Source organism: Dreissena polymorpha, chromosome 4 (assembly GCF_020536995.1).
Source record: "Dreissena polymorpha isolate Duluth1 chromosome 4, UMN_Dpol_1.0, whole genome shotgun sequence".
NCBI lineage: Eukaryota > Metazoa > Mollusca > Bivalvia > Myida > Dreissenidae > Dreissena > Dreissena polymorpha.
Genome location: NC_068358.1, coordinates 11,976,696 through 12,039,787, shown reverse-complemented (window position 1 = coordinate 12,039,787; position 63,092 = coordinate 11,976,696). Strand labels below are relative to the sequence as shown.

The 63,092-nt window shown below is 36.7% G+C and overlaps 3 protein-coding genes and 1 long non-coding RNA gene across 4 annotated transcripts in view; 3 read left to right on the top strand and 1 right to left on the bottom strand.

Moving 5' to 3' along the window:
• Positions 1 to 3,842: 3,842 nt before the first annotated feature.
• On the top strand, positions 3,843 to 6,434 carry LOC127879050 (uncharacterized). The gene is made up of 3 exons (XR_008048896.1): positions 3,843 to 3,950; positions 5,127 to 5,250; positions 6,375 to 6,434. It is a non-coding gene; the product is annotated as an uncharacterized LOC127879050 (long non-coding RNA).
• An 851-nt stretch (positions 6,435 to 7,285) lies between these two features.
• On the top strand, positions 7,286 to 19,732 carry LOC127877217 (myb-like protein A). The gene is made up of 7 exons (XM_052422894.1): positions 7,286 to 7,301; positions 7,738 to 7,792; positions 10,251 to 10,432; positions 11,859 to 11,957; positions 13,422 to 13,484; positions 14,703 to 15,875; positions 19,404 to 19,732. The coding sequence occupies exons 1-7, from the start codon at positions 7,286 to 7,288 to the stop codon at positions 19,730 to 19,732; spliced, it is 1,917 nt and encodes a 638-aa protein (XP_052278854.1).
• A 1,987-nt stretch (positions 19,733 to 21,719) lies between these two features.
• LOC127879030 (zinc transporter Slc39a7-like) lies at positions 21,720 to 31,171 on the bottom strand. The gene is made up of 3 exons (XM_052425620.1): positions 30,060 to 31,171; positions 26,891 to 27,096; positions 21,720 to 25,364 (listed from the first exon to the last, which is right to left on the bottom strand). Exons 1-3 carry the CDS (start codon positions 31,141 to 31,143, stop codon positions 25,113 to 25,115), a joined length of 1,542 nt encoding a protein of 513 aa, XP_052281580.1. The 5' UTR covers positions 31,144 to 31,171; the 3' UTR covers positions 21,720 to 25,112.
• Positions 31,172 to 33,548: 2,377 nt separating this feature from the next.
• LOC127879029 (pre-mRNA-splicing factor ATP-dependent RNA helicase DHX16-like) overlaps positions 33,549 to 63,092 on the top strand; it is a 33,229-nt gene continuing 3,685 nt past the window's right edge. Inside the window, 14 exon segments of the mRNA XM_052425619.1 lie at positions 33,549 to 33,844; positions 40,906 to 41,064; positions 42,933 to 43,003; positions 43,289 to 43,499; positions 45,617 to 45,792; positions 47,860 to 47,958; positions 49,525 to 49,589; positions 50,887 to 51,071; positions 53,641 to 53,832; positions 54,451 to 54,561; positions 56,966 to 57,081; positions 59,122 to 59,263; positions 60,131 to 60,199; positions 62,259 to 62,390. Of these exon segments, the coding sequence (XP_052281579.1) occupies positions 33,647 to 33,844; positions 40,906 to 41,064; positions 42,933 to 43,003; positions 43,289 to 43,499; positions 45,617 to 45,792; positions 47,860 to 47,958; positions 49,525 to 49,589; positions 50,887 to 51,071; positions 53,641 to 53,832; positions 54,451 to 54,561; positions 56,966 to 57,081; positions 59,122 to 59,263; positions 60,131 to 60,199; positions 62,259 to 62,390 (1,926 nt within the window). The 5' untranslated portion in view covers positions 33,549 to 33,646.

The following is a 63,092-nucleotide window of genomic DNA, read 5'->3' as shown; positions in this document are numbered from 1 at the left end:
TAATGCTGGGGCAGAGTGCATCCGAGGTGAATGAATTCGACTGCTGGTACCAAGACGGCGATAAATACGTGCTTAAGTATGCAGTGCTTTTTTAATATTGCCTTTTTATGCATGGTTACAATTAAGAATCACCATTTTATGTACATTATTTGTGTGTTAATAATATTTTTTTGGATTTTTTACAGGGACAGATTACTAGAAGATCTGTATTCGGTGCTTGTCTAAGTATTTTTTTATATCTCAAAGTATAACATAAACTTAAGAAAATGACATATTTGTACTAAAGTGTGTATATGGTTAAGTTAACAACCTTCAACATCAAATGATTTCTATTAAAAATTCTGCCTAATTAAAAGTAATTATCACTTACTTTGTTTTTTTATCGTTACAATTCCCGGGTACCATTTTCTCCGAGCCAATATGAAACTTTATGCCAAGTAATTTAAAAATAGTGCCCCCAAAACCAATTTATTTATATGTTTATCGAACGATTTATTATTTTAAGGAGTCTATCCAAATAACATGGGTTCTATCGAAATTTACTTTTAGACCGGAGTATTTAGAAAAATGATGAAGGATATTAGGATTGTCATCATTTCCATCTAACAGTAATGTCGTGTCATCTGCAAACTGTGTTATTTAATGATCTATGAAATTTATAAAAACACCTTTGATGTTCTTGTTATTTTGTATCTTAAAAGATCAAATTTCACAACATAAAATAAATTAGCCGTGCTCTGTGTAAAGTGTCGTCCCAGATCACAATCATGGATGACACTTTCCTCCTAAAATGGATTTTTGCTAAGAGTCGTACTTTAAGCGAAAAATAACATACAAGCGGAAAGGTTCGTCCCTGATTAGCCTGTGCGGACTGCGCACATACATTAAACCCCAATTTCACAGAGCGAAGCTCAAATAAATATGGACGAATGGAATCTCCTTGCCTACAGCTACGGCCTATATTTAAGAATTCGGAAAAAAAAACATTCCATTGCACAGCGGTAGAACTATTATGACCAAACAGTGATATCCAGTTGATGAAATTTTGACCAACATTTAAAAATAAAATAAAATCAAAAGATAGAGTATCAAATGCTTTTTCAAAGTTTATCATCATCATTAATCCAGGTGTAGAATGTTTTAAGTGAAGTGCATTATATCATATATGAGACGAATGTTTGCTCCAATGAATCTTCCTTTTTCAAACCATATTTAATCTTTATTTATCAGATAATTTAAAACAGTGTTTAGTATTGCAGCAATAGTTCCAGAGGCTAATTTGTATACAATTTTTCACAAAGTGATGGGTCTCCATTTTTCTTAAACTGCTTCGGTCTATTTTCTTTTGGAGTACATAGGATAATTCCTTGCTTCTGAATTATAGACAGTTCTTCCTTCAAAAACGAAAAGTTCAATGATCTTACTTCAAAATGACCCATTTTGTATCTGGGTCAGTCCTTACTGCTTTGATAGACGCGTATGGATTTGAATTTCTACTTTTGAATTAAATGGTCACTGATAGACAAAAATCATTTATCACTTAACATCGAGCGTGTTCGGAAAACAATTTCTAAAGACACTGTTATAGTATGAAGAACATCGGATATAATCTTTTTTGGAAATATTAATGGTAATTTAAAAAAAGTACTCCCACTTTGACCGTTTCTGCTCAACTCCACAGGTTGAAATACACCAACATTTATCACATGATATCGAGTGTTATTTCGATAATTCGGTTACTAAAATGGGACGAAATGAAATAACGCCTCATGTAAACACTATTGTATAAATGTGTTTACATTTTTGCAGGTCAATAAAAACGGAATATTTAACGAACAATACAGATTCGTATTTTTGGATGTGCCTACAATTCAATAAAGCTAGCGACTACTCGTACTATTTCTACATGTTTTCGGGTAAGTACACTAGCAATTTTTAAATGATACCGGATTAGCATATGTAAGCTATCTTTAAGTGTAATGAGTTACCTTCTGACTTCGCGTCTTGATCGTCAAGCATACCGGTGCTTTGTGTTTGTTTGTAATTTCAATGTCCATCCAATGAAAAACTTGTTGAAACTAAATGTATAATATCAATTAGAATTAGCAGTTATAGTAAACACAAAAATAAAATTAAAGAACGAATAAGATGAGAACAACAAAGGAAAAACATAGCAATTTGTCAAGATCTCAGTTAAAAAATTCTTCATATATGCTCAAACTTGAAAAGGCGTGTATGTAGTTAACCCTTTGAGCGCTGGGACCGGATTTTGAAGGCCTTTGCAAACAGTTTGGATCCAGATGAGACGCCACAGAACGTGGCGTCTCATCAAGATCCAAACTGTTTGCTATTCTGATAGTATTCTTTGAAAAAAATCGAAGAAAATGCTAATTTTAGAAATTCAGCAGACGACATTATAGCAGAAGACAAATTTCCCAGCATGCAAAGGGTTAAAAGAAATAAATGATCGTTTATATTCAGATAAGGAGCCATTCCTTGCAAGTCTCAGAATTCTGGGTGGAACGTACAGCTCTATCGTGGGCAAAGTCTGCGCTGCTAGCGTACCAGTGTCCGAATTCCATACTCTGCTGAAAATAGGTGACTCTGCTTTACAGTAAGCTAAGTATTTCAAATTTGGTTCTGCCAGGTATGTGTATTAACACATACATTGTACCTGGTTCTGCGCTGTTTATCGGTTTATCGATCCTGTGCCCGTATCTACCAGATTCCTTGAGAAAACATTTGGAAATGTCTTGAATTAATACAAAAAGACCTTAGAAGTCTCTGGCACGTTATTGTCGAGGTCTTTTTAAAATTTACATGTTTTAATTAAGTAAATATTGCAAAAATGTCTCATTTTTTTTTATTCTTTAAGAAAAACACATTTAACTATTCACTGAAAATTTTCATTAGGACGGCCTCATTTATTAAATGGGACGAGGCCCGGATCGTATCGAAGATTGACTGCAAGGGTTTATGTTCTCTGACAATTGGGTTTACCCTAAGGCATTTGGGATCAACGGAGTTTCTCATATAACACTTTGTGATCGTCCGATTATAATTATTCTACCGGCCTCAACCGATAGCCTAAAATTCAGTTCTTATGCTCTTTACCTAGGCAACGAGAATGCTGCGAAGGTTGACTGCCCTGACCCTCTGCTCGGTTCCTTCAACTACACTTACACGGAAAAGAAAGTAACGTATTGTGCTAACGTCAACACCGCCACCATCAATGCCTGTGACGCGGCAACGTTTCGTACGCACGTCATCGTTGATAATACTGGCTGTACGGCGAAGAAGCCTTTCTATTCAAGTGCGTAACATACACGTCTGGGTCCCAGAAGGCCTATATGCTGTTTCGGGGATGCCTTTTTTTTTTAAACCCAAATAAGACCCATATCGTGCAGTTCATATGAAATGCCAAATACCTGTCCGAAATGGTCGTTGGCTGCGAAAGCCCATCTGGGTGCCTTATCGTTTGCTTGCTTGGTCGTGCCGCTTGAAAATAACGATCTTGCTACCGTTTATTGAACTCTAGGCCATAAGATTTGTTTGTTAGTGATTGCTTTGCGAAAAGTCAACTTTTATGTTACAGAGCATATCGACGGTAGTCTATTTTACCCCAAAATAGAGACATTTATTTCAACAATGTATATTCACTTTTTCAAACAGATATTCATTTAGTAACAAGTTATACTTATCATATCGGTAAGAAAAGTTTCGATATATACATTTATCGATAGCGGCTTTAAGCATATTGGTATTAAAAGAAACACACAGCAATAAGCGATACTATATATACCATATAAACGTTCATTACTTAACCTCTTTCATGTTCTGTCTCAGCATCCGGTCAGCTTTGGTGCATAGTAAGTTTCACCCCGTCTACAGTGTCCTACACCACTCTGTATAACCCGGATTCAACCGTGTCATCTAAGTTTGTTTGTGTGGTACGTATTGTAAGCTTTTATCAACTTACACGTACTAGTTTCCTCGAGTAAAAAATAAATGCACATGTAATTTAAAAAGTGAGTTTTCATCTGTAGGTCGTTGTAGCTTTATTAAACTTGTGTTTAAATTTTCTTCACGCATGTTCAACTCTCAAAATAACTGGCACTGGTAGTCCGATGCTATTGATGTATAAATATTTTGTTTTTTCTTATATTTTCACTTACTGAAAATGAAATGTTTCTTCACTGAAAGCGGATTTCCTTTCACCAATAAAATTATATATGCCACTGACACGCATATAATATACGTTATTCGTTTTGTTTGCGAAGTGGGAAAATGTTGATTTTATGTGTATTCATGTTATTTTGTGCAAACCACTAATAAGGAGATGGCTTCCTGGTAAAACATTTAGGAACGTTAAACGAGATGTCCAGAATAGGGGGTTTAACTTTAAAAAAGCAAATTAATTATAGGGGTTTTATTTTCTCAAGGTAAAAAAAACCACTATGAAATAGCCTCTTTAAATGTAAGCACATAAATACAAAAGGAAACACATGCTGGGAATATTATGTTATCGAAGTAAAATGACTATGAAATAGTATCTTTAAATCGATGCATACAACTGTACACTACAAATAAAATTATATGAGTCGTGTTCAGAGAAAACTGGACAGAATGCATGTGCGTAAAGTGTCGTCCCAGATTAGCCTGTGAAGTCCGCACAGGCTAATCAGGGACGCCACTTTCCGCCTAAATTGGATTTTTGCTAAGAAGAGACTTCATTGAAACGAAAAATGTCATAACAGCGGAGAGTGTCGTCCCTGATTAATCTGTGCGGACTGCACAGGCTTATCTCGGATGACACTTTACGCACATGCATTATGCCCAGTTTTCTCAGAACAAGACTCAAATTATATATGCCACTAAAGGGCTTATAATGAATATTCAGCTTTTTATTTGCAAAGTGTGATACTATTTACTAAGTATATATGAGTCGCATTCTGAGAAAACTGGGCTTATTGCATGTGCGTAAAGTGTCGTCCCTGATTAGCCTGTGCAGTCCGCACAGGCTTATCAGGGACGACACTTTCCGCCTATATGGTTTTTTTTTAAATTTCAATGAAGTCCATCCTTACCGAAAATCAAGTTAAGAACAAGGCTCATATTTATACCAGGCGGCCCAATCGTCCGGAAGCTCAACCCAGCTGAGTATGATCCCCGGGGAGTGTACGGGCACCCAGACACCCAGCGTCTCTCCCTCCGACACCACCGGGGCCACTATGGAACTGAAACCATACTGTACGTATATATAGTGATTCCTTTGTCTAAGATGGCACAAGCTAACAATACAACCTACAGCATATCAGTCATAATCCGGGTCGAGTAATACGGATGTTAGGGTGGACGCAATAAAGCATATGAGCATCGCCATGAGAAAACGGCGCTTAATTGCTGTGCCAGGGTTAGGGTCAGGCTGTGTCGTCCCAGATTAGCATGTGCACATGCCGCCTTAACTCTATTATCGCTAAGAAGAGATTTCCTTTAAACCAAAAGACTGTAAATGAGAAACGGGTCGTCCCTGATTAGCCTGGGTGGACTGCACAGTCTTAATTCAGGACGATACTGTACTGACAATCATTTAACACGGTTTTGCAGATCTATATGGTTTATTGAAAAATCCATCCAGAAGGCCAAAAGCCCAAGTATACACATGGATCCGAATCCTTAAATTGTGAATTTCGAATTGTATGCAGTGTTATATTCGCTTTATAAAACTGTGACAGTTGGGAAAGAAATAATCTGTCGAAGTCATGCAAAGTAATAGGTAAAGTATTACATCTTATATCTTATTTGTAAAATACTAGCAAACATCCAAACGTATGAATAAATAAAAACATACACAAACATGCATTAAAAAAGTGCACTTTGAAATTTGTATTGTATTGACAAGGCACTAGATGGGATGACCAAAAATGTCATTTCATGACGTAAACAAGGCTAAAGCTCAACATATGTATGAACATCTGAGTGTTTGCTTTAGCATTAGTTTGCACGTATCAACATATCAAATACATTAACGCACACGTAGATGGCTTAGCCGCATTTAAGTTTTCAAACCCGTTTATACAAATACAAAAACAAAGTATTTTCTGTGACGCCAGTCGAATTTTGACATCAAGTAGCTTAAACACGACAGGTTATCCATAACAAATAAAGTTACAAGCTGTAACAGACCACATTTGTCCGTTTAAAAAATATATATGTTTTTGTTTTGTACAAGCAAATTATGTACTAAAATTGAAACTGAAGATACGCTACGATACACGCTATTTCCCAAATCACGATATCAATATTATTGGTATTTTCTATAATTCTATTTTTTGTTGAGATTTATTCATAATATGTAATTTGATTTATTTCAGTTTCGTGTAAGACTACACCATCAACACCGTTGTTCACGGGTTGTAGAAGCATATTGCAACACCGTTGTTCACGGGTTGTAAGAGCATATTGCAACACAGCTGTGATATAGGGTTTGCAGTGATATGTGGATTTGTGTGCACGTGCACTTTTATCTCACGCCCATGTGTCGGATTTTGCATCTTACGAAATAAAGAGGACTTGTTTTTTTCTGAGCAAAAACAATTGGCACTTAAAGTACGACGAATCACCCATTTAATTGTCAATAGTGAAGGCGTTCATTTCCCATTATACAATATCAGTGCAAATTCCCCGAATCCCCCATAACGCTTGTAATAGATATGTTTAAGTAATATATAAATGTATATATTAAACTATTATAAGATAAACTGAACTTTGAATAAGCATTACATTATTAATTGGATGAATGAGGCATTAAACAAATATCTACCAGTAATTAATAAGAACCATTTAAATGAAAAGCATTTTACAACATACATCGGTGTATGAACTGAAGGGAAGATAACGCCTTAATTTGCATAAACTCCGATTTCTGTACGTTGTGCATGCAATTTTCGTGAATGTGTTACATTATCACTATCTCCGAGGGCTTCAGTGCATATTGTCACGGTTAAACAATTGCATAATTTTTTAAAGTTATCGAACGTCATAAAAATTACATATAACTACGGAATTCCATAAACGACAGCCTACTGTCTACCGCCAACTGCCAACTGCTTACTGTCAACTGTCTACTGCTGACTGCCAACTGCTAACTGTCTACTGTCTATTGCCAACCGTTTACTGTCAATTGTATACTGCCAACTGCTTACTGTCAACTGCCAACTGTCAACAAGAATACTGGTCAAACAATTACACCGTTGAGGAGATAAAGACGGTTTGGCTAGAAAGCATGGTATATCGTACAGGTACAGAACAAATATATGACAAAGCGGGTTGTCATGTCCCTATTTATATTTAATGTTTGTCTTCAGTCCTACTTTATATGGCTTTTATGTTTTCTGTGTGATGGTTTCGACGCTTGTTGGTACGTTTTTGTCTGTGTTAACCCGTCTGCAGGCCACTTTGGGGGGGTTGTCCTTTTTTGTCCGTCCGTTGAATTACTCGTATAAAACAAAACCGGAGACATTCTATGTGAAAAGCATTACTGAAAGCTAGATCCCCGCTGTCTCTCATGTCTTTGAAAAGATCTATGCCAATAACCATATACTTGTACTGTACCTGTACGATATACCATGCTTTCTAGCCAGAACCGTCTTTATCTCCTCAACGGTGTAATTTTTGACCGGCATTCTTGTAATATGCTCAATTGTTATTGATCAATTGTATTTTTTTAATTTCCAGTAAGCAGTAGACAGTTGGCAGTTAGCAGTTGGAAGTCAGCAGTAGACAGTTGGCAGTAGACAGTTGACTGTAAGCAGTTGGCAGTAGACAGTTGGCAGTCAGCAGTGGACAGTTGACTGTAAGCAGTTGGCAGTAGACTATATAACTATAGTAGTATAATTGACGGTAGACAGTTTGCAGTAAGCAGTTGGCAGTCAGCAGTAGACAGTTGACAGTTAGCAGTTGGCAGTTGGCGGTAAACAGCATGCTGTCGTTTATGGAATTCCGTAGTATATAACAGTTTCTGTGTACAATTCCTCCGACAGTAAGTATTCGAATTTCGTCGAAGTTTACAGAATAATTTTCTCCAGTAGGTACAGCGCGTATTATCAAGGTGCGTTTTTTCTCTTAAAGGGATCTTTTCACGTTTTGGTAAATTCACAAAATTAATTTTAAAAAATGTTTCAGATTCGCAAATTTTAGTTGAAGTTAGTATATTTGTGAGGAAGAACTAATACAGAACATTTACTATGCTCTAAAATACCCATAATAGACATCTTTAATTTGACGATTTAAAAGCCTGAAAATTATAAAGCGTTGCAGCACGAAACGATTGAAAAATTTGGAGAGTTCTGTTGTTGACGTTATATTTTGTGCCACTACGAGGATTGCTTATATAAAGTATAAAATACATCACTCATTGTATAAGCTCGGATGGCTGGGTTGTCTAAGCGTTAGACTTTCACTTCAGGGGTCAGTGGCTCGAGCCAAGTTGGTGGTTACTTTTTTCCGCCTTTAATTGTATTTTTTTACTGGAGCTTTTAATGTCCAAAGTTTACATTCATCCATATAAAGCATTTAATGACAAACTTCAATACATGCCAACATCTGTGAAAAAGTCCCTTTAAATGTGAACTCGCTTATTAATGTACAACACTGCACCCTTGGCGGGCGATACACTGTCCTTGACAGCATTTTGGTCATTAGTTTAACACCTGTATTTATGTTATTGTCCTGCATGAGTTAGTCTGTTTAATGTAGTACTTTTATTCTGCTGTCTTTCTATTCCCCTGGTGTTATTTAAATGAGTTTCTTTAGAGACAGACATATATAATTTTCTAACAGTCATTTAAACAATATGATTGGTAACACGAGTGTCTAGTTGTGGGTTAATAGTTAGTCACACAGTAATGTGCACTATAAAAAACAACATCAATCAACTTAAAATTAGTAGGCATCATTGCCTCTAAAACATCAATGTGATTTTCTGTTCTACTGTTCCCCGCAAACGACGTTAAACAGATGGAATTTTGGAGTCGATTTGTCGGTCGGTCGGTCAGTCAATCGGTCGGTTAGTCCGCATAAACTGACGTTAGTGGGTCAAATTACTTCCATTTTTTCCAAAGCAATTGAAACTTAAAGTATACTGACACAATTCTGATATGCAGTCGGATATGCGGAACACCTTTACCCACTGATCCACACACTCGCGAGTTATTTGCCTCTGATCATAGATGATAAGGCGGCGAGGGGTATCAGTAACGTTTATAACACAGTCCTGGTTGAAATATATACTTTATGCTGTAGTTTGTTTTTAAAATGGAGTTGTCCAGCTATGCTTTCTGTTGTTCTATTATTCCATTAGAGTTCTTAAGCTATTTTGCTGTTCTTCTGAACTTGATCAGACAATCTGTTCTATTGTGGCGTTACTCTATGTTGGACTATAATGCAAGTATGCTGTTCTGCTATTCTGCCGCAGTGTTTCAACAACTCTTCTGTTGTGTATGTTTTTCTGCTATTCTGCCGCAGTGTTTCAACAACTCTTCTGTTGTGTATGTTGTTCTGCTATTCTGCCGCAGTGTTTCAACAACTCTTCTGTTGTGTATGTTGTTCTGCTATTCTGCCGCAGTGTTTCAACAACTCTTCTGTTGTGTATGTTGTTCTGCTATTCTGCCACAGTGTTTCTCTTATTCTGCTTAAGAAGTTTTTTTATTGTTGTTATTCTTTTAGAATTTATATTTGATTCTTCCGTTCTGATATACATTCTGCTATTCTTGTGTTAGAGCTGTTCTGTTGTTCTATGAACGTAATCCTAATCTGTGGACTTTTATTATTAAAAAATACATTTTAATATTGTGTATCCGTACCTACCAAGCTATGGTTGAACTGTTAAGTTCACATAAACTTACAATGTATTGCAAAATAAAAAGGAATACGAAATTTTATAGGTGTACCAACTACTACAACAACTACAACAACGACCACAACCACTCCGACAACCACCACAACTACTCCTGAACCAACAACAAGTACAACAACTGAACCAACAACCACATCAACAACTACAACAACAACTCAACCAACAACTACAACAACCACACCGACAACCACTACAACTACTCCTACAACCACAACTACTACTGAAACCACCACAACGCCAACTACTACAACACCTACTACAACAACAACAACAACTGAATCAACAACCACACCGACAACAACTACAACTACTCCTACCACAACAACTACTCCAGAAACTACAACCACAACAACAACAACAACAACAGCGACAACTACTACTCCGACAACAGTACCTACCACTACAACCACACCCACAACAACGACCACGCCAACTACTACAACGCCAGGTTCTACCACGACAGCGAGTTCAGAAACCATGTCCTTCACGTGGCTCTACATTCTGCTGCCGTGTGTCGTAGGCCTCATCATCATTGCTATAGTGGCGTTTTGCCTCCGCTCGTTTCTGAAAGCGCGCGCCAAGCGAATAGCCCGACTGAAGAGCCTGCTGAAAACAGGTAAATGGTAATAAGTTCTAAAATGTGCTTATTTTGAAACCTTTTTTGTTAGCTTGATTGCTTCAAAAGCTGAAGGCTTACTGAAACGCTCTCGAGTCAGTTTCCTGGGTAGAACCAATACTTGGTGTCTTTCTGATGGATATAAAGAACGATCCCACATTTGGGATCGAGACCGTGACCTTCCGGTCGCTAGGCGGACACCGTATCCACTACTCCACGGTGACCCAGGATTGTGAGAGCGCTGTGCGGCAAATGCACCACCCACCCTGTGCAGATGTATTAAACGTGTCGATCTCTTGATTTACATTCACCAGTCTTAATGCTACCTTAGAATCACGAATACTTAATTTAAGCTGAGAACTATGCTTTTATATTAAGTTTTCATATCATGGTAAGCAATATTGCACAGAAACTTACAAATAATCTTTTGAAAAGGATACACAAATGAATGAACACTTTTGTGAACATTTTCTAATAAATACTGAAGAACGCAGTGTAACTAGTTGACCTTTGTCGAGAAATAATTTGTTGTATCAAAGAAACTCGACATTCATTAAAAGAGTAAAATGCTAGCTACTTCGACTGAATATCGTATATATTTGAAACAAATACTGATATAATGAATATGATTAAATGATATTCAAAAAAAAAACGTAAAATTAAGAAATTACAGGTTTGTGTAGACATGGTGTTTGGTTCCCGTACTTATATATTAACGTTCCTTCAAGCGTCAAATCCGTATCTCTAAACGCGCTGTTTTTTCCACTAACATCTAAAAACGGTTGAGTAAGGTCGATCAATCTTTATTCTTCTCAACGTCTTTAAACTACGCACGCGTTATTTTCCATTTTTATAAGCATAGTCAAAGAAGAAATCTTCAAACTATCTTTGAAACACATATTTCTTCATATGCCAAAGTTAATTGTGCGACAATGATTGCATACAGCAAAACGTTCGAAAACAAATCCTAGAATATAAAAAATCAAGTGAATAGGCGGCAACCAATGAGTATGATCGGTTGGTGTTAGTCGAACAAAAACGGGGCTTAATTAATCTGCTTTAAGTGTCGTCTCATATTAGCTGGTGCAGTTCGCATAGGCTTATTAGGGACAACACTTAACGTATACAGTGGACTTTCTTTTTGAAGAAACCTTTTTTTTAAACAAAACAATTCACAAAAGCGGAAAGTATCGTCCCTGATTAACGGTAGCCTGTACGGTCTACACAAGCTAATCTGGAAAGACACTTTACGCTTAAGGATTAAGCCACGTTTTCCCAGAGCGCGGCTCACGTGTGTTTAACAACGGTATCCGCTCATGGTTGCAGGGAACCATCCTTTAGGCGAGGTCTCCCAGCGTCTTAACGTTCCTGACAGCATGGAGAAAGGATATGGTGACGTCGACAACTGGAAGAAACGGTTGAACGGTATGTATAAACAGTCATAAATTAAAGTATTATTCGATTGATTTTATTCAAACTGATTTTGAAAACTATGGCAAGCGGTTCGACGCATAATCCCAAGAAACTAGGTTTTTCCTAGGTTCTCATGAAAACCTAGGTTCTCATTTGAAAACTTGGGTTCTTGAAGCCATGTGCAATCTTCAAGCGAGAGCCTAGGTTCTCATTCTGAGAACCTAGGTTCTCATGAGAAACCTAGTTTCGTGGGATTATGCGTCGAACCGCAAGAAACTAGGTTTCTAATGAGAACCTAGGTTCTCATTCTTAGAACCTAGGTTCTCATTCTGAGAACTTAGGTTCTCATGAGAACCTGGGTTTTCAAATAAGAACCTAGGTTTTTCAAACGAGAACCTAGGTTCTCATGAAAACCTAGGTTCTCATGAAAACCTAGGTTCTCATTTGAAAACTTGGGTTCTTGCAGCCATGTGCAATCTTCAAGCGAGAACCTAGGTTCTCATGAGAACCTAGGTTTTCAAATGAGAACCTAGGTTTTCAAATGAGAACTTGGGTTCTTGAAGCAATGTGCAATCTTCAAGCGAGAACCTAGGTTCTCATTCTGTGAACCTAGGTTCTCATGAGAAACCTAGTTTCTTGGGATTATGCGTCGAACCGCAAGAAACTAGGTTTCTCATGAGAACCTACCGGTAGGTTCTCATTCTGAGAACCTAGGTTCTCATGAGAACCTAGGTTTTCAAACATAGGTTCTCATTTGAAAACCTAGGTTCTCATGAGAACCTAGGTTCTCAGAATGAGAACCTAGGTTCTCAGAATGAGAACCTAGATTCTCACGAGAAATCTAGTTTCTTGGGAATATGCGTCGAACCGCTTGCCATAGAAAATGGCTTCATAGATCTATTGGGGATATGTTTTCAATACATAATGAATAATTAAGATAATAATAAGCATTTTGAGTATACTTTTCCCTAATTTTCATGAAAGTTGTCGTGGAAATGAACACACGACAGTGGAAGTTGACGCTTAAAAACGTTTAGAGCAATAGCATAACGTGAAGGAACTATTGTAGCTTAGTTGTTAAGTCGTCCATACACTTTTTAATGGCCACTAATGCACTACAGGTATATATGTATTTCTATTGATTTGAGATGGATTGATTAATTGAATCACGTTGCATTATTCAATTGTATTTAAGACACTTTTATTCCCCTACGTTTTCATAAGAAAGTGTTCTTCTTATATCCATATAGGTTAATAAAAATGCATTATATAAAATACAGTAATTTTCAATTAATTTGCTATTCAGTATATCATAGCAATGATATTGCAGATCAGACTGTATTTAATATGAGTAAGAAATGTGGAAGATGTAAAGCGCTTAGAAACAAAACAGAACATTTAAAAACTATGTATATATCATTATATGCAACTATTGTCGCAACTCTTTTTTGCATGCAACACTTCCGTTTTCTTCAGACATCCACGAGTCAGAGACGTCACACAGACGAAAGAGCGTCGTTACCGAGAAAGATGTGCTAGGTGAGATTTCTCTGAATACTATAATCCGATATTGGTAGACATACATTCCAACAATGAAAGTAAACATTGTTAAATGGGCCTTTTCACTTTTTGGTAAATTGACAAAATAAAAAAGTTGTCAGCTTCACAAATTTTCGTTGTAGTTACGATATGTGTGAGGAAACAGTAATACTGAAAATTTACCATGCTCTAAAATATCCCTTTTATGCATCTGTTGACGATTTAACAACCTGAAAATTATAAAGTAATGCAATGCGAAACGATTGAATAGTTTGGAGAGTTATGTTCTTGTCGTTATATTTTGGGATACTTTGTGGATTGCTTATATATATAGTCTAAAATACATCACTCATTGTACGAGCACTGATAGCCGAGTGGTCTAAGCGATATACTTTTACTCAAGGGGTCAGTGGTTCGCGCCCAGTTGAGGGTTACTTTTTTCTCTTTGTCAAATTGTATTCTTGTTATTTTTACTGGAGCCTTTTAGATCCAATGTTTACACTTATCAATATAAAGCATTTACTGACAGACTTCAATACATGCCAAAATATGTGAAAATATATAAGCACCTTAAAAAGCATTGCAATACTTAAAATTTTGCGAGAGTTTTTCTTAATATTTTTTTCCACCACTGTTATATACAATATTTGTATAAAAAATGACAAAAATAAGACGTTTTTTTATGTAAGCTTATTTCCGTTTATAATGAAGTGGGGAAACTAATTCCGATGTTCTTGGGTTGCGTATCTGATTCATATTTTCGTAGACACATTTATTTTTTAATTGAAGTGATTTTATATATATATGTGTATATATATACCAATAATGTTTAAGAAACTTGACCACGTGTACACTTGTGCGTAAAGTGTCGTCCCAGATTAGCCAGTGCAGTCCGCACAGGCTAATCAGGGACGACCCTTTCCGCTAAACCTATGAGCCACACTCTGAGGAAAATGGTCTGAAAGCATGTGCGTAAAGTGTCAGCCCAGATCAGCCTGTCTTCTCCGCACAGGCTTATAAGTGACCAAATTTTCCGCTTTAATGGAAGTTTCGTTTTAAAGAAGTCCCTTCTAAACGAAACTTCGGTGTAGTCACAAAGTGTCGCCCCTGGTTAGCCTGTGTGGATTGTATAGGCTAATCTGAGACGACATCTTACGCACATGTATTAAGCCCCTTTTTCTCAGAGCGCGGCTTATATGCTGTTGTTCTGTTATTCAGTGGACGACACGAAAAGCAGCACGGGCTCCACGACGACGCTCATTCGAGGAACGCCGTCCATATTCGGAAAGAGCGGCGTGGCGCGGACGCTGAAGCACCTGAAGGCCATCAATGTCAAGGACATAGAGAACAAAGGCTCCAGGCGCCCCAAACCGGCTCCGCCAACCCCGAGCTACGCCCGACCAACCACGTCTATGAACAAGAAGTTGGAAAAAGAAAGGTCTTCGCTTGATCTTCAAATGAAACGTACCGCGACAAACTTGGGTCCAAAGCCAGACCGACCCGTCCTAATTCCGAAAGCTACACTGCCAGCCGCTAATCCGGAATCGTCTACACTGCCGGACAAGAATCCGCTTCAGACTATGCCTACACTTCAAAGGTCAAGGTCGATGGAACGCACTAAGCCGGACATGACGAAACCAAAATCCGTTACGAATTTAACGAGGTCTAAATCTAATATCAGAAGCAAAGGAGAAAAGATATTGCCAACTGCGGTAGCGAATTATTTTGAAAGGTCGACTATAAATATTGGATCGAAGAAAGTTAACAACAGTGTCAATAAGTCTGATAGCGTAAGACAAAAGTTGGATAGCGGAAAGGAAATTGGTGAAAAAAGCTCATACAACGTGACGGAAAATGGCGGACATGTATTGACTTCCGAAATACCAAAGCGCGAACAAATGATGGATATTATAATGCAAAATGGAATCCCGGGGATGGATGCGCTTAGTAAGAACGGTAATCCGCCACTAACAAAGCAAAACGGCGGACATCGTTCATCGATAGGTAAACTGCAAAATGGAGAACCGAAATTTATACGATCGCTCACATATGTTGCACCAACAACGGAGCAATCGACTAACGGGGAAAAGACGTTGGAACGGCCGAAATCATCGAACACGTCATCGTCTTTTTTTAAGAGATCAAAGTCAGTCCCGAGTCCGAAGGTCGGAAGGTCGAATACGACCATAGGTTCTAGCCCAAGTATGAGGGGAAGCAGCGAAAGACCGGTGCTCGGTAGCGCAAAACCATACCGGAACACGGTTCTAAACAGAGTCGGCAGCGCGGTAGATAATGCGGAGCTGCCATCAACGAGACGAGCCCGTAAGGATATACCTAGGAGGGCGCTTCGGGCGGACACAGTGATCCTTTCTTCGGATAACATCGGTAAAGGTAGGTAACTGTCGTCATATAACATCGGTAAAAGTACGTAACTGTCGTCGGATGAGATCGGTAAAAGTACGTAACTGTCGTCGGATGACATCGGTCAAGGTAGGTAACTGTCGTCGGATGACATCGGTAAAAGAAGGTAATTGTCGTCGAATGACATCGGTAAAAGTAGGCAACTGTCGTCGGATGACATCGGTAAAGGTAGGTGTCGTCGGATGACATCGGTAAAAGTTCGTAACTGTCGTCGGAAGACATCGGTAAAGGTAGGTAACTGTCGTCGGATAACATCGTTAAAGTTAGGTAACTGTCGTCGGATGACATCGGTAAAGGTATGACTGTTGTCGGATAACATCGGTAAAAGTAGGTAACTATCGTCGGATGACATCGGTAAAGGTAGCTAACTGTCGTTGGATGACATCGGTAAAAGTAGGTAACTGTCGTCGGATGACATCGGTAAAGGTAGGTAACTGTCGTCGGATAACATCGGTAAAAGTACGTAACTGTCGTTGGATGACATCGGTAAAGGTAGGTAACTGTCGTCGGATACTATCAGTAAAAGTAGGTAACTGTCGTCGGATGACATCGGTAAAGGTAGATAACTGTCGTCGGATGACATCGGTAAAATTAGGTAACTGTCGTTGGTTGACATCGGTAAAAGTAGGCAACTGTCGTCGGATGACATCGGTAAAAGTAGGTAACTGTCGTCGGATAACATCGGTAAAAGTAGGTAACTACCGTCGGAAAACATCGGTAAAGGTAGGTAACTGTATTCGGATGACATCGGTAAAAGTAGGTTACTGTCGTCGGATGACATTGGGAAAGGTCGGTAACTGTCGTCGGGTGACATCGGTAAAGGTAGGTAACCGTCGTCGGATGACATCGGTAAAGGTAGGTGAAAAACTGAGTGTTTATAACAATTGGTCAACCGCGTATATATTTTTTTATGACAATCGTATGATCCAGTCTTTATAAAAATGTATTTTTTATACAATGTGAATCAGGTACGAGGGTTGCCCGGAAAGTTCATGCAAAGAAGGTGATAAAAATCTAAAAACGAACTTATGTAGAAGAATTCTATGATACGTGTACTTTCAACTACATTATTTGCAATAATACAAGTTTGTCTTAAAGGGGCCTTTTCACGTTTGGGTAAATTGACAAAATTGAAATAAGTTGTTTCAGATTCGCAAATTTTCGTTTTAGTTATGATATTTGTGAGGAAACAGTTAAACTGAACATTTATCACGCTCTTAAATAACCATTTTATGCATCTTTTGACGATTTAAAAACCCGAAAAATATAAAGCGTTGCAAAGCGAAACGAATTAATAATTTGGAGAATTTTGTTGTTGTCGTTATATTTTGGGAAACTACGAGGATTGCTCATATAAAGTATAAAATATGTTTGTTATTGTATCTGGATGGATACAGGTCGTTATGAGGCCTGTAAGACATGTAAATAAACTCTGACACACACACACACACACACACACACACACACACACACACACACACACACACACACACACACACACACACACACACACACACACACACACACACACACACACACACACACACACACACACACACACACACACACACACACACACACACACACACACACACCACACACACACACACACACACACACACACACACACACACACACACACACACACACACACACACACACACACACACACACACACACACACACACACACACACACACATCTGAATGGATGGTCGAGTGATCTAAGTGGTAGGCTTTTTACTCCAGGACTCTAGGGGTCAGTGGTTCGAGTCTTGCTGAGGGTTACCTTTTTGTTCTTTTATTTATTGTATTCTTGATTTTTTACTGGAGCTATTTATATGCAATGTTTACATTTATCAATATAAAGCATTTAATGACAAACTTCAAAACATGCCAAAATCTGCGAAAAGGCCCCTTTAACCCCTGTCTTTTAGAGACATGCAAATTTAACTACAAGTATAACAGTAGGTTGCCATGTATCAGCACTTCGAATTTTGAAAACTAATCATTCGAAAACAGTGCAATTGCATAAGTGAAGAAGTGAAAAGTTTAAAATTGACACGACGCGAAAAGGCGATTTTATTATACAAATTAGACGCTCCAGTTATTAAATGAACAATGAATCTACCCCTGTTTAAAACTTCTCTTTGTTGTAGTACTGGTAAACCCAGGAAAGTGTGAGTTGGTCAACTGACCGCCGTGATATGACTGGAATACTTCTGAAAACGGCGAATGATTCAGCTCCACAAATGAGTGGTGCTCTGAGAAAACTGGGCATAATGCTTGTGCGTAAAGTGTCGTCCCAGATAAGCCTGTGCAGTCCGCACAGGCTAATCAGGGACGACACTTTCCGCTTTTATTACATTTTTCGTTTAAATGAAGTCTCTTCTTAGCAAAAATCTAATTTAGGCGGAGATTGTCGTCCCATATTAGCCTGTGCGGACTGCACAGGCTAATCTGGGACGACACTTTACGCAGATGCATTATGCCCAGTTTTCTCGGAACGCAAATCAAATAAACAAACACGTTTAGGGACATCCATCGAACAATAAATTGTACAAGAAATAAGTTGAATATTGTCGATCAAACAATGCAGTCAATAGCCATACTTCATACAGCTGTAATAGTTTTGGAAAATTGACAAAATTGAAAAAAAGATTAGCAAATGTTCGTTCTTGTTATGATATTTGCGAGGAAACAATTATACTGAACATTGCCATGCTCTTAAATATCCATTATATATGTGTGCATTTTTTGACGATCTAAAAGACTGAAAATTATAAAGCGTTACATACGCGAAACGATTGAATAATTTGGAGAGTTCTGTTGTTATCGCTATATTTTGTGACATTATGAGGATTGCTTATATGAAGTATAACCTACAGTGTCACCTATATGGACACGGATGGCGGGGTGGTTTTAGCGCTAGACTTTTACTTCAAGGGTAAGTGGTTCGAGTCCAGTTGAGGATTACTTGTTTGTCTTTCTTTAATTTATTCTTGTTTTTTTTTTACTGGGACATTTTAGTTCCCAATGTTTATATTTATCAATTTAAAACATCTAATGACAATCTTCAATATATGCCAAAATTTGTGAAAAAGGTCCCTTTAATGAACTAAAGATGTGTATTTTCTCTTCGTTCGTTTTCGTCGAATTAATTAACTCGAACCTGATTTTAATGTTTTCAGTAACACAGTGTTATTTTTTCAGAAAATGCATAAATATAGTACGCGGTGAGTCAATAAACAACAACGGGAACACACTTTCTGGACTGCCCTCGTATATAATATTGAAACAAACAGCGCAACGTTGCGCGTGTTCTTTGGAAAACAAGAATATGTATTCTTATATAAAATATGAAATAAATCTTGCACATGTGAGAAAGTGCTGGTAAATCGACTTGTGAATGGAAACTAAGTACGCGTTAAGTTAATAATCCGAATGGCATGTTGTGTTTAAATAGAAAATAATATTTGTAAATGGCATATCATTTTAGACAAGGGACCGCCGATGTATAACCTACCAGACGAATTCAGCGTGGGGCCGTCAACGTTTGATCACGTGACGTCATATCAACAACCGCACTTCGCCTCCCAGTCCCCTATTCATGAAATAGCCACGCCCTCTCCCGAAGTACCGGACGTTCCCACAATGAACCACGTTGCGCCAATAACGAACGTTTTACCGGAAGAGTTCAGCGTGAATCATGCGAAGTTTGCGGCGGAGCGCCCCATTGTAAAACCGGGCACGCCAAAGCCACAGTCTCGAACCCCAAACCAATCTCAGCTGAAAGTGCCTGCAGCATCTAGAAAGTCTTGGAGATAGGCACTGTATCTAATATAGCTAAAGACACTTCAGCGAACAGGTTTTATTAAAGTGATCAGGTCCGTTTTCTGGCTAAGTAAATATATATACAGGCATGAATCGTGCTCAGGAAAACTGGGGTTTAATGTTTGTGCGCAGTGTCGTCCCAGATAAGCCTGTGCAGTCCGACGCAAGTGCTAATCAGGGACGACACTATCCGCTTTTATAGAAGTTTTCGTTAAAAAGAAGTCTCTTCTAAATGAAAATCCTGTTTATGCAGAGTGTTGTTCTTGATTAGCCTGCGCATGATAATCTTGGACGGCTCTTTACGCACATGCATAAAACACCGTTTTCCCAGGCGAGGCTCGTATATCAAGCATTATTATACGTTTATGGAGCCAGAAGTATATGAGTCACGCTCTGTGAAAAGGGGGTTTAACGCATGTGCGTAAAGTGTCGTCCCAGATTAGCTTGTGCAGTCCGCTCAGGCTAATCAGGGACGACACTTTCCGCCTAAACTTGTTTTTGCTAAGAAGACACTTTCTTGAAATATACAATAACATTACAGCGGGACGTGTCGTCCCTGATTAGCCTGTGCGGACTGCATATGCTAATCTGGGACGACACTTTTCGCACTTGTGTGTATGCATTAAACCACTTTTTCACAGAGCACGGCCCATATGTATTACTGACGGCCAAATTAACAATTACGTACTAACGTCTCAGGAAAGAGAGCTTAACCAAATGTTTATCGTCTCCCTGCGAAGACAAACAATTCTATTTACTCAGTAACAAAAACCGATCGAATCGCGCCTGAAATAGACCGCTGCAATAAACAACTTCTTAGGAGAGCAAGTCCTGTGTATATTCGACCACATCTCTAATATAGTAACTTGCCGACAGCGAACATATGTATTGAAGTTATTTTACAGCGATGCAAATTCGGCGATACAGTGCAGGTTATTATTGGCGATGAGATACTTCTCGCAGCTTGAGACTTTTGCATGCAATTTAGTTGGCAACAATTTAGTTTGCTGAGACAATGTGAATTGCGAATACAAAAACAATGATTAGCTCTGCATCTGTACAACACTTCAAAGAAGACGTGTCGGCGCATTGGTGGCATTTCAGCCAAATAGCTATCAATAAACATTGATGGATCTTTTTTTCAGCTGATTTATCATTTTCACTATGTTAACCCATTAATGCCTTACGTCTAGAAAAAAGGGCCGTGGCAAAGAGCGTAGACCCAGATGAGACGCCGCATCATGCGGCGTATCATCTGGGTCTACGCTGTTTGCTTAAAGGAATTTCTGTAAGAAATATTATAAATAAATATACTAGACATCACTAATTTTGGAAATAAATTGATCCAATTTAGAAGGATGGGAGAGTCCACTCAGCATAAATATGTTAATTGCAAATGCCTCAGGCGTACCGTATGTCTTAAGGTAATCGTATATTTTATGTATGCATTTTTGTTATCGCTCGTTCTATACATAACGAGCGTGTACCAAGTTCGTGTTTCCGAATGTTTTGTTCATAAGAACATTTATTTTCTCCTGTTAACTTAGTAATAACAAGAGATGTGTTTGTCAGAAACACAACGCCCCCTTTTGCGCCGCTTTGGAATAAAATTTCAATATATCATTTAGCAGCTTTGTAAATTATCTCCCTTTTAAGCTTATTACTTCCCGAGGATTGTATTTTTTTAAACTTTTGACCTTGAAGTTATACCTTGACCTTTCACCACTCAAAATGTTCAGCTCCATGAGATACACATGCATGCCAAATATCAAGTTGCTATCTTCAATATTGCAAAAGTTATGGCCAACGGACGGACAGACAGTTCAAATGCTATATGCCTCCCTACCGGGGGCAACAAAACCTGTTGTTCGCATTCACAGCGTAATTTGACCTGAATGCCGATTTCAGGAATGAAGAAATATTCGATGCATTAACATGCGTGTATATGAAACTGTAGCAATTAAATCCAACATAAAACGTGCACGTTTATCGTTTTATTATGCTAGTAAGTAAGTTCACGTCAAGTACAAAGTTGGACAGGTAGAATATTTTTTTGCACCAATAACTATATAAGAAACGGATAACTTTGGTTATGATGGCATTATTTTTATGTATGATTTAACTACATTTCACTAATTTTACCAGTAGTTTGACCATAAAAGTCAGGAAAATAACTTTCCAGTCCGTTAAGGGGAAAAGTAAGGGGCATTTATTCAGAAATTTCATTGGTCACTTGAATGCATAATGTAAAAATAAAATTATCTCCAAATTTATAGTAAACTTAAATCGTAAATACTTTGCCTCTGGAACCATAAATAAAGTAGGAGTTAGGAAAATAAGAAACATTTCAATCCCTTAATTGATTCAAAGTGCCTATGGACATATATTGCTCATGATCACTAAGTGCAAACACCACCTACACACGTGACAGACCATCACCAAATATAAAATCAGTGTAAATACAACTTATTTTGTATTATAGCTGTTTGGTAAGTATTTTAAACATATTTACATAGCTTTACAACATTTTTCAATACTAATTAATTTCAATTAAATGATAACAATATCATCGCGCTGTTAAAGCAAAGCCATGTACATGCAAAAGATTATGTGAAAAAGCCATTAACGTTTTATATTAATTTTAAGAATACTAAATTTGACTTTGACTTCACTTGTTTATACTCTTTATACTCTTGTATTTTACCTTGAAACTAGGAACTGTAAACACTTCTGTACACATCAGCACGTGCTGTAAGCATCTTAACAACTATACTGTCTGTATACTCATACCTGTCCATATGCCAATATAATGTATTCCTCTACAAATCTTAACTTACATCTGCATGATGCACACAAACATACTCCTTATTGTTCTAAAACATAACTTAATTATTAAAGGCAACTTTTATTGCATGTGATTGAAAGTCCCTATGACATATAATATAATAATGTACATATATAGCTCATGATCACTACTTGCAAACACCCCACACATGTCAGACCATCACCAAACATATAGTCAGTGAAATACAATTTTATTTTGTATTATAGCTGTTGGGTAAGCATAGCTCCCGATATTTTATGTTATAAACAAGAGCTGTCACCATAGGATGACTTATGCCCCCTATAAACGCTTGATAGAAGTTATAAGCTTTATTTCGAAACCTAAACGCAGATTTCGAAACGTAAACATGGACCCTAAGTTCAAGGTCAAGGTCACAGGGGTCAAAATTTGTGTGCGTATGGAAAGGCCTTGTCAATATACACATGCATACCAAATATGAAGGTTATATCTCAAGGGACATAGAAGTAATGAGCATTTTTCGAAACCTAAACGCAGATTTCGAAACCTAAACGCGGACCCTAAGTTCAACGTCAAGGTCACAGGTTTGTGTGCGTATGGAAAGGCCTTGTCCATATACACATGCATACCAAATATGAAGGTTATATCTCAAGGGACATAGAAGTTATGAGCATTTTTCGAAACCTAAACACAGATTTCGAAACCTAAACGCAGACCCTTAGTTCAACGTCAAGGTCACAGGGGTCAAAATTTGTATGCATATTAAAAAGGCCTTGTCCATTTACACATGCATACCAAATATGAAGGTTACATGTCAAGGAACATAGAAGTAATGAGCATTTTTCGAAACCTAAACGCAAAGTGTGACGGAAAGATGGACAGACGGACGGACAGTCCAATCACTATATGCCCTCCTACCGGGGGAATAAAATTAATTTCAGCGCTCCACCCCTTATACATAACAACAGCACACGCATACAGTTTTGAATAACGTGAAGAAAATTACATCATATGAGATAAAAGTTACAATCTTGCAGGTAAGATAGACATTCAAACACTGTCAATACAGTTTTGTCAATAATTAAGAGTGACCTTTTCACGTTTAGATAAATTGACAAAATTTAAAACAAAATGTTTTAGATTTGCAAATTTGTGTTGGAGTTATGTTTTTTCCAAGGAGACACTGGTTGTCAACAATTATAACGGAAACAAAGGTTACATTCAAAGTCAGACAAGCCACAATAGATAAGCCTCAAAAACACTTTTAACACTGGAAAAAATGAAATAAATAAGAAATAAAAATTCTAAAACAAGCATTATTGGTAAATGCAATATAATGTTTTCACTTGACCAAGTAAATTCCTATAAATTTTGCAACAAAAACCCAAATATTATTTATATTTGTAGACATATTCTAAAAGTAAAATAACTTTATCACCATTAACATTCAATTCATCACTGCACATTGCCAACATAAATTATGTAAATGCAAATGATATGTTAAGTATATCATAGTTTAATAAAACATAAAACATTTATACAAGCTCTTTTTTACATAATAATATCCAAAACAATGCATACAAGAGGTTTGAAGACAAATGTCTTTGTATTTAACTAACCATTCTGAATCTCGTTAATTTAAATACAATAATCAAATGCACAGTTTTCTTTGAACATGGTATAATGAAACTGTAAGATGTCTTTTAGCGGAATGACTAGCATACCATATCAAATATTAACTGCAGTGCTGAAAAACAGTGAACTAGCAAGTTATTTCCATCAAGTCATTTAAGTTGGCTATGTGAGCAACTCTTTTCTACAGCTGTTAACATCAATTGTCAAAGCTTCAAACACGCTCAATTGAATGACAAATAAAATAAAGTAAAACAGCAACAGAGTGACACTTCTTAATAGTTTTTTGGTTAGACACAAACATTATGTCGTCCAGAAGAATAATCAATACTTCAAAATGTTGGAACTAAAATTAAACAATATACTTTTAGTGAACATATCCACAACTGTCATTTAATCATGATCACAATGTTTAGAAAGAAAATCTGCAATATTTACTGAGCACGAAATGAAACAGTACATAATGAACATCAACTATACAAAGTCAAGACAATTTAATGTATCCCTAATAAGATACTACTAATCCAAGTGGACCATGATAGAACTAACACGCTCACCTGAGTCAAAGGTACAGAAATTGCTGAGGACTTGACCTGGTGAACTGTTTTTTTTATCACTTTTGACCCATATTCCAACATGGCCTTGAAAGGTTAAAAGAAATATATATACTAATTAATCTGGTGACCTTGTTTTGGGGGAACATTACCCAGATTTGAACTCTACCAAGATATCATCAAGATAAACATTCAGTCCAAGTTATATTGAGTTTGTGTACTGAATTTGATCTCTTGATTGATAACTAGCTATAAGCTTACAGCTAACAAAACAGGACGCTAAACATAGTCTGACCACAATAGCTTTCCATGAGCACTGCATGCTCAGGTAAGCACAGAGAAGAAAAAATAATGTTTTCAAGGAAAACTATTTTATAGACCTACTTCACTCATATTGCCCTATAAGAACCATCATGTAAACCCCGACAAGTAGAGCACAGATCTCTTTAATGGACTGCCCAAGCTTTGTGTCCTCTAGAAGCTCAGGTATTACCGACACAGTAGCGATGTAAATGAAGCCACCAGCGGTGAATGGCAAGATCCAGGCTGTGGCTTCGTTTCCGATACCCTCTGCAAACAGACTGCAGATGGTCCCCAGCATCGCTCCGATGGCTGTGCTAAACTGCAGCATCATTGCCTGAAATGATCATTTTATTATAAACTATGCAGTGTTTTATGGATAATCATATATATTTGTATCATCAAGCTAGGGTATGAAGAGTTAACTAATATTAACAATATAAAATGAGTAATCTTATATAGTTACATATTTCATATGATTTCACTTTCAAGTACATGTACATGTACATCAATTAAAAGGATATTTGCTAAAAGTATCAATACTGGCTAACATATTACTGACTAAACTATGAGAGAATAATTCATTTTTATTGCCTCCCTTAGATTTGAACCAAGGTATATTTGGCATATATACAAATCTAATGCTTTTTAATTTGTACCATTTGTCAGGGACCTATACAAACAATATATATTGTATAGGTCCCTGCATTTGTAGAATGATGCTCTAGAACCTAATCGGTTACAATCCACTTTGTTTTTAAAGGGATCTTTTCACGGTTTGGTAAATTGACAAAATTGAAAAAAAGTTGTTTCAGATTCGCACATTTACGTTTTAGTTATATTTGTGAGGAAACAGTATTGCTGAACATTTACCATAGTCTAATATAGCCATTATATGTATCTTATGATGATTTGAAAACCTAAAAATTATAAAGTGTTGCAACGCGAAACGATTGAATAATTTGGAGAGTTCTGTTGCTGTCGTTTAAATTTACGAAACTACGAAGATTGCTTATATAAGGTATAAAATACTTAAACTGTGTATACTCTGCGGAATAGCCGGGAGGGCTAATGCGTTTTTACTTCAGACTAACTCCGGGGGTCACTGGTTCGAGCCCTGGTACCGGCTACTTTTTTTCCTTTTTTAAATTTTATTCTTGATTTTTTACTGGAGCTTTTAAGATCCGATGTTTACAACATAAAGCATTCAATGACAAACTTCAAAATATGCCAAAATCTGTGAAAAGGCCCCTTTAATGCTAGGTAAGTAATACACACATTTCCCAATTAAAGCTTTAGACAACAATTGATAATTATTCCTAACAAAATACTATTTTAATTTTAAATATATTTCTAATTTGAGAGTCAGTGTTCTTTTTTATGAATATACCTGAATGACATTTTAAAACTTATTTTGCCAATCCATCCGTTAACAGGATCCAGTAATCAACAGTCTTGGTATAATAAACTAACTAAAGATACGTTGTAAGAAACTAAGATAACATAAAACATAATTGTAAGTTAAAATTGTTACTTAAAAGTGCACTTCTTAAACCAAGTTCAAAGCAAGGACCGCATATACTGAACTACAGTCACTATTCTAACATGTGTATTGTGTAAGAAAGTGACTTAAAAAGTTAAAATAGATTTATGACAACTTCTTTTTTCCATCACAAGCCTTCATTCTTATACAAAAAATGGAGTCATCAATATTTTTATATCTTTTATCATTACTAAAGCATAGAAGAAAGTAGATTTGAACATCAATAAGTGCAATGATACTTGATCTTTCAACCAATGTTTAAATCTAACACATGCTCTTTTGGGTAAGCTTTTTCACTAGGAATGTGAATGTGGACAAACCTTTTTCTTTGTACAACCAGATTGTACCAGTATGGCGAAATCGCCAATCTCGTGAGGAATTTCATGCAGGAAGATAGTTATTGTTGTGATGATTCCCAAGCTCTGCCCCATCATGAATGAAGCACCAATTGCTAGCCCATCCGTAAAGTTGTGAGCAAAATCTGCAGCCAGGTTGAGGTAGCCAGCCACCTTAATATCCTCCACAACTGAAAACAAGAAATGTCATATTTAGAAAACAAGACTAATCCCATATTCTTTTTTTAAGTGAAAGAAATGAAATAACAAAAAATAACTATTAAAAACATTTTAATATTTTTAAAACTTAAATCTTAAAATAAGATTTTCCAACCAAAATGTACACATGAATTTTAGGAGTACCTGCAGGGCTTTTTTACCTGATTTTCTGAAGCGGCCCTGGCCGGCTCACTTTGTGAAAAAATGAGTTGCAAACTTGTTAAATATTTGTAAAAATGAGTCGCGAACTTCTGAAAATTGTGAAAGAACGAGATGCAAATTGTAAACATTTTGAAACTGATTTGATAAGAATTAGTATAGTAAAAGAATGTTAAATATTCGCATATATTTAAATTATATAAAAATGGCTATCAATAATGCATTCAAATTATATTTTCTTTGTCTGGGCACTTTTACTTTCAACAAAAAAACACTTACATTTAGATCAACTATATTTTGACTGGTTAACTCCAGCAATTTTTTTTGTCCAATTGGGAAAAGTACCCGTACCAGTTCAATTGGGAACAAGGGACAAAATTGTCACAAAACCAGGTTTTCATTGTGAAAAAAAATCTGATAAAGGGAGACAACTCAAACTGAACTTTTGAAATGAACAAACAAAATTAACCCCCTTTGTAAGTTTGTTTTAAAATAAATCTATTTTTAGTCGTGGCGACCTTGACATTGGAGATATTGACGTGATTCTTTCGTGCGACACACCGTCCCATGATGGTGAACAAATGTGCCAAATGATTTTAAAATCTCATAATGAATGACATAGTTATAGCCCAGACAAGCTCATTTATGGCTATTTTTTACCTTTGAACTCAAAGTGTGACCTTGACCTTGGAGATATTGACGTAATTTTTCGCGCGACACACCGTCTAATTATGGTTAACAAATGTGCCAAATGATTTTAAAATCTCACAATGAACGACAAAGTTATGGCCCGGACAAGCTTGTTCCGCCCGCCAGCCAGCCAGCCAGCCCGCCCGCATTCGCCAATCTAATAACCAGTTTTTTCCTTTGGAAAACCTGGTTAAAAATTGAGTCGTGAAAGCCTGAAAATTGGGAAAAATCGATTCGTGAAAGCCTAAATTGGGAAATTGGTGTATTTGATTTTATGCTCCCAAATACTTTTATTTTGATAACTAAGTGTTTTCAAGCTGTCAATATTATATTTACCTAGGTTCAAACCATAGGGCTGCATAGGGAAACTAACAAAATGTTGCATTTTCCAAAAAGAAAAATAATAATGTTTTTTTGTGTTTTTTTTTACCTTAAAATTGGGAATTTTTTGGACAGCTATTGGGAAATTTGTAGTTTTTTCGTAATTGGGAAAGTGCCGTTTACCGTTACTTTATAATGAAGGAAAAAAATCGCTGCACTCTATCTCAAACCATGCAAAGCCAAACCACTGTCAATATCTTGTCTCTCTTACATGTATGAAAATATTTAAACAAATTGTAATTTTGAACTGTGAAATGGCCATTTTTTTACAGTTTTTAGCTCAAAAAAGACCGCTCTTCACAATTAAAGAAGGCTGTTTTTCTCAAGTAATGTGGCAGTGTTAAATTTGTGAAATGTTAATGTTGAAATTGTGAAATGGGTGTCCACAGCCATTCTCTCACAAGATTTGTGTTTGTCATAATCACAATGCCCCCTTTTGTGCAACTTTGAAGCCATATATTTGACATTTGACCTTGAAGGATGACATTGACCGTCCACCACTCAAAATGTCCAGCTCCATGAGCAGTGATTTTTTTTGCTTTAATTTGTTACAGCCTGTGCCATTTGAATTGGGAAAATTAGCGCGATAAACCGTGAAATTGGGGAAAATAGCGTGATAAACCATGAAATTGGGAAAAATTAAGCATTATAAATAGGATTATAAGTAACAGAAGTGATATTGTTTTTAAGTGCATGTTCAGGGAGTTTTCTAGAAAAGGAGTCTGGTCAAACTGGTTGTTTTTTTTAATCAATAAAAGTGGCAAGTTTGGGAATGATTTATGGACAAAAATGACTAAATTCAAGTTATATATTTTGTAAGATGTTTAAAAAATAAAGTTGAGACCTAGATGTAAGAAATCATAATTAAGTTATATGAGACTTCTTTCTAAAAAAAAAAAAAAAAAAAAAAATTTTTTTTTTTTTTTTTTGGAAGTTGGGCTTTTTTTGGGAAATTATGGTCAGAATTTTGGGAAAAAACGTGTATTTTTGCGATTGGGAAGCAGCCGAAATTCGGCTGTAAATTTGAGCAAAAAAAATCACTGATGAGATACACATACATGCCAAATATCAAGTTGCTACCTTCAATATTGCAAAAGTTATGATCAATGTTAAAGTTCTCAGACTGACGGACAGATAAAAAAACTATATGCCACCCTTTAGGGCATAAACAGGAAGAAAAGCCCTGGCCTGCATAAAGATCTTTAACACTGACAATTACAAATGAATATTACGTAATCAATCCTCAAATATCCCCTGTACATTCAATTTTCTGAAAAAAACAAGAGCTGTCTCCATAAGATGACATATGCCCCCGATAAACGCTTTGATAGAAATTATGAGCACTTTTCGAAACATAAACACATTTTTCAAAACCTAATTGCGGACCCTAAGTTCAAGGTCAAGAGGGTCAGAATTTGTGTGCGTATGGAAAGACCTTGTCCATATACACATGCATATCAAATATGAATGTTACATCTGAAGGGACATAGAAGTTATGATCATTTTTCGAAACCTAAACGCAAAGTGTCATGGACAAACAGACAGACGGAAATTGCGATCACTATATGCCCTCCTTCGGGGGCATAAAAAACAAAAAACTATTTAAACAAAACATACACAGTACTTGGTTTGTCTAAAGATTTAAAATCAATCTAAAATTATTTGATGGAAACAAAATAAATCTAGCATTTTTCTAGCACTTTACCTTCTACATGTTTAGTCTCATCTGTCTTTTTGTCAGTTTCAGTTTTTTTGTCAGAGGATTCCTTGTCATCATCAGACTTTTTCTTGTCATCTTTGCTTTGCTTCTCATCCTTCTTGTCTGCAACTACTGGTGGTGCATGAGAATGTGAGTGCGAGTGTCCACCTTTCACAATCCTTACAAACTTCTCCACGATAAGGAAAGTGATGATCCCAGCGAGGACCCAAAGACCTACCGACATGTCATGAGAATGGCCCCCTTCGCCATGTGAATGTCCGTGATCATGTGAATGGCCGTGGTCTTCACCACCATGTGAATGTGGGGCCACAGCGTGAGGAATCAAATGTAGAAAAGCATCTCCCAGCAATCCACCAGACGCAAAGCTGAGCAGAATCTTCAGAAGAGGTTGATGTTGGTCAGTATTGTCAAGTGGAATGAACAGTAGAATAAATACAGGCGATACACTGATTATTGCTGTGGCAGACAAAGCCTCTATCCAGAGTTTCATACCAGTATTCTTTACTTTTGGTTCGGACTTCTTCAGAGGCTCCTGTTTTGGTTCGGACTTTTTCACAGGCTCCTGTTTTTCTTTACTGTGCGAGTGTACATGGCCTTGATCCTTCTTCCCATGCGAGTGGCCATGATTACCACCACCATGGGAATGTGCGTGACCATGATCATTGCCACCATGGGAATGTGCATGACCATGATCATTACCACCATGGGAATGTGCGTGACCATGATCATTGCCACCATGGGAATGTGCGTGACCATGATCATTGCCACCATGGGAATGTGCGTGACCATGATCTCCATGCTTGTGAGCATGCCCGTGTACCCCGTGTCCATGACTGTGTGCGTGGCCGTGGTTCACATCCGCAGCCGGTGGCTCTTCGTTCGCCTGCTGTGAATATTTAAACGACGCCGGTTCATCGTGCGCGTGTCCATGATGTTGTCCGTTCGTGAAATTAATTGCAACATACGTGAGAACGCTGATTGAAAGCAAGCAAAGGTGTGAATTACGTCTCTTGTTTTGCATTTTCGTAGACGTGTACATCTGTGTCACAAAAAGCTCAGCGATGCGCATCTGTCAACCCTGATTTATTTAAGACGAGACGGTCAACTACAGACGATCAATGACAAACGGTTTCGAGAGTCTAAGTTGGTCTGGTGATGATGGCATAAGTTAACTGTTCAGCCGTGTCAAACTACAATATTACAATTCGATGTAAATTATGTAAATATAGACGATATTGTTATTGTTGTTGTAATTTATATTAAAAGGGCCTTTTCACGTTTCGGTAAATTGATAAAATGGAAAAAAGTTGTTTCCGATTCGCAAGTTTTCGTTTAAGTTATGCTGTTTGTGAGGAAACAGTAATACTGAACATTTATCATGCTCTAAAATAGCCTTTATATGCATCTTTTGACGATTTAAAAACCTGAAAATTATAAAGCGTTGCAACGCGAAACGAACTAAAAATTTGTAGAGTTCTGTTGTTGTCGTTATTTTTTGTGAAACTACGAGGATTGCTTATATAAAGTATACAATTCATCTGTGATTGTATCAGGAAGAATGGCCGAGTGGTCTGAGTTGTTTTTGCTCCAGCAATCCAGCGGTCAGTGGTTCAAGCCCTGCTGAGGGTTACCTTTTTTCTTTTTTTAATTTTATTCTTGAATTCTTACTGGAGATTTTTAACATTAATCAATATAAAGCAGTTAATGACAAACTTCAAAACATGCCAAAATATGTGAAAAGGCCCCTTTAGCCTCCGCAAAAGAACCGCCGTTTTCCGAATATGATTATAGTACACATGGAATAAACACAGCACACCACCACCACAATTTTTACATTTGCAATACTTATTTACGTGATTTAGAGCGTCTTACAAAGTTGCACTATCTTTTGGTCATTTACGAAAGCTTTTTATAATTAAATTAATTCTTTAATATTTATTAACTAGAAATTTGAGCTTGTCGTGCATGGCATGGTATCAAAAAGTAATGATCGGTTGCTGTAAGTTTTCCCCTTAACAATTGGCAAACCAGCTTTTGCCATATAATAGTAGATAGTAATAGTAGAAGTAGTAGTAGTAGTATTAGTATTAGTAGTAGTAGTAGTAGTAGTAGTAGTAGTAGTAGTAGTAGTAGTAGTAGTAGTAGTATTAGTAGTAGTAGTAGTAGTAGTAGTAGTAGTAGTAGTAGTAATAGTACAAGTAGTAACAGTAGTACTACTACTACTACTACTACTACTACTACTACTAGTAGTAGTAGTAGTAGTAGTAGTAGTAGTAGTAGTAGTAGTAGTAGTAGTAGTAGTAGTAGTAGTAGTAGTAGTAGTAGTAGTAGTAGTAGTAGTAGTAGTAGTAGTAGTAGTAGTAGTAGTAGTAGTAGTAGTAGTAGTAGTAGTAGTAGTAGTAGTAGTAGTAGTAGTCGTAGTAGTAGTAGTAGTAGTAGTAGTAGTAGTAGTAGTCGTAGTCGTAGTAGTAGTAGTCGTCGTAGTCGTAGTCGTCGTCGTAGTAGTCGTCGTAGTAATAGTACAAGTAGTGGTAGTAGTAGTCGTCGTCGTCGTCGTAGTAGTAGTAGTAGTAGTAGTAGTAGTAGTAGTAGTAGTAGTAGTAGTAGTAGTAGTAGTAGTAGTAGCGCAGCAGCAGCAGCATCAGCAGCAGCAGCAGCAGCAGTAGTAGTTGTAGTAGTAGTAGTAGTAGTAGTAGTAGTAGTAGTAGTAGTAGTAGTAGTAGTAGTAGTAGTAGTAGAAGTAGTAGTAGTAGTAGTAGTAGTAGTAGTAGTAGTAGTAGTAGTAGTAGAAGTAGTAGTAGTAGTAGTAGTAGTAGTAGTAGTAGTAGTAGTAGTAGTAGTAGTAGTAGTAGTAGTAGTAATAGTACAAGTAGTGGTAGTAGTAGTAGTACTACTACTATTACCACTACTACTACTACTAATAATAATAATTGCAACACTAAAAAATAATATGAATATGCCATATAAATAGTGGTATTGTTATCAGAATCGTCAACATCATTATCATTATCATTGATTGAACGTGCCGACTTTGCGCAAAATTTGGTCCAATGTTTAAAAAAATCAGTTATTACTTGGCTAACTTCACGATGTTTGGGCAATTATTTTTATCAATTATTAATTAACAGTTTTACGAGCTTTGTTGGGCCTCGTACGACTTGGAGGGCAGGCAAATCAACTTCCTTCAGAAAGTGGGGATAAGGGTTAATATGCGCTATTTTACTGGCAAGGACCCGGGGATAACACAACTATTATGATGATGATGAAAATGAGGATGATGAGTGTAAAGCTGAAGAAGATGATGGTGGTGATAAAGAGTCGTTTTTATATGCGGAAAGAGTTGTTGTAAACAAAGAGACGAGTTGTTAAGAAATAACAATCTCCTCGCAGAGTTGTCGTTCCATGGTGATTGAAGAAATAAGTGAGTTTTTCATGCATTCATATATAGTGAAGTGTAACCACAAGACTGTGCGGCATGTTTCAAACGTACTGAATACAAACAAAATGGCAGCCCCCTGTTCACCTCTTTTATTTTATTTTAAATAATATATTATTTTGAATTAAAATACAAAATGTCAGGCATAGAGACTTGGGTAAACGATAAGTTGCACGATATACTAGGCATATCGGATAGATTTATTGCACAATATTTGATTGGATTGGCTCAGAAAGCCAAATCTGACGATGAATACATTGAAAAATTGAAGGATACAGGTACCATCGATATTAACGATAAAGTGGAGAAGTTTTCAAGAGAACTTTGGAACAAGGTTCGCATATTGTCATCTATAGTCTTACATATCTAAAATAAGTTTGTTTATAATTGTGTGTGTAAGAAACGAGATGTCACATTTACATGCACTGTTTTAAAGGGACCTTTTCACAGATCTTGGCATGTATTGAAGTTTGGCATTGAATGCTTTATATAGACCAGTTGAATGTCATTGTTTACATTCGGGATTTTCCGCGCATGCGCACTGACTGGTTGGCAAAAACACTGGTTACAGTAACGTAAAACATGTATATATGTCTTTTGTTTAGTCAATAAAATGATACAAAAATCCGAAATAAACATTAAAACTCTTAAATAATAGTGCAAACATATAAAATTTAGTACCAATAAATGTATTTTCATAAATATAATTTCCTCTGTATAAAAATACGCATTAGTTATTAACATTAGAGTAAACGTGGTCGGAAGACTAAAAACTGGCAATCCCACAAAACAAAACAATAAATATTCTTCCGTATTCTTTGTGATAGTAAGATTTTGATAAGGTCATTCATGCACAGGGCCCTCAATCTGTCAAATCCACAGCCGAAATTCGGCAGCATTCCCCCCTGAATAGTATACTTTTTTCCCCCTTTTGGGGGAAAAATTCCCCCTAAAAAAAAAAAAAAAAAAAAAAATTTTTTTTTTTAGATGTCTCATGATTATTATATCTCAATTCTATTTTAATTTAATTTTGTCAAACATGCTTAATTATGAAATAAGCAATGAATATAGTGAAAACATGTACAAATGTAATAATTAGAGAGTAAGTTAAAAATCCCCCAAAAAGGGAAACGCCGCGAAAATTCCCCCTGCTATGGGTAGCAACCCGCTTCCCCTACAATGGATTGAGGGCCCTGATGCATATCGACCAATATGTATGCATAGTTTGGGAATCTCAATGCACGTTATTTAACTACTTATTGCATTATGTGTTATGGCCATTGATATAATAAACTACATTATTCAATTTAAGTATTTTCAAATGCGTATAATTAAACGTGTTATCCAAAATAATTTCCAGATTTAATTATTCAAGGAAAGTTAAGAAAATTCTAGCAACAAATAAACATTTCTCGTGTTTTTCGTGTACAGATGAAAATCATGCGAAAATTAGACATCATGTACAACATCATGTCATTTTTCCTCAGGGAAAGCATGGACTTTAATATGTGATTGCTAGATAAAAACTTTGTAGCGCAGAGGTTGCTAATATCTTTACTTTTGGTAAAACACCGTAGAGCATTTGTGTAATGTGGGACTTTTTCTCTAACTAAAAAAGTAGTTATTTACAACGTATTTATTTATAGAGCTACATTGGTTGAGATCAGTGATTATCTGTGAAATGTACAGTTATTGTATACAGCTTCACGTGGGGTCGGCGTGCATTGGTCTACCTGAGTGCTGATTGGCTGTTGCGCTTACCAAGAAGAATTTGATTGACATCGGGAAAAATCAATATTGGCCATTCGCTGAGAAATTCATTGAAAACAGTAGCTCTTAGGCGGAGTTAACAGTCTGAATAACCCGATTTATTGTTGACATTTTTACGTGTCGTGTATTAGAAAATAGCGTACATGCGGATTATCGGACGTTAAAGGGACTAACACCATTTGTATAATGGACGTAAGACTGCCGTTTTCCGGCTAATTTACGCCCGGAAATCCACTAACGAAAGCGCTGATTGACTAATGTAAAGATAGGATCTTAAAAGCTCCAGTAAAAAACAATAATAAAAATAAAGAAAGAATAAAAAGTAACCCTAAACCGGGCTCAAACCATTGACCCCTGGAGAAGTTGCAATAATTCAACTCTCAGCTTTACCAAAGGGTTGCTGAAAGTTGCAATGCGCCGTCTTTTGTCCAAAGGTGCACAATTTGATCACCACTGAAAATGCTAAGGAACACTGATACTTCAATTTTTTTCAACGTTTACCTGTCTAAAGCACAAACTCATGCAAATAGTACTATTAAAGCAATGACTGCTTTTTAGCTCGACTATTATATATGAAATATATATAGTGGAGCTATCCTACTCATCCCGGCGTCGGCGTCTGCATCAGCGTCTGCGTGCAAATGTTAAAGTTTTCGTACTACCCCAATTATTTTCATTGTCCCTCCACATATTGCTTTCATATTTTGCATACTTGTTTACAAACATCACCCCAACCTATAAACCAGAGCAGACAACTCTATCAATATATATTTTGTCTTAATTATTGACCCTTTTATACTTAGAATATGCATATTATTGATAAATCTATGTTAAAGTTTGCGTACTACCCCAAATATTTCCTATATCCTTTGACATATTGCTTTTATATGTTGCAGACTTGTTTACCAACATGACCCCAACCTGTAAACAAGAGAAGACTACTCTACCAAGCATTTTGTCATAATTATGGCCCCTTTTACACTTAGATAATTGAACAAATTGCCATAACTTCTTTATTTATAATCACATTTTATTATTACTTTGACAAAACAACACTTACCTGAATACCACAATGGATTCCACCCAAACAATACCCCACGCCCCTACCCAGAATCCCTTCCCCCCCCCCAACCACCCCACCCCAATTTTTTTTTTAAACATCATCTAATAAATTACCACACCCCACATTATACACCCCTCTCACCCCCACCCCCACCCCCCTACCCCCCACCCTCCCAATTTTTTTTTAACATCATCTAATAAATTACCACACTCCACATTATACCCCCCTCTCACCCCCCCCCCCCCCAAAAAAAAGTTGTTTTTTTTCCTTTTTTTATTTTTGTAAGATTGTCTAATAAATTATTGAATATGAACAATTTCCCCATGATGGCTTACGTTATGCTGTCAAGCACTCGAATAGTCGAGCGCGCTGTCCTCTGACAGCTCTTGTAATTGTCCCCTACCGGTTTCACCGGAGGGGACTTATGGTTTGCGCTCTGTCTGTCTGTCTGTCAGTCACACTTTTCTGGATAACTTTAAAAGTTCCTAATATTTTTTCATGAAACTTGAAACATGGATAAATGGCAATATGGACATTATGCACGTAATTTCATTTTGTTCCTATGTCAAAAATTCTGGTTGCTATGGCAACAAATAGACTAGAAATACAGCTGAAAATGGTGGTTTTCTGGATCCTGCGATAACTTAAAAAGTTCTTAATATTTTTTCATGAAACTTACAACATGGATAGATGGCAATATGGACATGCATGTCATTTCATTTTGTTCCTACGTCAAAAATTGTGGTTGCTATGGCAACCAAAAAATAATAATTTCTGAAAATGGTGGAATTTCTGACAATGGTGGAGCCGGTAGGGTACCATATTGCTTGACAATAGCCTTGTTTACTTTGTTATTCTTTCGTTTCCTCTATCCACCATATTTTGAAACTGTCGTAATTTTGCCGACAAAAAGTGTCGCTATCGGTTAGGTTGCAGTACACCAATCTTTTGCACATCATGCTATTTGATGTTACCTAAGTTGATAACGATGTCGAACAGGCTCAGCATACATGCCAGACGTCCCAATCTTGAAAGGACAGTCCTGATTTTGGGGTGTTAGTCCTGGTGTCCCGTTGTGACACAATTTGTCCCGACATTCATAATAAACAACAAACGTTCTATTAGTTCACAATGAAATTCGCTATTCAAGCTCCGTCTGGCTTAAAATTACCATCTCTATCCTCTTTATTGTCCCCTATTAACAAACCATATCTACTTGTCAAGTGTTCCAGTGTTGTTTTTGCCACCTTATCAGCGATCTATCAGCAAATTATTGATTTTATCGGACATTCACATCATGGTGTTTTTATGATAGGGGTCCCAAATTGCTAGCGATAGACGCATCGTAATGAATTAAACGCAAAATGCTTTTGTATTTTACGACCCAAATCAAGTCCAAATATACTATTGCACGGTTTCTGGATATTATACCACCTGTATTTTTTGCAACGAGATGGATAATGGACTTGATCCAGAAATAATAACTCTGTTCATTAGACTGAAAAAATGTCAACAATTTTGAAGGAAATAAATTCTTTTAATTGTTAAATCCAGAAAATGTCATTTTTAGCTCACCTGAGCACAACATGCTCATGGTGAGCTTTTGTGATCGCTTTTTGTCCATCGTGCGAATGTGCGTTGTGTGCCATCAACATTTGCCTTGTTAACTCTCTAGAGGCCACTTTTATTGTCCAATCTTCATGAAATTTGATCAGAAGATTGGTCTCAATGATATCTTGGATGAGTTCGAAAATGGTAACATTTGCTTGAAAAACAAGGCTGCCAATGGGCGGGGCATTTTTCCTTATATGGCTTTATATGGCTATAGTAAAATCTTGTTAACACTCTAGAGGCCACATTTATTGTCCAATCTTCATGAAACTTGGTCAGGAGATTCATCCTAATAATATCTTGGACAAGTTCGAAAATGATGCCGGTTGGTTGAAAAACATGGCTGCCAGGGGGCGGGGCATTTTTCCTTGTATGGCTATAGTAAAACCTTGTTTACACTCTAGAGGCCACATTTATTTTCCGATCTTCAATAATATCTTGTTATCTCAGGTGAGGGACCAGAGCTCCAGATAACTTTTCTGACTAATTGACTAAATTGACTCTGACTAAATACCCACTACTTTTGAGTTCAATTGGGTATTTTCATTTTCAATTGGGTACAAAAAAGTCGGTACCAAATACTTTAATTGACAATATGGTATTTTTGTATTAAAATTGGTTATGATCATTGTCTTGAATTCTCAAATGCTTACCTGAATGAGTGGTTGAAGTTCCACTCTTAATTGATTAGTTTAAGAGATCTTGTGTAATTATGTAGATGTATCCGTAATATACAGTCATGATTTAAAAAAAAGTTTGACGATTTTCTTTCAATGTAAGCACTGACAGCGCTTGCCTCCAACACAATATCGTCAAGAATTAGTTTCACTATATTTTCCGCTTCTGCTTTTGTGTTGCTCACAGTTAAATAACTTAAAATTGAGTTTTTTTGTGTGCCTAGGATACCATGTTTCCTCGCGGTTTCAACATTTTCACAACAACAACACGTGGTTACATAGATGCATTCTTACGTTTATATAAATGTGCTGAAGGTTATACTGAAAGCACTTGGACGAAGCGGAAAGAATCTGGGTATTTCGGAGTTCGGACCCGGGTTTTTCCGGGACAGATTTACTCCTTTCGCAGAGGAAAAGTATGATATGCGTTATAGGCAATTTTAATTAGGTTTCAGTACGCATGGTTTTATTTTTCTATGTGTAACTGGCAATTTTACATTGGGTATTTACGCAAATACGCACCTTATCTGTAGCTCTGTCGACTTTGGGCCTTTCAAGCCCTCTTGGTTGTTTTTACGGCTACAATTTGTTTTAATATTTTACATACGAGAGTCAAGGTATAAACAGCAATAAGGCATTAATTTGAGATTTCACTAGAGTTTACCTGTCTGAATATTGTTGATCAGATGATTTGAAGGTAAATGGTTATTTGTTAAAACTACAATTGTCCAAACAGTGAAAATATGATTTTAATGCATTATTTAAACATCCTTTTGGTATACTAATTCACAACAAACTGATTTCACAATTTTTATAAGTTCATTTTTTCACAATGTGAGGGGTTCAGGGCCGCTTCACAATGTCAGGAAAAAATGCCCTGCAACTAAATAGGTTCTATAACTTTTGTGAGGTTCACTAGTAAGGTATTGAGAATTTTTGTGTGTGACCTTTCATATATGGAACTAAAACTGAAAATCATTTATAGAAATACTGGTATAAAATAATACCTTTTTTCTAACGGCATATATGTGTTTTATGAATTGCTATTTATTATAAGAAGATAAATTGTTCACTGTTTTTTTTCCTATACCGGTTTCACGGGTGGGGACTTATGGTTTGCGCTCTTTGTGCCCGTCTGTCTGTCTGTCTGTGAGTCTGTCTGTCACACTTTTCTGGATCCTGCAATAACTTTAAAAGTTCTTAATATTTTTTCATGAAACTTGAAATATGGATAGATGGCAATATGGACATTATGCACGTCATTTCATTTTGTAACTCCGTCAAAAATTCTGGTTGCTATGGCAACAAATAGACTAGAAATACTGCTGAAAGTGGAGGTTTTCTGGATCCTGCGATAACTTTAAAAGTTCTTAATATTTTTTCATGAAACTTGCAACATGGATAGATGGCAATATGGACATTATGCACATCATTTCATTTTGTTCCTACGTCAAAAATTGTGGTTGCTATGGCAATCAAAAAATAATAATCTGAAAATGGTGGAATTTCTGACAATGGTGGAGCCAGTAGGGGACCATATTGCTTGACAATAGCCTTGTTTTATATGGAACTTCAGAAAATGTGTTCAAATGTGTTCAATAAAGCTTACCTAGTATCAAAAGTCTTCTCAATTCATGTCACTTGTAATAAGAGTCCTTGGTAAAATTTTAGCTATGACCATTTGTGTTATAGAATTTTTGCATCATACTAATGTTAACCCTTTCAGTGCGGGAACCGAATTTTAAAGGCCTTTGCAAACAGTTTGGATCCACAGAACGTGGCGTCTCATCAGGATCCAAACTGTTTGCTATTCTGATAATATTCTTTGAAACAAATCGAAGAAAATGCTAATTTTAGAAATTCAGCAGAAGACATTTTAGCAGACGACAAATTTCCCAGCATGCAAAGTGTTAACATATTGACTCATTCCTTTTCCCAACTTTTACCAAAGCAGCCATTTTAATGAATGTGTTTTTTACTAAAATAAATCTTTTCAAACCAAATCAATCATACTTCATTGACAGGCCATTGAAATGAGATAGATTAACTTTTAGAGTGCTGCAGTAATTTATTTGTAAACCCTGCAGAAGTCACCATACTCTATAAAAACACACACATTCCATTATTACTTAAATATTATTAATGTGTGCAACACTCTTTTAGGGCTTCCCTGGAGTGTTCAAGGAAGATTTTCAACCCCAGAGAAGGTGCTTAAAATATTCTGGGAAAGGCACTAATGTCTAGTTTCATTTAAAACTATTTTTACTTCTTCAGGTACCTCACACTGTTGTGAAAGAGAGTGCATCCAAGGTCCATGCAAGATCTGTTCTGGAAGCACAAAAGAAGAACGATAGCTACCAGTTACTGTCTGATGATGATGATGATGACATCAACGATTACAGTGCAGACAGAGACAAATTTTCAAAGCCAAAAGTACATTTTATTGTCCCCTACGGGTGAAACCTGAGGGGACTTATGGTTTGCGCTCTGTCTGTCAGTCTGTCCGTCACACGTTTCTGGATCCTGCGATAACTTTAAAATTTCTTCATATTTTTTCATGAAACTTGAAACATGGATAGATGGCAATATGGAGATTATGCACGTAATTTCATTTTGTTCCTATGTCAAGAATTCTGGTTGCCATGGCAACAACAAAAAATACACAAAAAAACTGACAATGGTGGAGTTTCACCGGTAGGGGACAATATTGCTTGGCAATCTCTTGTTCTAACAGTAGCTTGATGACAGTGTTGTGATTTGAACACTTAAACAAACTATTGGATGATAAATATTTAGCATCTGCTGTTTTATGATGGATATGGTGTTGGCCTAGTGGCTGGGAGGTCATGAGTTTGATCCCCAGTGTGGGAGCATTCTTTAGATCTCCCCCAAAAGACACAAAAAGACTGGCTCTTACCATGAACTGGACTCCATGGCGTTTTAATAAGCCTTAGGTTGCAATAAAGCTAAAATTAATAGATTTAAACTAAATATTTAGCACTTCTTAACACTTTACCACTTAGATACGTATTTTGACGCATTTTTAGTCCCTTAGAAAGTTACATTTAATTTAAGACCTTTCTTACTCCGTCTGGTGGGGTGGGGGGCTGGGGTCTCCCCCAAGAAAATTTTGGAAAATTCATTCCTGTGTTTTGGTGTTATCTTTCAGTCACCATTTGGAAATTTTATTCATAAATTTCTTGCTTGAAAAACACTGATAAAAGGAAATCTTTCATTAAACATTGTCAACAGCAAATATACTTTCGATTATAATTTATTTGCTAAGTTTAAGTGTCAATGCTTAAAAATAGAGAAGCCTTATTGCAAGTGAGAATGGATCCGTAGTTGTTATTTTCTAAAAGTGGACATCTTGTTTGCTTGTTTACATAATTATACCCCTAATCCCCCCTTAGCCCTAACTTTTTATTGCATTTTTTGAATTTTAAGAGTTTTCATTTTTAGCTTGGCTATTTACAGAGAAAACCCGAGGTATTGTCATAGCCAGCTCGTTGTGTCGTAAGCAGTCCGCCGCCTGACGTCCGCCGTCCGCGTCGTGCTAAAACCTTAACATTTTGTTAAGGTTTTGAACATTGGCTCTTAAATCAAAGTGCTTTAATCTACAACTTTGAAACTTCATATGTAGCTGCACCTTGATGAGTTCTACATGCCACACCCATTTTTGGGTCACTAGAGTAAAGGTCAAGGTCACTGTGACCTCTAAAAAAAAAGTGTGGCACCCGTTATGCGGTGCTCTTGTTTTAAGTTTAAAACTGAATTATACACATGGGCGTACTGCCGTATGCCTAGGAACGCCCCTGGATACTGATGAGCAGCAAACAGCATGAAACCTGAACAGACTGTGAGTTACTTGCAGGCTGTTCTAGTTTTATGCTGTTTGCACATGCCATTTTCACTTTGCTTCTGAGTGGGAAAGGGTTAAATACTTGGTTAGTATTATGTATGGCAATAAGTATAATCATCATACTTGGAAATAATTTTATGTTTGTAAAAATATTGAATATCTAGCATCACAAAAGGGTCAGGATGGAATATGGACAACTTTCTGGTTACATTTTCTGCTTGTTCACTAAATCCAAAGAATTTCTTAATGTAGTGATTGTATTTAAGGTTTTTTTATGACAGTGTTTTAAAAATTTTCATTTCAATTATATTAAATGTCAGAAGATATTCAAGCTTGCAAAAGTCAACATTTGAACCTGCACATTTGTTTTGTTAATGCTTTAATTTCCTACACAACATATTTCTTCAGTGAACTGCATCTTCACCAACATTTTTTCCAGAACACTGCGTTGGAAAAGAAATCTAGACAGCTCCGAAAAAGACAGGAAGACGACAACTCTGAAAGTGAAGAGTAGGAATCCTGTCTTTGACTTTAATTCGTTCTAAGACAAACAATACAATATGTTATATGTAATACAGTTTGATCCTTATTTGAAGCATTACATAAAATATATATGCACCTTATGTACTTAAGATGATGGATGGACTCGTGTTCAAGCTAAGAAAATTGTGAAAGATATTGATGATGATGATGGTAATGATGCTGATGATGACAATAATAATGATAATATTGATATTACTATTAATGCAGATGATAGTGAAAATGATGACAGCCTATGCACTGACAAATTTGCAGAGAGACGGTCATCAAATCCAGGAAAAGAAGGCAGCAAGATAACAATGACCGCGATGATGATGATGACGATGATGATGACTCTGAAGATGAGTTTGAAAAGGATGATCGTGAGAGACAGAAGGATCTGGAGGAGAGAGATGCTTTCGCTGATCGACTGAAGGAGAAAGATAAGGGGAAGACGAGAAATGTTGTCTCCAAGTCAGAGAGAAAGGTGGGTGTAAAAATGATTGAGTCCAAAATGGTTATTAATAAGGTGTTAAATGTTGTTTCCAAGTCAGAGAGAAAGAGATAAAGGTAGGTGTACAAATGGTTGGGTATGCAAAAAGAGGAGAAGACTAAAAATGTTGTCTCCAAGTCAGAGAAAAGGGTGGGTGTTAATGTTGTCTCCAAGGCAGAGAAAAGGGTGGGTGTTAATGTTGTCTCCAAGGCAGAGAAAAGGGTGGGTGTTAATGTTGTCTCCAAGGCAGAGAAAAGGGTGGGTGTTAATGTTGTCTCCAAGGCAGAGAAAAGGGTGGGTGTTAATGTTGTCTCCAAGGCAGAGAAAAGGGTGGGTGTTAATGTTGTCTCCAAGGCAGAGAGAAAGGGGGTGTAATAAAAGTATAAAACAGTGTACTTTGTAAGACATAATTGCAGAAATATGTAATTAAAAAGAGATGCATTTGCTGATCGACAGATCAAAGGGGAAGACAAGAAATCTTTTCTCCAAGTCAGAGAGAAAGTTTGGGGAAACGATGGTTAGACACGAAATGATATTTAATAGAAATGTTGTTTTCAAGTTGTAGAGAAAAGTGGCTGTAAAAATGTTTAGATCGGAAATGGTAATCAATAGAAATGTTGTCTCCAAGTCAGTGAGAAAGGTGGGTGTAAAAATGTGTAAGGTACGAAATGGTATTTACTAAAGAATAAGAGCCTTTGTAATGTTTGGGCTCTTTAGAATGAAAACATAGGGACTTGTAGTATAAGATGGTGAAAGAACATTCAGATTCTGTGGAATATTGTAAAATGTGTTACTCATTTTGTACAGTGTACTTGGCTATATATAATATCATGACTCAATAAAATTCAGAAATAGGTAATTTTAAAAAGTCAATTTAAAAAGTATGTTTTTATATATAAGCCTGAACCATTGTTGCAAAGATATTTATATTGTTTTAGGAGCACAAGTAAAACATTTTCTGTTGCCTTTTCAAAAACAATAGATTCTTATTTTTAACAGAACAAGTAATGATTTTCTTGTACAAGTTTTTTCATCCAAAATTATTCACGGTTTCTTTCCTTTACCGTGTTTAATTGAGAACCTGAGTGGTATTATTCATTATTTTAGAAGATTGTTATCACGACGTTTTACTCTTTCAGTGCTGGAACCAAATTTTGAAGGTCTTTGCAAACAGTTTGGATCCAGATGAGATGCCACAGAACGTGGCGTCTCATCAGGATCCAAACTGTTTGCTATTCTGATAGTATTCTTTGAAAAAAATCGAAGAAAATGCTAATTTTAGAAATTCTGCAGCCGACATTTTAGCAGACAACAAATTTCCCAGCATGCAAAGGGTTAACATCAACTGAGCCTCATTCTGGGAAATGTGGTCTTAATGCATTTGACCCAATTTAGCCTTTGCAGTCCACGCAGGCTTATCAGGGAAGACACTTGCAGCTTTTATGGTATTTTTGTGTAAAGGAAGTCTCTTAGAGACAAAACTCAGTTTAGGCGGAAAGAACTGTCCCTGGCTAATCTGTGCACAGGCTTAATGATGGACAACATGTAACGCTGATGCATTAAGCCCAGTTTCCCCACAACGAGGCGCAAATAAAAATGTGCCTTCTATCCGTGGTTTTCTGGTGGCTTAGGGAGATGCTCAGAAGCATTTGAAACGGGGTGTAATGAATGTACGTAAAGTGTAGTTTCAGATAAGCCTGTGCAATATTCACAGGCTATTCAGGGACAACACTTTCCGGTGAAACAAAATTTTCGATAAGAGAATTCCTTTAAACAATGAAACCAACAATTTTAGTGGAAAATGTTGTTCCTGATTAGCCTGTGAACATGGATAGCCTGTGAACATGGATAGCACCCAATTCTTACAGAGTGAGGCTTAACCCTTTGCATGCTTGGAAATTTGTCGTCTGCTAAAATGTAGTCTGCTGAATTTCTAAAATTAGCATTTTCTTCGATTTTTTTTCAAAGAATACTATCAGAATAGCAAACAGTTTGGATCCTGATGAGACACCACGTTTTGTGGTGTCTCATCTGGATCCAAACTGTTTGCAAAGGCCTTCAAAATTCGGTTCCAGCACTGAAAGGGTTAAATATGAAAGTGCATACTGTAGGCCCAGGAAGAGGCTCAGAAGCGTCTGAAGCTTGAGGAGTCAGAGAACCGAGGGAAGATCATCCCCGAGCTGAGGAAGAAGTCCCGGAGGGAGTACCTGAAGAAACGACAGGTGGACAAGCTGCAGGAGCTCGAGGAAGACATACAGGACGAGATGTACCTGTTTGGAGACCAGAAGTTAGTGAATAGGACTTAGGATTTCAGCCATAATTTTTGGCTGTTTTAGGAGAAAACCCGAGGTATTATCATAGCCAGCTCGTCGTGTCGTCTGCCGTCCAAAACATCGTGCTAAAACCTTAACATTTGCTCTAAAATCAAAGTGCTTCCACCTACAACATTGAAACTACCTATATAGATGCACCTTGATGAGTTCTACATGCCACACCCATTTTTGGGTCAATAGGTCAAAGGTCAAGGTAACTGTGACCTCTAAAAAAAATAACAAATAAAAATTCTGACAAGCTTTTATTTATTCAAACTGCACCCGCAGCCGAGCGTTGGCACCCGTTATGCAGTGCTCTTGTTTTATCTTAAATTATTTATGGTTTGTTTCATTAACTGTAGATTGTTATCTCACTGTTTTACATCAAATGAGCTTTTTCTTAGAAAAGGGGGCTTAATGCATGTGTGTAAAGTGTTGTTCTTGACTAGCCTGTGCAGTCCGCTCAGGCTAATTAGAGACAAAACTTTCCGCATAAATGGTATTCTGACATTTACAGGAGGTCTCTTCATATCACAAAGCCAGTTTAAGAATAAAGCTTTGTCCCTGAATCAGAGACTACCCTAGGCCTTAAAAATAGGGAGAAGTGACTTCTCCTACACAGGTGTACCTTGGACAACACTATGCACATGTATTAACTCTTTGAGCGCTGGAACCGGATTTTGAAGGCCTTTGCAAACAGTTTGGATCCAGATGAGACGCCGCAAAACGGGGCGTCTCATCATGATCCAAACTGTTTGCTATTCTGATAGTATTCTTTGAAAAAAATCGCAGAAAATGCTAATTTTAGAAATTCAGCAGACGACATTTTAGCAGACAACAAATTTCCCAGCATGCAAAGGGTTAAGCCCAGTTTCCCCAGAGCATGGCTCATATGTGCAGATTGATGAAGCCTTTTCTTGCTCCGAAGCAAAGTGAAAATGGCAATATGGCTATATGCAACCAGCATAAAACCAGGAAAGCCTTTGAGTTACTTGCAGGCTGTTCAGGCTTTATACTGTTTGCTGCTCATCAGTAATCTTAGTTTTGGAAATGAAGCCTTTAAACCCTTTGCATGCTGGGAAATGTGTCGTCTGCAAAAATGTCATCTGCTGAATTTCTAAAATAAGCATATTCTTTGATTTCTTTCAAAGAATACTATCAGAATAGCAAACAGTTTGGATCCTGATGAGACGCCATGTTCTGTGGCGTCTCATCAGGATCAAAACTGTTTGCAAAGGCCTTCAAAATTCGGTTCCAGCACTGGAAGAGTTAAACTTAAAAAAATAGTAAGAAAGGTCTTAAATTTAATTTGATTTTGTAATAGACTACAAATGGTCATAGAGTATATCTGAGTGAGAGAAGGTTAAAAGCCGCTTTCCCTGTATGGTTTCCAGCTGACAAAATTAGGTCAACCTTAATTTACAGTCATCCCTCAACTCTATCTATACATAATTTTCTTTTATCAAATAAATGGGATTATCTGGCTTTAAAAAAAATATATTTTTGGGACAATATGTGCTTGTAAACCCTTGTGCACAAAAATTGACTTGTTAAAGTTACTTACAGTATGAGACACACATAGAATAGCAACACAGTCTATGTCACTTTCAGACTAGGCTTAACACATGTTACAAAATACGACTGATTTGGAAAAAGGGTTGCCTGATCGCGAAAGCATATTGCCAATAGCACAATTTTAGTACCCAAATTGATCAGGCTGATCAGATAGATGATATGATGTATTGTTTCAAAATGCTTGCAGATGTTTGTTCTGTTGCCAGCATGACATATTCCTATATTGTCAAAATTTATCTGTAATGGAGCTACAATGCAGGTTTTGCCAAAATTGATTTGCAATGATAAAGCACATGTCTCACTGTTGCATTACTCTAACATTCTAGCCAACAATTATTCATTACTATTTCAACAGTGTAAAGAGCTTTGTTCAAATAGGTTTTAATACCCAATTAAATTACCTTTGTTTTTTTACCTCAGCTGACATAATGTAAAAAATAACTAATAATTCAAATCTTCCCTTTCAGCCTGACGGCTCGGGAGCGCCGGGACCTGGAGTACAAGAAGACCGTTCTGAAACTGGCCAAGGAGCACAGGTCTGCAGGGGACATCGAGAAGGTGAACAGGTCAGTGATAATTTTTGCCCAAAATAACAGCCTCTGATAGGCTTTTTCCCAATGGCAAAAGGTAACATTTATTATCCCCCGCCATCGGCGGATGGATATTGTTTCGACGTTGTCTGTCCGTCCGGAGACATATCTTGAAAGTGCTTTGGCGGATTTCATTGAACTTGGTATGAGTACATGTATATATATGGATAAGAGGATGATGCATGCCAAATGGTATTGTACACCATCTGTTAATAACGGAGTTATTGCCCATTGTATCTTGAAAAAATGCTTTTTTGAGTGTCAAATATAACACTTTTGTGTCCAGAAGCATATTGGCGAATATCAATTCAAAGAATTTGCTTGTTGGTTTGCAGAAACTTTAACATTTGGCCTTAACTTTTGCAATAGTGAAGATAGCAACTTGATATTTTGCATGCATGTGTATCTCATGGAGCTGCACATATTGAATGGTGAAAGGTCAAGGTCATCCTTCAAGGTCAAAGGTAAAATATATGGGCCAAAAGCGCTCAAAAGGGGACATTGTGTTTCACAAACACATCACTTGTTTTTACATATATATTTATTTGTGTTGCATACAATATGGTGGTTATTATTATCCCCCACCATAGGCGGAGGGATATTGTTTTGGCGTTGTTTGCCGTCCGCCCGTCTTTCCGTCCTTCCTTCTTTCCGTCCGTCTGGCACTTTTTGTCCGGAGCCATATCTTGGAAGTGCTTTGGTGCATTTCATTGAAACTTGGTATGAGTATATATATGGATAAGAGGATGATCCATGCCAAATGGCATTGTACACCATATATTAATAACGGAGTTATGGCCCTTTGTATCTTAAAAAAAATGCTTTTTTAGCGGAGTGTCAAATATAACACATATTGGCGGGGAATATCAATTCAACGAATTTGCTTGTTTACCCAAAATCTGACCTAAACTGCCAAAAAGGTGCTGAACTTTTCCAATAATTACAAGAATTTATTTATTTTGTTATGCACCCGGTAGGGTGGCATATAGCAGTTGAACTGTCCGTCAGTATGTGTGTATGTCAGGCTGTCCGTCCGTCCGAAAAAAAACTTTTAACGTTGGCCATAACTTTTGCATTGTTGAAGATAGAAACTTGATATTTGGCATGCATGTGTATCTCATGAAGCTGCACATTTTGAGTGGTGGAAGTTGAAGGTCAAGGTCATCCTTCAAGGTCAAAGGTAAAAAAAATAATATAAATTTCAAAGCGGCGTTCTCATGAAGCTGCACATTTTGAGTGGTGGAAGTTCAAGGTCAAGGTCATCCTTCAAGGTCAAAGGTAAAAAAAAATTATTATTTAATTTCAAAGCGGCACAATATGGGGCATTGTGTTTCTGACAAACACATCTCTTGTTTATTATACAGCAGTACAAAGTGCGTTATAATATACATTTAGAAATGCTGTTATATATGCATGTGAAATACATGTACTGTTATTTAAAATAATATTAACAAAGTTTCATTTCTCTAAATTTCATGGTTTATCGCACTATTTGTCCCAACCATAGGCACAGACAATATAAAGCAAACAAAATCACTTCAGGTACTTCATACCCAAGGAGGATGACAAACCTCAGGACAAGTACTTTGAGGAAGAGGGGGCCAAAGGTACACAGTGATGGAACTTGTTAACAGATTTCATTTAACCCTTTACCACATAGAAACGTATTTTCACGCATTTGTAGTCCCATAGAAAGTAAATTTAATGAAAGACCTCTCTTACTTAATTCATGTTTAAAAGGCTTCATTTCCAACCCTTAAAAACTGATGAGCAGCAAACAGCATAAAACCTGAAGGTTTGCTTACTCACAGGATTGTCTGGTTTTATGCTGTTTGCACATAGCCATTTTCACTTTGCTTCTAAGTGGGAAAGGGTTTATGTACCACTACTATAATACTTATATATTTGAATGCATTTGTCATTTAATCTACTTATTAAGAAAACGATGGTATTAAAACTAATTACAATAAATTGAGGTATCAAGATTTTTTTTGTCAGAAAACATATTTTTGGGCCATTTGCTGGCTATTAACAAATTCAGAGAATTAAATCCTTGTTCTTTGAGAATACTTGGCTTAAAGGGGCCGTCAATCAGATTTCACAAAAAAGAAAAGTTCTAAATATGGTATTTTCTCAATTATTAGTTTAAATTGATTTAAATATCACAACTGGTATATTACATTACTTGAAAAAGTTGTTCAGTTTTCAGTATATTCGGTAATACAATCTTACGGAGCAAGTGTACCAAGTAACTATTAGTCAACTACAAATAGCGCAAGTAGTTTGATCATCATCGTCACATGGTAAACCCAGGAATGCAAATTGTGCATGCTTAGTGAATTTTATATATTTTATATAGAAAATGATCAATCTACTTGTGTTATTTATACACACATATATCATTATGTCACCTTTTTTCGCGAGTTTTTTCAAGTAATGTAATATAGCAGTCGTGATATTTTAATCAATATAAACTAATAATTGTAAAAAAATATGGTATTTTAGAACTTTTCTTTTGTCGTAAATCTGGTTGACTTTTATGCATGTGCTTAAAGTGTGTCGTCCCAGATTAGCCTGTGCTATTCGCACTTAAAACTTTATGCCAAGACTAGAGTCTTTTAGAAGAGACTGCCTTAAAAGATTGCCTAAGCGGACTGCACAATCTGTCATAATGATAAAATAAAGTTGAAGAGTACTTGTATTTGATTATGTGTGTGTGTTTTTTAATCTATCCAATAACATGTGAACAATTTATAACCTTGTCTGCGTATTTGGGACTTTGCTTGAATGTTTTTAAAATTTGTGATAAGAAAAGTAATTAATTTGGCAAATTTTAAGGTGTAACATTTTCTGGAAACATTTTAAGTTGAATCATAGACATATAATTGCATCACAAAATTTCAGGCCCTAATTCAGAGCAGCAGAAATGGGAAGAGCTGCATGTGGGAGCAGCATTGATGTCTTTTGGGGCAAAAGATTCCAAAGAGAAAGCCAAAGAGAAAAACAAAGTGAAGGAGTATGATGTGATAATGGATGAGGAGATAGAGTTTGTTCAAGCCCTACAGATGCCTGGGACCATAACAGACAAGGTGGAGTGTTTAGTAGATCTTTTTTATCATTGGGATTATTTGGTACTTTTAACCCATTACCACTAAGATACGTATTTTGACGCATTTGTATTCCCATAGAAAAGTGAATTTAATTAAACACTTTTTTACTATATTCAAGTTTTAAAGGCTTCATTTCCAACCCTGAGATACTGATGAGCATATATCGTCCCAATAAAATCTCGGATGAGTTCGAAACTGGGTCGTGCTGGGTCAAAAACTAGGTCACTAGGTCAAAAAAAAGAAAAAACTTGTAAACACTGTAGAAGTCACATTTCATGCCCAATCTTCATGTTATTTTGTCAAAATGTTTGTCTTAATGATATGTTGGATGAGTTCAAAAGTGGTTCCGGTCCGTTGAAAAACATGGTCGCCAGTGGGGGGGGGGGAATTTTTCCTTATTTGGCTATAGAGAAACCTTGTAAACATTCTGGAAGTCACAATTTTGGCCCAATCATCATGAAAGTTGTTCAAAACATTTGTTTTATTGATTTCTCGGACGAGTTCGAAAATGGTCCAGATCGGTGAAAAAACATGGCCGCCAGTGGGCGGGGCATTTTTCTCTATATGTATATAGTGAAAACATGTCAACACTATTGAAGTCACATTTTTGGCCCAATTTTCATGAAATTTTGTCAGAACTTTTGTTTCCTAGATACGTGAGTTAAGTTTGAAAATGGTTCTGGTCCGTTGAAAAACATGGTTGCCAGGGGGACGGCGCAGTTTTCCTTATATTTATATAGTAAAAAGGCTTGTAAACAGTCATGAATTAAGGTCATGTAACATGCGAGACAACTCTTCTAAATATTGCATTTAAGTTTACAGTAGTAATTCCCCTTTGATTATTAATGTTTTCATAATAATACAGTGTAGATTTGTGTATCATTTATGTAATTGTTATTCCAGGTTGGATGTTTTTTTAGCTCACCTGATTGCTCAGGGGAGCTTTTGTGACCGGTGTTTGTCCGTCCGTTTGTCGTCCATCCACATTTGTTCGTAAACACTCTAGAGGCCACATTTATTGTCTGATCTTCATGAAACTTGGTCAGAAGATTTGTCCCAATGATATCTCAATCGAGTTCGAAACTGGGTCATGCTGGGTCAAAAACTAGGTCACTAGGTCAAAAAAAAAGAAAAAGCTTGTAAACACTGTAGGAGTCACATTTAATGCCCAATCTTCATGTTACTTTGTCTAAATGTCTGTCTTAATGATATGTTGGTTGAGTTCAAAAGTGGTTCCGGTCCGTTGAAAAACATGGCAGCCAGTGGGCGGGGCAGTTTTCCTATCATGGCTATAGAGAAACCTTGTAAACACTTTAGAAGTCACAATTTTGGCCCAATCATCATGAAAGTCAATCAAAACATTGGTTTTATTGATATTAAGGATGAGTTCGAAAATGGTCCAGATCGGTGAAAAAACATTGCCGCCAGTGAACCGGTCATTTTTCTCTATATGTATATAGTGAAAACATGTGAAGACTCTAGAAGTCACATTTTTTACTCAATTTTCATGAAATTTGGTCAGAACATTTATCTTCTTGATACAAGAGTTGAGTTGGAAAATGGTTCCAGTCAGTTGAATAACATGTCTGCCGGGGGAGGGGGGAAGTTTTCTTATATTTATATAGTAAAAAAAAGCTTGTGAACACTCTAGAAGTCACATTTTTTGCCCAATCATCATGAAACTTGGTGAAAAGATTGGTTTTATATATATCTCAGATGAGTTTGCAAATGGTCCCGATGGGTCAATAAACATGGCTGCCAGGGGGGTGGGGCAGTTTTCCTTATGTGACTATATAGAGAGAAACCTTGTGATCAAACACTATGGAAGTCAAATATTTTGCCTAATCATCGTGAAACTTAGTCAATACATTGGTTTTATTGATTTCTTGGACAAGTTGGAAAATGGCTCAGATCGGTGAAACACACTTTTTAGCTCACCTGATTGCTCAGGTGAGGTTTTAGGATTGGTCTTTGTCCGCTGTCCGTCCGTCCACATTTGGTTTGTAAACACTCTAGCATTCACATTTCTCAAGCATTCTTTATCAAAGTTGCTTAAAGATCTCAGTCAAGTTTGATGATAGGTCACCATTTCAAATCTTACAAAAACCAAAAACACTCCCTACATGTACGCCAGAGTTTTGGTTCAATAATGATGAAACTTGACCAGGATGTTTGTCTGGTCAATATCTAGGTCAAGTTTGACATTAGGTAAAGATTGAATGAACCGACTCCTCTCAGGTGAGCGAACTAGGGCCATCTTGGCCCTCTTGTTTGCTGGTTGCAAACGCCATTTTCACTTTGATTCTTATGGGGGAAAGAGTAAATTGTGCAAGCCCTACAGATGCCTGGGACTATAACAGACAATGTGCCTTGCTCTGGGAAAACCAGGCTTAATGCAGGTTCTTTATGCATTGTAAAGTATTGTGCAATGGCTAATCTGGGTCGATACTGTCAGCCTAGTCTTGGTTTCAGTTTAGAAGACACCTCCTGAAAACAAAACATTCCACTTAAGGGGCAACACTTTATGCATTTTTGAATGCTTCTCTAGGTTATGGAGGAGGTGGAGTTGTCTGAGAAACAGAAGAAGAAGTTGTCTATCAAGGAGACGCAGCGCTCCCTGCCCATCTACCCCTTCAAAGGGGGCCTACTGGAGGCCATAGAACAGTTCCAGGTGTTGATCATAGAAGGCGAGACGGGATCCGGGAAAACAACTCAGATACCACAGTACCTTTATAAGGCAGTAAGTGTTAGGGAGGTGTTACCAAAAGGGAAATTAATCTTGTTCAATCTAAGTTGTTTAAAACAATTTGTGAAATGTTTGGATTATTTTTATTAAAAACAATGTGTTTCAACATGAAACAGGTATTCTTGAAATTTCTTTTCAATTAGTTTGTCATTAAATGCTTTATATTGATAAATGTAAACATTGGATCTTAAAAGCTCCAGTAAAAAACAATAATAAAATTAAATAAAGATAAAAAAGTAACTCAACTGGGCTCTAGCCACTGACCCCTGGAATAAAAGTCTAACGCTTAGATCACTCGGCCATCTGTGCTCATACAACAAGTGATGTATTTATGCTTTATATAAGCAATGCATAAAATTTAACTACAACAACAGAACTCTCCAAATTATTCAATTGTTTCGTGTTGCAATACTTTATAATTTTCAGGTATTTAAATCGTCAAAAGATGCATATAATGGATATTTTAGAGCATGGTAAATGTTCAGTATTACTGTTTCCTCACAAATATCATAACAACAACGAAAATTGTCAAATCTGAAACAATTTTTTTCATTTTGTCAATTAACCAAAACGTGAAAAGGTTCCTTTAACAAGAGCAATGTTTTTTGGCAGGGTTTCTGCAAGGACGGTATGAAGGTTGGCTGTACCCAGCCCAGACGTGTGGCCGCCATGTCAGTAGCAGCCAGAGTGGCCGAAGAGATGGGGTTCAAACTGGGAAATGAGGTGAACAGCCCAACATCAGTCTCTTAGTTTGCTAACTAGAAGATTGCCTGGAGCACTTTTGAATTATGGCCCTAACATGATAAAATATTGGCCAAATAAAACTTGCTCAAATAGTTTTAATTGTGTGACTGGCATTATCCTAATTGTTACCTGACCAAAATCAGTCTTTAATTGGTTATTTTGAAAGCTTATATTCGGTTTATTTTTGTTTCATTAAATAAGCAATAAAATTGAATATGTCTATTTTGGCAATTGATGACTGACAAAACCTGACTGATTTGTTTTTCAAACAAACACTTAACAAAACAAGCATTTCATTAATTAAGTTATTATTAATGCTCTTGATATGGAGGTATATAGGCAAACTGTACGTCAGTTGGTCCATTGGTTTGGCATTCTGTTTCTGGAGTCTTTTCCTAAGCGCTTTGAGATATTTACCTGAGTTTTGGTGTGTGAGTCTACCTGCATGACTTAAGATCAAGTTCAAGTTTTGTGTCAGTCTATTGATTTTTGGCGAAGTTACAGGCTTAGAACTTAACAATTTTCTCTAAATTAACATTTTTCAGGCTTTTTAACCAGGTTTTCTGAAGGAAAAAACTGGTTATTAAATTGGTGAATGTTGGCAGGCGGGCTGGTGGGCGGGCGGGCAGGCTGTCGGGCGGAACAAGCTTGTCCGGGCCATAACTTTGTTGTTCATTGTGAGATTTTAAAAATTTTTGTCACATTTGTTCACCATCATTAGATGGTGTGTCGCTCGAAAGAATTACGTCGATATCTCCAAGGTCAAGGTCACACTTTGAGTTCAAAGGTAAAAAATGGCCATAAATGAGCTTGTCCGGGCCATAACTATGTCATTCATTGTGAGATTTTAAAATCATTTGGCACATTTGTTCACCATCATGGGACGGTGTGTCGCACGAAAGAATCACATCAATATCTCCAATGTCAAGGTCGCCACGACTAAAAATAGATTTATTTTGAAACAAACTTACAAAGGGGGTTAATTTTGTTTGTTCATTTCAAAAGTTCAGTTTGAGTTGTCTCCCTTTATCATTTTTTTTTATGTCCCCCTCTATAGTAGTGGGGGACATATTGTTTTTGCCCTGTCTGTTGGTTGGTTGGTTGGTTTGCGCCAACTTTAACATTTTGCAATAACTTTTGCTGTATTGAATATAGCAACTTGATATTTGGCATGCATGTGTATCTCATGGAGCTGCACATTTTGAGTAGTGAAAGGTCAAGGTCAAGGTCATCCTTCAAGGTCAGAGGTCAAATATATGTGGCCAAAAGCGCTCATTTTATGAATACTTTTGCAATATTGAAGATAGCAACTTGATATTTGGCATGCATGTGTATCTCATGGAGCTGCACATTTTGAGTGGTGAAAGGTCAAGGTCATCCCTCAAGGTCAGAGGTCAAATATATGTGGCCCAAATCGCTTATTTTATGAATACTTTTAAAATATTGAAGATAGCAACTTGATATTTGGCATGCATGTGTATCTCATGGAGCTGCACATTTTGAGTGGTAAAAGGTCAAGGTCATTCTTCAAGGTCAAATATATGGGTCAAAATTGCTCATGTAATGTCACTTCTGCAATATTGAAGCTAGCAATTTTATATTTGAAATGCATATGTATCTCATGGAGCTGCACATTTTGAGTGGTGAAGGGTCAAGGTCAAGGTCATCCTTCAAGGTCAAGCGTCATATTGGGGGACATTGTGTTTCACAAACGCATCTTTTTTCACAATGAAAACCTGGTTTGTGACAATTTTGTCCCTTGTTAAAATAATGAATTCACATGTTGATTGTCCACCTAACTTTCATTTGTGTCCAATTTTATTTAGCGGGTATATTTGTGTACTCTTAGTTTAAACCTATTTATTTTAGCTCGATTGCATCGAAAGCCTTAGGCTTATATAAACGCTCTCGATTCTGTTTCCTAGGCCTAGAACCAATACTTGGTGTCTTTGGGGGAGATCTTAAGAATGCTCCCACGGTGGGGATCGAACCCGTGACCTCCCGGTCGCTATGCTGACACCATATCCATTACACCACGGCGACCTATTAAAATTGTGTACTCTTGACACATGTCTTGTCACTATGTGGTGTCCTGTATATGCATTTTGAATTCTGTATCACTGAAATGTTTTTAATATTTTTTAATATTTTAAAAAGTGTATTTTTAAAATAATTTGACAAATACACGCAGTATTTTTATTGGATATGTCTGCAAAGGCACTTATTTTGAAAAAAAAGCAGTTAGTGAAGTGTCATCCCTAATAAGCCTGTGTGGACTGCACAGGCTAATCTGAGACGACACTTTACGCACATGCATTAAGCCCAGTTTTCAAAGAGCAAGGCCTATATCACAGTTAATGTTTAATGTTTCCACACATAACAGGTTGGGTACAGTATACGGTTTGAGGACTGCACGTCTGAGAGAACGGTAATCAAGTACATGACAGATGGCATGCTGCTCCGAGAGTTTCTCACTGAACCAGACTTGAAAACATACAGGTGTGTACCTTTGTAACCTTTAAAACTATTAATTGTAGCTTGATTGCATTGAAAGCCTAAGGCTTATTGAAACTCTGTCGAGTCTGTTTCCTGGGTAGAACCAATACTTGGTTTCTTAGGGGGAGATCTAAACATCAACAATGGGGAACAAACTAACCTTCGTGTTGCCAGGCGGACACTGTATCCACTTTACCATAGCGACCTCATAATTGAACTTGTTTGTACTCCACAAGTTCAGTGTCATGCATGTGCTGAAAATATACGTGTGTCTGTGATAACTTCCAAAACTGAATTTTTTAATTACCCCCTCCCTCCCCCTTCTCCTGATACAATGTAAAGGGTGATATATACGGATTCACAATACAAAGTACAGGGGGATATACTGGAATAACAATACAAAGTACAGGGGGGTATACTGGGATCACAATACAAAGTAAAGGGGGATATACTGGAATCACAATACAAATTACAGGGGGTATACTGGGATCACAATACAAAGTACAGGGGCATATACTGGGATCACAATACAATGTATTGGGGGATATATTCTGGAATTACAATACAAAATACAGGGGATATACTGAGATCTCAATACAATGGAAAGGGGGATATACTGGGATCACAATACACAGTAAAGGGGGATATCATGGGATCACAATACAAAGTAAAGGGGAATATACTTGAATCCCAATACAAAGTAATGGGGGATATATTGGGATCACAATATAAAGTAAAGGGGGTTGATATACTGGAATCACAAAACAGAGTAAAGGGGGATATACTGGGATCACAATACAAAGTAAAAGTGTATATACTGGAATCACAAAACAGAGTAAAGGGGGATATACTTGGATCACAAAACAAAGTAAAGGTGTATATACTGGAATCAAAAAACAGAGTAAAGGGGGATATACTTGGATCACCAAACAAAGTAAAGGTGTATATACTGGAATCAAAAAACAGAGTAAAGGGGGATATACTTGGATCACCAAACAAAGTAAAGGTGTATATACTGGAATCACAAAACAGAGTAAAGGGGGATATACTGGAATCACAAAACAAAGTAGAGGGAGGTAAACTGGAATCACAATGTACGTTTATCCGTCTGTTTTGTCTTCCAGTTGATGCAAACTTTTCTTCTGGAACTGTCCCACACTTTTCAACATACAACATTTCACTTGTAGGCCTTGCTTCTTATGATATGAAACTGTGCGTGTACTTTTTGTTATTATCCTACGCTAACAATTGAAAAAGTTATGCCCCTTTTTCAACCTAGACATTTTATAGCATCATGCTACTTATATGCCATGTGTAGTCAGTCATAGGGGTATTCTCTGCATCACTTTTATGACATATTCATGAGAATCCCGCAATAAATGTAGTTTAACAGTTTTTCAAGGCTGGTGTATCTGCATGAAGAGTGTTTTAATTTCAGTTAAATAAAGTGAACTGTACTAAAACAAAGCGGTTTCAATTATATTATTGTTTTCATTGTCCTATGGCTTTGATTGTATTGGTAAATGCGGGACCCTTATTAAACAACCAATTGTTAGACTGAAGTCTCAAAAGAATGCTTACAGAACCAACATATTTTTCCATGTATAACTCTACATGTCAGTGTTTTTTCCACTATTTTGAGAATGGGGTCAGGTCCCTTAGCAGTTGGAAAAATAGCATCTCTTTGACTAAAATTGGGAAATAATTGTTGTTGATTATTTGCTTAATACTTTAAAAGTTAGAATAAAGTTATTTCATTATTATAGTTACTTAAGTTCAACTTATAGAACTGGAATTGACATTGATTAAATGTTTAAACATATTAAAAAAATAATTTTTTTTTTGAAATTTTCAATTGGGAATTTTTAGTTCCCATTTGAGAAAAAATTTACTTTTTTCATTTGAAATGGGTCCCTCTAACAGACCCACATTTTAACAAAAGAAACACAACTGCATTTATTCATAAGTTTCAGACAAATGTTTCAATAGTTTGAATACATGCCCAGGCCTAGTGTAAATGTATAAATCTGTGATTGCTTTCAGTGTCCTGATCATTGATGAGGCCCATGAGCGCACACTGCACACAGACGTATTGTTCGGTCTTGTGAAAGACATTGCACGGTTCCGGCCGGATCTGAAGCTGCTTATCTCCAGTGCCACTCTTGATGCTGAGAAATTCTCGCAGGTTTTTGTTTTGTAATGGCGTTTAATCTTTTCATTCTGATTTGGGTTATTTTGAGAATTTGTAATTAGTAAGTGATAACACAGGTATCTGTTTAGATAGAGATTAAAATTAACTGTGTTTAAGTCTAAAGTTGAACTAATGGCTTGGTCTTTGTAATTTTATTAGCACGGCTGTTTTCGGAGAAAACCTGAGGTATTGTCATAGCCAGCTCGTCGTCCGGGGTCTGCCGTCCGCCGTCTGCCGTGATAAAACCTTAACATTGGCTCTAAAATCAAAGTGCTTCCACCTACAACTTTGAAACTTCATATGTAGATGCACCTTGATGACTTCTACACGCCACACCCATTTTTGGGTCACTAGGTCAAAGGTCAAGGTCACTGTGACCTCTAAAAGAAAAGAAAAAAAAAATCTGACAAGCTTTCATTTAATCAAAACTGCATCCACAGCCAAGTGTTGGCACTCGTTATGCGGTGCTCTTGTTTTAATATAAAAACATTTAAGATTTAATGTTTTAAAACAACAACAAAACACTGTTCAATTTAGCTGTTACTTAAATCTTATATGGCTTGAAAACAATAAATTCTGGTCTTCATCACATAATGAACACACAGCAAATATGGTACCTAGTGACAAACTACCTAAACAGCAAACTTTACATCTGCTCTGTTAAACTGACCCATGTGTAAAACCATAGCAACCAAATAAAAAGTGTGTTCTTGTTGTAAATTATGACTGATATAAATTTGTATAAATATTCATTATGATGCTCTCTTAATGAAGGAAAATAATTTGTATATATGTTCATAATTATGCACTCGTAATAAGGATAACAAAACAAATAATATCTATAAATTATATATTTTTCAGTTCTTTGATGATGCTCCAGTTTTCAGAATCCCTGGTAGGAGATTTCCAGTGGATATTTACTATACCAAGGTAAGCTGTAGAAGTCTAGGCATTGTAAAACATCAGCTGCAGTCACAACATCTGGTCTTCATTGACTGGTTTGATAACAGATATTCGTAACTTTCATAAACATACAGAAAGTTAAAATAAATATAGTGTAATGCTGGGAAAATGTTATGTTTGCTTGTACAAGAATGTTGTGCTCGTTATGAAACATGGTATCCTTCATTCTAAACCATGACTTCAACTGTTGCAGATGGAAAGAAAACAATTAAGAGACGATTGTTCATTACTCAGGCAAATTGATATTTTTAATTTCTTTATACAAAGTTAATTTCTGATTTAACAGATTATGTAAACTACTCATCTTCATTCTGTGTTCATAAAGTTCATAAAGACAAATGAATGACATTGGTACAAAAATATACGGAGTAGTGAATATGCACCGTATTTGAGTATGACACATGATAAGCTATCCAACACCTGATGAGCTATACACATGTATTCCAGCCAACATTTTCAGTACTTGGATTATGTACGCAGTGCAAGCTAAAGCATGTTCATTTGTAAATCAAATTAATCACCAAGATTATTAAGATTAAGAGCTCATTATACCCCCACAAACGAAGTTTAGGGGGGTATATAGGAGTGAGCTTGTTTGTCTGTCGGTCTGTGTCCGCTCTCTAATACAAGTTGTTTTCATCCGATCTTCACCAAACTTGGTCAGATGTTGTATCTAGATGATGTCTAGGTCTCAAGTTCGAAGATGGGCCATACGGGGTGAAAAACTAGGCCATGGGGGTCACTTAGTGCGTTTTAAACATTGAGCATGGTGTCCACTGTTTTTTTTGAAGACAACATGCAAAATATTCTGTGTCAATGTGGCGTGTGGGGGTATTCGCCACGTCTGTGACAAAGCTCTAGTTTATACTTAAGTTATTTTAATGTCATTGACACTTATGATGTTTAAACCTGTGAACACTATCAGATGTGCTCTGATAGACAGAAGGCAGGTTAAAATAAGAGAACTTTTTTGCTATAATACCACAGATTTCTATTGTTAAATTATTTTTTAATGTGCATTCAGTTACAATTTGAAAAAAAAAAGGATTTTTTTCTTGCTTTCAAATAGAAAGAGAACCGACACATTAGCATTAGCTTAAACAAGCCCAGTAGTCTTCACACAAGTTTTGTACATAATGCAATGGGATATATTCAAAATAGATACAAAAAAGATGCACGTTAATTTATTTTTGTCAATGTACCGTAATTAAGTTTTAGACACTCATAAATATTTTTTTTTTCGTGTCCGCCAATTTAGGTAAATAATATTTAAAAATTACAGGTGTCTGAAAATTAGGTAGAAAAACATAGGTGTTTGAAAATTTAGAGACACTCACAATGTTCGATTGATGATCGGATACAGGTATGCAATGTGTAGAGCTGTATTTGTTTCACCTGATAAGAGCTACAGGACAGAATTCTGGTAAAATAGTGTAAAATAAAATGGCCTAAAATTTAGAGTAATTAGTCAGAAAATCATGTTAACTCTTACAGTGCTGGAACCGAATTTTGAAGGCCTTTGCAAACAGTTTGGATCATGATGAGACGCCACAGAACATGGCGTCTCATCTGGATCCAAACTGTTTGCTATTCTGATAGTATTCTTTGAAAAAAATTGTAGAAAATGCTAATTTTAGAAATTCAGCAGACGACATTTTAGCAGAAGACAAATTTCCCAGCATTCAAAGGGTTACGGATGTTCTTAAAGTGTTGTCCCACATTAACCTGTGCAGACTGCAAAGGCTATTCAGAAACCTTGCTTTTCGCCTAGACTAGATTTTTGTTTAGAAGGGGCTTCCTTGAAATGAAAAGTAAATAAATCAGAAAGTGTCATTTCTAATTAGATGGTGCAGACTGTGCTTGATAATCTGGGGCGACACTTTACACATCTGCACTTTGCCAGGTTTCTATTATCTTGATTCTGCTATGTTCTAGGCACCAGAAGCTGGCTAAAGTGACACAAAAGCAACAAGTGTTGTCCCTTTTGGCATCTAGTCTAGTTTTCCCATTCATCTCTATGTTCTAGGCCCCGGAAGCAGACTACATAGATGCGGCGGTGGTGTCGGTGCTGCAGATCCACTGCACACAGCCAGAGGGGGATGTCCTGGTGTTCCTGACAGGTCAAGAGGAGATTGAGACGGCCAGTGAAATGTTGATGGTGAGTTCCACTGGTCTGTTAGACATGCACGCATATCTTTGTTAAGAATATTAGCTTTTGATTGGCTTAGCCCAGTCACATGATGACTGTGTATTTTTTCCTGATGTCTTTCCCGTTCTTGTCAGTAGGATTGACACTAACTTACATGGTTAATGTTTTAATTAAAAGTACATAGGTACATCTATAATTGTAGCACAAACTAAGCCATAGTCCAAAAAAGGCACGTATATTTAAGTGCCTCCTCTCATCTGAATGTAAAACAAACCATGACCACACATTAGTATAATATTTGGGTTGTTTTTAGCTCACCTGAGCGATAGCTCGGGGTGAGCTATTGTGATCACTCACCGTCCGGCGTCCGTCCGTCTGTCCGTCTGTCTGTCTGTCTGTCTGTAAACAATTTGTTAACATCTTCTTCTACTAAACCATTGAGCCAATTTCAACTAAATTTCATGTGGAGCATCCCTAGGTCATGGGACAAAAGAATTGTTAAAAAAAATTTGATCACATAACCAAGATGGCCGCCATGACCATACAGTGAAAACTCGCTATTAAGACCACTTGTGGGACTTTTCAAAAGTGGTCTTAATAGCGAGGTGGTCTTAATTCTGAGTTTTCATGAATTTGATGGACATATAATTACAACAACGTAAATATTCACTGAACTTTTATCTGTTTGCATACAATATAACAGTCATCCGT

What these genes read in the sequence shown, in the direction of transcription:
- LOC127877217 (XM_052422894.1), top strand. An exon ending in TCAGCAGTAGACAGTTGGCA is followed by an intron (nt 7,793 to 10,250) that starts GTAGACAGTTGA and finishes CAACTACTCCAG; the next exon opens with AAACTACAACCACAACAACA. An exon ending in CTGGAAGAAACGGTTGAACG is followed by an intron (nt 11,958 to 13,421) that starts GTATGTATAAAC and finishes CGTTTTCTTCAG; the next exon opens with ACATCCACGAGTCAGAGACG.
- LOC127879030 (XM_052425620.1), bottom strand. Translation starts at nt 31,143, where the DNA reads ATGCGCATCGCTGAGCTTTTTGTGACACAGATGTACACGTCTACGAAA. An exon ending in TGAGACTAAACATGTAGAAG is followed by an intron (nt 27,097 to 30,059) that starts GTAAAGTGCTAG and finishes TCTTGTTTTCAG; the next exon opens with TTGTGGAGGATATTAAGGTG. An exon ending in CTGGTTGTACAAAGAAAAAG is followed by an intron (nt 25,365 to 26,890) that starts GTTTGTCCACAT and finishes TGATCATTTCAG; the next exon opens with GCAATGATGCTGCAGTTTAG.